At 33.0% G+C, this 72,089-nt stretch overlaps 1 protein-coding gene across 4 annotated transcripts; it reads right to left on the minus strand.

Annotated features, from left to right (window-relative positions):
- Positions 1–1,486: 1,486 nt before the first annotated feature.
- cac (calcium voltage-gated channel subunit cacophony) lies at positions 1,487–33,717 on the minus strand. 4 transcript variants are annotated; one of them, XM_089713350.1, is made up of 40 exons: positions 33,625–33,717; positions 29,904–30,038; positions 28,130–28,262; positions 27,005–27,144; positions 25,878–25,978; positions 25,269–25,424; positions 23,011–23,231; positions 22,628–22,731; positions 21,987–22,102; positions 21,848–21,907; positions 21,626–21,727; positions 20,471–20,668; positions 20,181–20,395; positions 19,895–20,107; positions 19,643–19,816; positions 19,381–19,437; positions 18,434–18,528; positions 18,227–18,349; positions 17,586–17,765; positions 16,920–17,186; positions 16,386–16,529; positions 15,759–15,960; positions 15,511–15,675; positions 13,272–13,382; positions 12,601–12,684; positions 11,280–11,462; positions 11,105–11,196; positions 10,804–10,957; positions 10,603–10,730; positions 10,314–10,516; positions 10,021–10,232; positions 7,680–7,715; positions 6,155–6,333; positions 5,935–5,947; positions 4,815–4,933; positions 4,285–4,436; positions 2,910–2,990; positions 2,052–2,245; positions 1,862–1,971; positions 1,487–1,727 (listed from the first exon to the last, which is right to left on the minus strand). In XM_089713350.1, coding segments are annotated over exons 1-40 (5,538 nt in total). In that variant the 5' UTR covers positions 33,627–33,717; the 3' UTR covers positions 1,487–1,543. The 4 variants fall into 4 exon arrangements, 2 of the variants coding, with proteins under 2 accessions (XP_089569476.1, XP_089569458.1); XM_089713332.1 differs by lacking the exon at positions 7,680–7,715; XR_016318059.1 differs by lacking the exons at positions 1,487–1,727; positions 1,862–1,971; positions 2,052–2,245; positions 7,680–7,715 and adding an exon at positions 4,595–4,641.
- Between the last annotated feature and the right edge of the window lie 38,372 nt (positions 33,718–72,089).

Consider the following 72,089-nt stretch of genomic DNA (forward strand, 5'->3'; position numbering starts at 1 on the left):
CTATTTTCTATAACATTTTCCAAGAACTCCGTTCTCAGCGTCTCGCTCGATGGACTTGGAAAATTGTAAATTAAAGACAATAGCAACGTCTAAGGGGAGACTCGAATGTGTAGGCAAATGTGACGATTATTGAACGCTTTAAAGGACGATGAGTTAACTTATGTTTAAAAGCCTTTGAATTGGTTTATTAACATTGGGAGATAAACTTTTGCTCCTATAACTATTTTAAATATGAATATTGAACGTATTTGAAATGGAAGTTTAGTTGTAAACCAATTCAAGAGTCATAAGATTATGCACCTGGTTAAACATCACGTTCGGCGTTAATAGATCATTGCCGCTGCGAACTAAGTTATATGAAACATTACTGAATTATCTTATACCAGGCGACAGAATCATTTTGCATAATACTTAGCCAACTGTTGGTAGAGTCACTCTTGTCACATTTGGTTTTGACCTTTTTATAAAATATTATTTGTAATAAGTACGTATTTTTCCATATCCAACTCCGTACAAACATTTTTGTTGTATACTCAATTAAACATCTCACATATTTAATGTTACAATCGATCTGTTATAATATATTTATTTCAATATTATTCAGTTACAAAAGTGAACGAACAATGCTATCGAATTGTTAAAAACGAATGGACGTGGCATCTATACATTAGAATATAACGGGTTTTATTAAAAATCTGTTTACAGTTTCTTTCGCTAAATTACAACCTTCATCACCAAATGTAACAAAACACTAGGTACAGCTATCGACCGGCCTACACACGATTTAACAATTTAGGTATTAATATGCAGAAATATATCATCAAAGTTTACATACGATCCGTATTATTTATTTAATTGTATTTAAATTTAAATAACGTAGATATAAAGCACTTGGGGGAAGGACAGCAAATTCAATAAAAATTTAATTATTTATTTAGTACATATTATTAACTAAGTAAAAATTATTTTGCTATGTAAATATATCATACAATACTAGTATCAATCTGTCTGACGATGAAACGCTAGATCTTCCAACGTCTAACTGGAACGTGAAGCGAGTAGAGCGAGGTCTTGGCGCGCCGGACCTCGCTCCGCACGCTTCGGCAGGCGGTATATGATGTAAATTTTAGTGCAAATTTAATATAGAAAGTTACTTTTACAATACAGACTAATAACTTTTTTATGTAAAAATCCTAGCACAAACGAGTTGCCTGGCACTGTTTTATACTTCGATTACCTTAACCGTAATATAAATCAAAGAGTAAAATTTTAGCGAATTAAAAATTAAATTTTCCAAAACTTTGTAAATACTAGAATTTGGATAGTCGCAGCTCGCGAACGCCCTCCGCGGACGGGGGCCGGCCGGGCGCCGAGCGACGAGAGTCGTCTATCTATACATCACACGCGTCGACACACGAGAGAACGTCCGCGCGGCGCGTCAGTAGGTGTGCGCGTGCGCGGCGCGGCTGCGGGCGGCGGGGGCGGGGGCGGGGGCGGGGGCGGGCGCGCGCACGTCCCGCTGCGAGCGCGCGCGGCGCGAGCGCTAGCACCAGTCGTCCTCGTCCGAGTCGGAGTGCCGCGCGCGCGGCTTGTACCCGTTGGGCAGCCGCGGCGCCGCGCCCGCCGCGCCCGCGCCGCCGCCGCGCCCCATCGCCAGCGCCGCCTCGTAGCTCAGCGGCGCCTCATAGCTCCGCGCTCCACGCTCCGCTTCGTAGCCCCAACCGCGCCTACAATCATACGCGCCCCTTTAATCGATCCCCTCGGACGCAAGGTTACGCCCTCGTAGCGAGCGGAAACTAGGCGCCCTGGCGGCGAATTGCAGCTACGCTAATGTCTACCTCGGTTAAGCTTCTAATCTTACCTCTCCCTAGATCTATAATCTCGGTGTATCAGTCTTTCAACTTCCCGGCCATATTCGTACTCATCGTGTAAAGGCTCTAAAGGTTCTCGCACAGTGGGCCTTAACGATAACTGTCAAAGAAATTCAATCGATAGGTAAATGCGTCGCGTAGATAGGAAAAAGTGGAGAGAGAGATGCGGGGGCGACTTACGTGCGACGGGCTGTGGCTAATTCTGGTGAACGGCGGCTGCTGCTTGACCTGTAAGGTGGACGGCTTGGTGGGCGTGGGCGGCAGCTGGCGGCCGCGGCCGCGGCGCGCGCCCTCGCGCTCCCACGAGCGGTCGCGCCACTCGCGCCACTCGCGCTCGCGGTCCCGCTCCCGGTCGCCACCTATGGGTGCCCAGACTGTCCTTTGAATAATTGGGTTGTTCCGAGCCCGACTGCGGGCGTTCGAACCGAGCGCGAGTCGTACGTGAACGTTGAATTCGAACGTGATGATCGAAAAGCGAGGAAAATAAACATTGTAATGAAAAATATATAGCGAGGTTAACAATAAACAGATGTGCAAACAATTTTCTTATGATAACAACACACGATTTAATTTGCACGTATCTCACAATAGTAGCGCACGGATATCGACGCGTTGACAAGTAATCGTGCAAATATGGGTATGTTGGTTTACGCAGCAAAAGGTCCTTCGAGTGAATGTTATTATTGCCAATTTCAGCTGTTGAATTGGACCTTTTGCTTTACAAATTTTCCATTATTCAATATCGGGACTTACAGGTAAGGGAACATATCGACCAGGGTGAATAGTGCCAAGTTTTATTCTGGTTATGAGTATCCTATCTCATGAATAGTTTGCGTGTGTTTCGTTGCAAAGTTTTAATGACTTCGATTGTGAAATGCAATGAAAGTTTATTTGAAGAGCCGGGACTGAACGCATGTTTTGACATGGTGTTTGACATTGTCATTCAGTGCCCGCTCTGGAGTTGTTGTACTGATAGCTCAAGCGCAGCATATACGGTAGATGCTATGTGGTCCGGTGTGTGTGGCGAGTGGATCTCACCGTAGGTGTGGTGTGGCGGGCTGGGCGACCGCGAGGGCAGGCTCAGGCTGGTCGTAGGATAGGGCGCCCTCCACTCCTTCCCTGCTGTCAGGAATACCTTCATGTACCTTTCACCACGCTTTACCCTAAGCCCGTCGGTTTACCGACCCATATCACATTTAACAATTTTTACTTTTGCTCATGAAAGTGACGCTAAAAGTTTTGGATTAAGGACAGGAGTTCTTGTTTCTACTTTCGAAATCATCTTATGCTGATTCGCTAATTAAATCTGTGTGTTAAATATTTGTCGTCATTCTACAATCAATACAATAAATCGATTAAATATAAAATTCTACTTTAAAGTAGGTATATAACATGTCAATTTGTTTAAACTAAAATTTATCTATTAAGCGTTTGCATGCTGCATGATACAGTTGCAGTCGATGTGCATGCGATCGAGGCATCTTTTGAGAGCTTATCGACGAAGCGTAATATAACTGTGCAGCCGATGCAAACTCCGATGTAATATTTATGTGAACATGCAGCAGGCAAATCAATTCATTTTTACAAAATATCTATATTACAAAATTATCACAAACCAATTATTTCAACTCGTGTCTAAACAGGCCCTGATTATATATAGCCGGTTACATATTACTTATTCTAGTCTATATATTTTATATAATATAGCCTGATAATCTGGATAATGGTTTCACTAAATGAGCAACAGGGAGACAAAGTTTATTAAAGGAATTAATTAGCTACTCATTGTACAAATCTAGTTGATTATCATGGGTCTTCGATATAACTAAGGTACAATTGTTTACTAAATGTACTAACTTAATATTAAATAGCTTTGCTGTATAAATCTTATAGCTACATCTACAAGTTATGGAAATCTACGACTACTTGTAAGCTAAAATTCCAATCTTCTCACAAAACTTTCAGAGTAACTTCATGAGAAGAAAAATGTTTGCAAAACTGTTGGGTCACAAAAACTGAATCTAAATGAAATATAATATTATGATTATGATAAAACAATATTATTATGTGTGAATACTATTATGATATAATTGATAAATAAATTAAACGACAGAAGAGAGAAGTGGAACCTCGGAAAATATATTCAATTCGATTATATGTTGTTAAAACGCTCGAGAGTTAAGAATATTTGCTTTAGCAACAAGCCAGAATGAATCTGTCGATGTAACAAGTTTAGCGACCTAGTTATGGTAACTTTAATATTTTTTCTAAATTCATCAATTATAACTGCAATGCAATGTGCATTAGACCGACATACTATCGTCAGATTCATGTGAACTATACTGGGATATATTTCAATGGATTTCAGTACCACTTAGCATTTAGCTGGAAGAGACATGAAAACGGCACCTACCATGTGGATGGTAATGATGTGGAGCCCTATGTGGACGTCCGTGCCTGTGGTGTTCGTGTTTCACTATTTCCACGACATTATTCACTGTGTCGGAGAAGCCGATTTCGTGATGGTAGCCCCCGTAATGCCGCCTTCTCGGACTTGGTGTACGTCTAAATATACAAACATTATTTCAATCAAGAACATCTTCAAAATTATCCAAAGTTACCATAGTCATGCTAACGGTAGGTATCATGCAAAAGAAGGTTAGTAGAGATACATTTAGTATATGAATAAAATTAGTCGACAAATCTCTGCATAGGTAACATACCCCCTTCTACTACGATTAATTTCAGAGCAATGACCTCTTCGACGGCTCTACAAATAAAAGAAAATAAAAATAAAATCATAAAATAAAAGTGAAATAAATTGGCAACACTTGTGTTGAGATTGAGCTGAAAACGGAATTGTTGGGTCTTAGTGATATGATTTCCAAAGGGTAAAACGCGCCTACGAGTAAATTAATAGTGTAATGGATAATTTAACATTACCTTAAACTAGATGATCTGCCGTGGTGACCATTTTGATACGCATGAGGTGCTTGTAACCTGCCCTCATCTAGAGATTCCATTGAGGCGTGGTGTGATCCCACATCCTGCAACTCCAAGACCTAGAGGATTTATAAAATATAATTAGATAATATTCAACGAGTCTAGTACTAACGAATAATGGCAAAAATTGTATGATACATGGAAAAAATTCTGTCCCATATTTACAAAATGTTGTAGGGAAGCAACATTCATAGGTTCTGTTAAAAATTAAAATTTTGAACCTAAGTTGCTAATCATGCAATCGTGCTCGTGCATTAAATTGAAAATTCACGTACTTACCGGTATTTCTGAAAAGTTACTACCTTAGAGCTCTAAAGAAAGGAAAAGCTAAGATATTTAAGAGAGTGGCATGCAGTTGTATTACTGTATATCTATTTGTCATGCACAGATCACGCATCATGTTTAGAATTTATTGTTTTTGTTGGTTTGCGTATGAAATGCATGTCATGTCAGATTTGTAAGTACTTGTTGTTATGAGTGTTGTGTCTAACAAACAATATTACAGTTAATTTATTTTTAATTACAGTAAAACATTTACCATCCACTAATTAACAAATACAAAATCATAGTTTATAGACATTCAAAGTCCACTACTTTAAAAATCCTATCATACTGAAAATATTACCTAAACATGAATAACCATCTGTAAAAATTCAAATTAAAATTAATATCGGACAACACAATCTATCTCGATATCATTACTGAAACACTTAACGGGCCTAAGGCCTTAAATAGGTTTATTACACAATTAACCTAAAGTAACAAATGTTAATGGACACAACAAATAAACATCGATTTATGATAAAATATTATCCATCAAATTCAATACCGCAACAGAGATCTAACAAAGTTACAACATCAACTATCTATAACAAAGTGCATCAATATGATTTTCTATAGCACACCAAAACTATATTTATACATTGCCACAAATTTTCTGTAATTCATATAGAACCTTCACTGCTTAATGCAAACAAATTAGGGACACTTATCCATAGCCATCTTACACAACAATTATGCGTTTTTTATTATCTATTCATCCTTTACGAAAGGTATTCACCTTTTTGTTGTTTCTGAAACAAAATAAACTCAATTTAGAAGACTTTTCAAGGTTCATGAAATTATAAATTTTAATCATGGGCTTAATGCCTTTCAGAGAATTAAGAAAAGATTATTATTCTATTGAAAGCACTGGTCTTGATTTTTCATTTTCATGAAAAAGCCTCCCTGATGAAAAGCTACATTTCTAACACAAATTCAGACTATAAACGTTTCCTTACTTGTGAGACTTCCGTGTGCTGCGTCTTGCGAGGTCAGCTAAAGTGTGCGGATCATCTATATGACCTTCAGTGGTCGGTACAGTGATAGCCTGTCCCTCTTGACTTAGCGAGCCTGTCCTGGAGCCGTGGTTCAGGCCCGTCGCAGCCACATCCAGCAAGCAGTTAAAGAAGGACGCCTTCTGTACCAGCCATTTAACTTCACGTTCTCCCTCCGTTATTCACTTGCGCAATCTCATGTTTTCGCCAAAGTTACTCTTTGGCATCAACAGATCTTAAATTATACTAAACTACCATGAGCCTGCGCAAATGATTCACATAACGCCGGCACAAAACCTCACTAACAAATCTCATTTTAACGCTAATTGCCAACACTCTAAAATGGGCGCATGTCGACTGTTGTTATGTTCATGGCGTTTATGTGATGTAGGTATGCTGCTAGATATCTGGGGAAATACTAATTAGAATATCATGTTAGTTGTAGGCGTGTTACGCATGTAGTTGATACTTGTTGAGTGTCCGATATATATCCAGTATGCTGAAAGTAAATGTTGAGAGTCTTTGTGAAGAATGCAGAGCTTTAAAGTAAAAGCGACTGTGAGATATTTATTACAGCTGATCAGTTTAGGTGCAATATAAGTTTGAAGCCAGAGGCAGTTTGTTTGAAGACCAACATGAATTTATTACATGTATTTATGTAGTACTCATATATTACATATTTAGTATATAATTTATGTCTGTCTTTATATTGTTAGTATATGCATGCACAATATTTTATTGTGACTTCATGACCAAAATGCAAATGTTAAGTTAAGGGTAAATGCAGCAGATCATAGAAAGCATTTAATCATATCACATATCACATACGGCTTCTATAATGAATGAACAAATATTGAGCCAAAATGTAATTTAAAACACTAAATGTGAAAGTGTGTATATCAAAACTGCACACAGAAACTCTCAAATCAAACTCCATGCAAAATTCATAAAATAATTATTAATTAAAACTATGTAAAAATCATTCCAAAGAAAATTTAAAGTGTGTAGCAAAAACGTCACAAAATAGAAAACAAAATCTACAAAGGACACATTAATCTAACTCTACCAAAAATTCAAAACACTGCTTAACACGGACACAAATCTCTAGATGCTGCTATTTATGTATTTTGCAACTATAGGACAGGTTACTAGGTACATTTCTGATAGAAGCCTGGACCGGCTATAGAACTGATCATTACATGGACAAAATTGTGCACTCATCTAGCACAGGTTTGTCCAAGCTACCAGTGAGGTGCGATTTTATGTAACTAAATCTTATGGGTTATTAGAACAACTAAATGTGTCATTTACGGGAAGTGAGACTATAAATTATCGACCATCGTGTCCGTGGATTCATTTAATTTACTTTTATATAAAATTATTAATCAAACACGATGCGGAAGAAATTCATGATAAACAAAAACCAAAATCTAAATAGTGCAAGAAAAAGGTAGTTAAAACTTTCGTTCCGTAAAATATTTAATACTACCGGCTGATTGGCCGTAGGGCTATTCTCGCTGAATGCCTGAAAAGTAAACCACCAATGTAGTCGACTCGTAAGAGTCGATTTCAACTAAGTGATCCTGTATTGTTGTACTTGTTCCGTAAATGGAATAGCTAACACAAAGCCAATCAGTGCTCATGAAACACTTTCAACACGAATATATACATACATGGTAATTTAAATGGAACATCAATATTCACAACAATACATCCACAAAACAACACAACGCTAGGTTGCTAACTATAACGTGTCAGTCATCATCTAAATATAAAGGAGATAAGGGATAATTAACAGTCACTACATCTTTAAACAGTGTAATTATACCTATTCATCAAATTTTACATTTGGCTCAAAGTAACAATTGCTATGAAAAATATAATATTATCTTTATTAAGCGTACTATTTATATCTCTGGCTTCATTTGGGGCCTACGTACCTCAATAGAATATAAAACATTTATATTATTTCAAATTAATAACAGAATTGTGCAGATTATAATATTACTAGCGACCCGCCCCGGCTTCGCACGGGTGCATTGCTGATACTAAATACACTACAGAAAAACTGTGAACGTTGTCTATACTAATATTATAAAGAGGAAAGGTTTGTATGTATGTATGTATGTGTCGTGGCCATATCGTAGATTTGCTCATTTCATGATATGATCGATCATTTCACGAAATGGTCGCATTTCATGAAATGGCCAACATAGTTTGATCAGATCGTTAAATCGTCAACGTTTCACGATATGGCCATCCACATTTGGCCAGATCGTATAAAATATAAAGAGTCCATAAAATATTAAAAGAATTCAGAATATTCTAAAAACTTGTTTAATGTCATTTAAGTTAGAGCCGCGGCAGCGGCCGGCGAATGCTAGAAGCGAATCGTTTTTGCAATAAAAAACAGTTAGGTTAGGTTAGGTTAGACTTTGATAAACAACGCACGAGCCGAGCGAGCAAAGCGAGCGTGCCGCGGCAGCGGCCGGCGAGTGCCAGAAGCGGATCGTTTTTAAAAAACAAACAATTATAATGCTATAGAAGGATATAGAAATATATATCCTAAAAGAAAAAATGCGTCTTAAATTATTTTATTTAAGGCGCATTTTTCTTCAATACATATAAGATATCCACATTTTCCATAGTACTCGAACCGTCGTAAATTCTTTGCTATGACTTTCTTCATATTGTTATTAAACGAATTATGAACTTTTTAACTGCGAATAATTAAATTTTCGCCAGCGGCCGCCATCTTATCACATAAACACAGAGCTAGCAGCGCCTCTACCAATGATTAATGTAACTATTTTACGATATGATCAAATAATTTTGATCATTTCATGAAAAAACCGCGCGTTTAGTTGGCCATATCGTGAAACGATTTCTTATCATTGATCTGCTCAAGCCACATTATGATGTGGCCAAACTAAATTGGCCATTTCACGAAATGCGACCATTTCATGAAATGGCCAATCATATCATGAAATGAGCAAATTTACGATATGGCCACGACATATGTATGTATGTATGGTTTTCACGCATAAACTACTGGACCGATTTTGATGAAATTTGGCACAGATAATCTTTAGACCTTGAGAAAGAACATAGGCTAACTTTTATTGCGAAATATGTACCACGGGCGAAGCCGGGGCGGACCGCTAGTATAATATAAAAACATAGCGGCCCGATCCGGTCTCGCACGGGTATAAAATATATAGCCGGGCGGCCGGCCGGTACCGCCGCAAACGCTACGTCCCGCAATTTTTAAATCTGTAATATCTTCGAAAATATTCACTTAAATCATACGGTGTAAAGGGCCATATAGATCTATATTAAATGAACAATGTATTCAAGGTATTTAATTGGTTAAGGATTAATGCTGTATTGATTAAAATCGCTTCAAAAATTAGCCATTATTTGTCGTAAAAAGTAAATGACAAAAAAAAGTTATTATGGGTTATCCATAAGAGATAGACATATACCATCGCGGACTTTTCTGTAGACCTTTTCAATGTGTATAATACTTAGTACATTAATTTGATAAAACTCGTAGGGTTCAGTGCGTTTGCAATGTAAGCGGAAAAAATGTAATTTTTTACGACATCACATTAGAAACCTCAAAAATAACATTACTTTTCCACTATTTAATGGATGTTATTATACATATAAACCTTCCTCTTGAATCACTCTATCTATTAAAAAAAACCGCATCAAAATCCGTTGCGTAGTTTCAAAGATTTAAGCGTACAAAGGGACATAGGGACATAGGGACAGAGAAAGCGACTTTGTTTTATACTATGTAGTGATATTCAAAAAGGATTTCTTACCGGAACGCCCTGTGGTTCAGTCTGGCCAAACCTAGTCGATCTCCAACTCTCCAGGATCAGAAGTCCTGCGTATATTTTGCCCACAGTAAGTTTTCCAGCATTGAGAACATCACTACGAGGCACCAGCAAGTCAAGCATTTTCTTCGCTTGGAGCGGCCAAATGCGGGTTATTGTTTCCCTAAGTTCTTCGTCGGCTTGGTCCATTTCTTCCGCTATTTTATTTATTTTTATCAATATTTGAAAACTATCCGTTACCTTTACTAATTTTAATAATTAATATAATTGAGACTTACCTGATCTCATTTTTATACTCAAATTTTCGCGAATCAACGCGAAAAGCGTTGTTGTAAAATTTACTTTCCCTTCTTCGTCTAGTGGCATATTCATCCTAATTAATTTTTTATATGCTAATCTATTGGGACATTTGTTACCGAACCCAAGCGGTGGATCCATGTTTTTTAACATATCATACATCTCTGTATAATGTATTTTCCCCCTGCAATGAAGTTAAAGGACATTTTGAAGAATTGATAAAACACACATTTTTTATTACAATTATTAAACAGATGATAAATAACTTACGTTGCATTTGGATCGTATTCAGCCCATATCCTAACGAACTCGTCAAGATGATGGGCTCCGAGGATTGAAGAATCTCTTGTCAAGTAGTCGAAATTATCCATAATGACGGCAACGAACAAGTTCAACATCTAAAACAAAAATGATTATTTTTATTTCCCAATTAGTGAAGAAAATCAAAGTTATACAGATAAATATACTTACCAGAAACGAACAGAAGAAAATGAAGGATACAAAATATGCGTAGGCGAGTGTGCTTCCACACACTTCGCTCGGTGGTTTTCCGGCTTCCCTATCACATTTGGCAGGTTTGAGACACGCCAACATAATATTTGGCCAAGATTCTCCCGTTGCACATCTAAATCACAAACAATACCATTATAAAATAACTTGGTAATATCTACGGAAATAAAGAACGTCTTAGTATTTTTTATTATGACCATGCAATTATTTACCATTAAACTAAATGACTCAACATTGTTAACTAAAGAACAAAAGCACTTACCTAAATAATAACATAAGAGCTTGGATGAAACTCCGAAAATTATTGTGTCTATTCATATCAGACTCTGCTGCTAATTCTATATTTCCAAACACCTGTAAACAATGATAAATAAATCAACATATAAGCAAGAAAACATAAGGACAAACAGATTCAATTAAAGGAAATGAGAGCATACCTGCATTCCAATGATGGCATAGATGAAAAATAACATCGCGATGAGAAGGCACACATAGGGTAAGGCTTTGAAACTCTGCACGAATGTCCAGAGAAGTATTCGGATGGTATAGCCCTGTCGGAGCAGCTTGATCAGTCGCGCGGCTCGGAACAGGCGGAGGAAACCAACGTTGAACGTGTTTTCCTATAAGTATCACCGAGTTTTAGTGATAGAAAAACATCTGGAGGAAGGACAAGCACCCTTCTGTAATCATCCAATTAAATTGTATCAAAATTTATCTGAACTCGAATAAGTTTAAGATTCGTTGATTACAGAAAGTTACTCGTAGAAGATATGAAAAATCTATCCAAATTTCTATTATAATTTTAAAATACTCTATTCTATGGGTAAATTATCTACGCGTTTAGTCACATCGTGTTTTTAGATTCATTCACTATCATCGTTATTTTCCGCTTTTAGATAGGTATTATGTAGTACTTTACGTATTTCTACGACAATAAATAAAATTGACAATCGAAAAGGTTTACCATTCGCCTGTTAACATTACCACATAAAGCAAAATAAATATTGTAGGAACTGATTACCTCATCTGAAACGACTAAATTGAATTACCTACGCATTTAACTAAAAAATGTCTGATATATGTAATTCACATAGTCTATCATAAATAATATGTCGATTTCATAATATATAAGAATGTATTTAAATTTAACAGATACGAAGACGTGTGAATTACAAAGAAACGACAAATCAATTAAACTATTATTTGAAGCTCTTCAATTTCGAATTCTATTAAATAATCAAAGAAATGCTAATTCTTATTAATCAACAGTTTACTTATCATTTTAAAATAACTACGTCGAATTATTACTGGTCATAATACCATTGACTCAAATAGGTACAACGTTGCTAAATCTAGCAAAAATACTAAAGATGAATTATCTAAACTTTTCCATAAACAAACTTAATGACATGAGAATAAATACCTAGCCTATCGAAATACTTCCAATCTACGAGACTATGAAAACTTGGTAATCTAGCTCTACAAACACTGAATTTTTATAGACAAAATCTAAATCACACGACTCTTTTGAAAATCTAAAACTTGTAGTAAACCACACATTTTCCGTTACCTGCTGACAGGATATGTCAGCACAGTTTTCAGCAAGGTCACTCTGTAATCAGGATACAGATCTTACATTTAATGATATAAAAATTGAAAGAAAACTGAATGTTCCATCGCTGAGAACAAAGAATGTAAACAGAAAAAAAAAACAAAAATATAGATGGTATGAAAAGGTAAAAAATATAAAATACTCACGCCGAATTCCATGATTAGGGCATCAATTATACTTCCAATGACCGTTATGAAATCAAATGTATTCCATGGGTCTTTGAAAAAATTCTGAAAATTGTAAAATTATGCTTTATTTCTTTTTCACATGTGTATTGTAACTATTGAATCTGATATAATATCATTTACAAAATTTATAAAATGTTCAACTTTAAATGTATGCAAACATTAAATAAATCTTAAAACAAATGTACGCCGTCTTTTTCTTTTTTTACATTGTAATAGAATTAAACATGATCTTATACTGGAGGCAACTCTCTTTGATTAAAGTCAAATGATTAAAATATTTTACTAAAATGATTAGACTATTTAAAAATTAATACCTAAATATGAAAAAGCTGCATTTCAAAACTTTACAATAAATTCTATATAATAAAATATATATTCAAGTCCACATTGAATATTATTAGCTAAACTAAAAATTCAAGAGATTAAAAACGTGACGAAGAGATTTTGATGTTATTCGATAGCTTGAGGTTATAAATAAAATATGTAATAGTAATAATCGAGTAACATTAAAATCAACTTCAAAATTTCCAACACGTCATATCCATTTTCATAAACAATAATATTTATAATAATGATCATGGAGATGATGTTGAATGGTATTGTGCTAAGTTAAAATGGGTGATTCTTACCGCACATCCGAATGCAATTAACTTCAGAACGGTCTCGAGTAGGAAGAAGAACGTAAAGACAATGTTCATGACTGTTAACACGTCCATGAGTACTGTCGGAGCCTCGTGAAACTAATATAAAACCAATACCAATACTATATAAATTTATAAATTTATAAAGAATAGAAAAAATTCGATCACAATACCAATACTTTTAGATTTACATCAGTAACGCCGTCAGTCTAAACTAGTATCAAAACATATGAGCATATTCCCAATCCTAAACATTAGCCAAAACTTTCTAGTATGTAGCTTATTACAAAAATATAAGACTACCCACTATCATAATCGCAAGACGTCTTGTTTTTCGTATCATTGTGTATGTGTGTGTGATTTGTTTGTCATTTTATACTGATAACTGGTCTGTTATCTTTCGTTGTGAAGTGCACGTGCAACATGCTTAGGCTTTGGGCATGCCGGCGAACATTAATCATACGCCTTCATTCAATAATAATAAAGTCTTTGTGTACTTACCTTGTAAAGAAAAGCATAGAAAAGTTAGTCCTGCCTTACCTTATTGTTAGAGCTTCTGGCAAAGGCTGAGAAATATCACATTTAAAAACATTGGTGACACAGCGAAGGGTGTATTAAGCATCGATTAGGTGACAAGTGGTTGTAAGGTTCACATGCATCAACACCGAATTCATGCAAATACTGACGCAACAAAACATTTACAGACTTAACTTTCTTCAAAGAGAATTGCTATAGGACACTCGGGAAGGACAATATTTACTTGGTTTCACAATATCCCATACAGTCATGTAAGTATAAAAGTTATGTTAGTAGCAGAAAGAGTACATTTGTATTATTGTTTATGTTTTTATGAATACTGCAGTGTCTGCTCAAACAGTGTAAGATGTGTACTTACTTTGACACCGTAAGCGATGATTTTCAACACAGTTTCCACGGAAAACATACCAGTGAACCCCATATTTGAATACTTTAGGATATCCGCGTAGAGGTCATTTTGGTTATAGTACTGCCATTTTGTGATGAGAAGTCGGATAATCCCGTGACAAAGAAAATATATTCATTTATTATAAAGTTTGATTTTCTAAACATTACTTTTTAATGGGACATGGATTTTTAATCAAACTAATCGAGCGTTAACGTAAAACTAAATAAATATTCAATAAATGATGTGCAATACATAAATAATATCGTAAAACTGGATTCGTGATTTGGAACAAGAGGAACTGAGGAGAAGATTGATAAATTTGGAAAATATAAATTTTCAATTAGCAGTTTTAAGCTTTTCACGATGAGGACTATTCCTTTTTAGAAATTTAAAGAATTCGGATTAAGATCAAGCAGCACAAAGCCCCACCACATATTGCTTGGCTTAAGGCCGTACTTCGATCATGCATTTTCCACATAAAGACAGATAGGTCTTATTATAAAATCATGCAACACGAACAACACGTATGGCTCATGCCACGTAATTGATTTTGAAAGTTGTGCATTCACAAGCACGTCGGACCGAATAAATTGTAACCAGTCTGGTGCAGCGAGTGTGCAGGATGGATAGGTTATCGTGCAAACACATTTATACGGACATATAAATATATTAAAAAATAGCAAGCCAGGAAGAAAGAAACATCGAACATAAAACACGTAATGAGAACATAAATAATATTGGCGACACACTTGACGATAATGCTGGTATAATTTGGAAAACGGCACATTCCGATGCTGTGTACATTGACGCCGAAAGAGACTAGCGTTCTGTGTTGTGATTGTGTGTGTGTTTGTAGCTTTGGCAGTACTAACATTTGCCAATTATCTGTTTGATCATGTCTACGTTTTACTAATGTTTGAATTGCACATTGTATACTTTGTTCCGACCAACAAAAGGGACGATACACATTACTAATTTGGTTTAGTGCATTGTTGTGAGCTTGAGGGATCTAAACCAAATAAGCCTTGTGTCGACTTACATCTTACTAAATTACACGTGAAATTCTAAACCACATTTAGTGCGTTTTGTTAGTTTTTCCTTTGTATGTTCCTAGCTTTGCCATAGATCGGTTAAGTTTCATTTGAAGTTATATTCAAAATGTTTACATTATGGATGTATCATGTAGCATCTAATATGCTTAATATACTTGGAGTTTTAAGCGAAAAATTATTATAGTAGCACCTTATAAAAGAATCCTTAAATATTTTAATTAATTAATAGTTAGACTATAGTTGTACATACCTTCATCATAAGCAATAATGTGTTGAGAACAATTAGCGCCATGATGAAATACTCGAAAGGCGTGGAGACAACTATTCTCCACACTTTGTACTTAAGACTCCCCCGTTTACTTGGCATATACCTCTCTAGAGGTCGTGCTTCTATTGTGAAATCTATACACGATTTCTGTAATCACATTGTCATTATGTACCTTATTTCTTATTTCCTCGATTTTACCAAGTACTGAATTTATATTCCAGATCCTTTACCTGATTTTTATCTATTTCGCCATCTTGCAATTCAGCTTCACCCTGTTCTTGAAACGTAATAATAATCAAAGCTACGAATATGTTAACGAAGAAGAACGGAAACACCACGAAGTAAACTATATAAAATATGGACATTTCTATTCGAAAATTTTGTATAGGTCCCCGATCTTCGTACGTGGCGGCCATCGAATTTTGTAATACTCTGAAAACAAAGAGAATATTTGTTAAATTTATTACCTGAGACAAATTCAATTTTGTCGTCGATAAAGCTTTATAAAGCTAAAACTCAAAATAGATGCGGTTACCGTAGTTTGATAATAAAGTCTAGATCACCTGAGATATTTTTACAATCTAACTAACTGGGAAAGAAAATTAATTCTGTAAAACAGATGAAGATTGTGTATTTTCCATGCATTGCTGTGAATATAAGTAGCACACGCTGTTGCCTATCTAATACTTTTTTTGCTAACGATCCCAAAAAGGGAAGAATTTCTTAATTCCTTTCGTACATTTTTGACATACCTAATATTCAAACATACACCATTTCAACAGACAAATTAACCAAATCAAATCCAGAACCTGCAAATTCTATAAAAAATTCAATAATAAAATAAATAATAAACGTACTGCGGCCACCCCTCCCCAGTCTGCACCGCAAAGAGCGTGAGCATGGCGCTGGCCACGTTGTCGTAGTGGAACGATTGCGTCGTCCACTGGCGCTTGCTCACGCGCGGCAGCAGGCTGTTCGACTCGTATTCGAAATACGACCCTCTGAAAATGGATATGTTAGTTAAGGAAATAAATAAATTAGAGAAATATGATTTTAATGGAGGCTAATTTTAGACCATATTTATTTTATCTATGGGGTTTTAAAATTAAAAGAATAGATAGTTATAGTTCGGTAATGAGAAGAAGACGAAGACGCGGTTCGAATCCCACGAATCAAACTGCCTGTTCGTCTCATCGTGGATATTTTTTACATTAACACTTTTTTAATCTGGAAATTATGATTCAAATGATGTAGGTACGTTTTAGAAAACTACTTCAGGATTATTTTTAAAATTATTTGGACTAGAAAAACATTTCCAAATATCAAACGGACTACTTTTTCTAATTACATCAAGCTTACATCTAAAAAAATAAACAAAAACCGGTACTCACTGGCAGTCTTCAAAAGTATTCTTACTAATATCGTTGCAGTGAAAAAATTTACCATTAAAAAGTTGAACTGCAATTACAGCGAATATGAATTGAAACAATATATACACAATGAGAATGTTTATGACATTTTTCAAAGAGTTCACAACACAGTCAAACACTGCTTTTAACTTGGGAACACGTTTAATAGTTTTTAAAGGTCTGAGCACTCTTAACACTCTTAACGACTTTATTGTGGACAGATTCTGCCCCGCCCCTTTCTTTATGCCTCTGTAACAAAAACAACATATCATTAAAAAAATTTCGATACTGACTCTATAGCTTACTGTACTCCTATTTGAGAGATGAATATGATATCCTTTCTAATTAGGAAAATAAGAAATTTTTAGATATTTCAAGAATTCCAAAAATATGAAGTAAGCACCTAATAAAGACAAAAATCTGATAAGAATTATATCTAACAAGAATTTGATTTGATAGTTATCGACTAACATGAAATAAATGCCGAATAAAGATCAACGAATGCCTGATATTTCATAGATCAACAAATATCAACTCAGCCTTAAGAAATAGGTAACATTAGTTATATCTGTAAGTGCACTGTATAAATCACAAAAGTAATGAAATCAGCAGTAAGAAAAACATTAGTTCAATCTAAAACACACTAACCCGATCTCAAAACCGAAGCTGACAAGGGCGCATATAACGACGGCGGCGTCCATGATGTTCCACAGGTCGCGCAGGTACGCGCCCGGGTGGAACAGGATGCCGAGGTCCACGATCTTCAGCAGCATCTCCACGGTGAACACGCCCGTGAACGCGTAGTCGAAGTAGTTTAGTACTTTGTTTCTGGGGATGGTGGTGACAATAGTGAAGTAAATGATAAAAGAAGTGCACAGTACGAAAAATAATTTAGTTAAAAACATTGAGTAAAGCAAATGATTGACAACATAAGTACAAACGAAAATGTATAAGTGTTGATATATGGAATGATACCAAATTGTACAAGAATAATGAGGATTTAAGACACGTTATTTATGTGAATCGTAAAGATATTGACGGAATGTATAGCAAAAGTACAACTAAGGAATGTGTGTAAGTTTTGCTCAATTAAATGTAAAGTCATTCGTAAAGAATTGAAATCAAGATGATATAATAGTATCAGCATAATCATAATATGAAAGAGAATGAAGATGTAAACAATGGTCGCATCAATAACAATAATAGAGTAATAATTAAGGTTGAAAATCCCTAGAAGAGTTTTCCATGAGTTTATAATTTATATTGAAAAATATGAAATATCATCATACCTGTCACTATCTTCAACTACGGGATCCTCTGCTGCTAACGCCACGGAACTCATACATATAACTACCATGATAAAAAAATCAAAATATCTTAAATTTACAATCCAGTGTGCGCCTCGTCTAATTCTGAAAATAAAAACAAGTATTAAGGTAATATTACTAAACTCAGATAAAATTATAAAATACAAATAATTAAATTGCAACACTTACGGATTCGTAGGTGACAAAATAAACATGGACGAATATGGCAGCATTGGTTTTGGTCCATCTGGTACTTCCTCATCCTCTTTTTTGGCCTCTTCCTTCTAAAAAAGGCATACATTTTAAAAATTGCCGAAGCAAATTGATGCATTTTCATAGTTATTTAATTGACGTATCTCAAATAAAAAGGTTTACCGATTTAATATTTTTTTATAAATATACATTTAATTTTCCAATGATGATAATCATTTAACACTATTTGAAATAATAATCAATTTGTTTAATAAAATTTGAGTGATTTTTTATCCCTCAACATGCATTTCTAGAAATTAAATGATAATTGAAATGGTATGAATAAACTGTACTCGTGAATTCGATAAATGAAAAAATATGTATAATGGTACAGTTTTCTAGAACTATGTTCCTAAAATTGAAAATCATATTAGAATCCTAAAAATAATCGGCCCACAGAAGCAACATCGATCCGATAATGAACGAATTAACTTAAAATATTGTTGGATTTTCTACAATACAGAAAAATAAAGTTAAGATGTGTGTGAAGAAAAAAAAACATGTATAGTAATATTAAAATATGCCGTGGCTGGCTGAACTTTGGTGCTGGGTACGATAAGTGGCGATGAACCATAAAAGTCAACAATATTTTAAGTCGCCAAAACCAATGAGCACGGTAAGCACAGCTTAGCACCACCACTGATCTTCTTTACCTTCCTAGCCGATGCTGGACTTTTTTCACTTGGAGCTCCATCAACCGCGTGTAACGCATCCATTTCTTTCTGCAATTCCTAATTAGCCGAAAAATTTGTTGTTGTATGTAAATTTTAAATTTTGCAAACCAATCGCGTCCATACAACAACTACTACACTTAGGCTACGAGTCTCGACTGTGGCACAAAGCATATTCCTAACGTAAAGTGCTGTGATTCAGAAACCAATTACCTGAGATTGTTTCTCCTTGTCCTCCTCGCCCTGTTCCTCCTCAGCTGCGGTCAATTCCTGTAAATACAGAACGCGACATTTACACGCAAGCAGCGTCAAATATACAGGAGGGCGGAAACAGTCAACACACAACATTATAGTGCTGTATTTTATCGTAGATTCTACTTTAGTCGATACCACATTAAATATAACATGTAACGTTAACTCGACTGAAGTATCATCTATTTTCATGTATTTGAAAATATAATTGTAAATACTGTACCTGAGCATTGGCCAAGTTATCAACAGCGATAGCAAGGAACACGTTTAGCAGCGTATAGTTCCCGAACAGTACAAGGATGACAAAATATAACGAATACAACATCCCCTTTTGAATACCTCCTTGAGATTGGATACCATAATACATTACTTCATTCCAATCCTCCCCTGTTAAGATCTGGAAATATAAAAATGGTTATAGTAAAGTAATATTTCCATATAAAAATTCGTTTACATTTGTATCACCCAAAGTTACCTGGAAGACAGTGAGTAAAGCAATTGGGAACGTGTTGAAGTTGGTTGGTGGTGTACCTTCTTCGAAATTAAACTGTCCACCAAATAACTGCATTCCGAGAAGTGCAAATATAAGAATGAACAAGAATAGGAGAAACAATAGAGAGATGATTGATCTCATTGAGTTCAGAAGAGATATCACAAGGTTACGAAGAGACGACCAATATTTTGTGACCTGTAAAATAAATAGTGAATTATAATATTGATAAAAAACCAAATCATATGTAAATAGTAAAATTCAATCTTACCTTAAATATCCTTAACAATCTTAAAGCCCTAAGGACTGACAGACCAAATGATCCTCCTTTTACTTCGGACCAGACCACTTCGAAAATGGAGCCCGAAATGACAACACAATCGAAGCGGTTAAATGACGATTCGAAGTAAATACGAGGACCTAAAGCATACATTTTTACCCACATCTCCATCATAAATAACCCCAAGAACACAAATTCGGCATAGTCTGAAACAAAATCAAAGTTGAATAAACAGAACAATTAGGATACATCACAGTAACAAAATCATCATGAATACTCACATAAAAACGAAGTAAGCCACTTAGGTTGCCTATAGTGCTCGACAGCTACGCATATTGTATTGAAGAGCACCAACACGATGACGAACCAATAGAACCACTGCGTCTTAACAGTGTGCCGGATCCAGAAGCGAAACCTTTTTTCCGCTCTCCAGAAGTCCGCACACTTGCCGGCTGATCGCGTTTTGCTTTTCAAAAACCCTGCAGTAATAATCGCACATGTATTATAATGGTTGGTCACTAAGCTTAAAAACTATATTCTACTGTAAAAATATTTTTCATTTAAATAAGCATGTCAAGTCTAGTCCATTATAGTTTTAGTTGGTAAGGTTATTTATTTTAATCGAAGACCAAATTTAGATCCGTGCGAGTAATTGGACTTATCGCGTTGGATATCGAAATTCAATCTCGGTTGCAACATGAACCTTGTGTCACGTATAAATCTCGTTCAACTACCCCCGTGGGACGTCTAATATATATTTAACATTCAGAAAATTACTTTAAATGTTACGTTTTAAGGTAACTTTCTTTTTTATATAGCTTATGGTAGTAAAGCTTTAGACTAAGGGTAAGGTGATCTTTTGTGGCTATAGAAATTGGATAAACTTTGGTAAAATAAAATGTATCTATTTTAAATTAAATAAAAAAGGGTAGAACTGTAATTGAACTTTATGATTATTGAATAGGGATCACTAAAATCCTACATCTATTTCTAATCTAGTTAAACTACATAGAAGATGAAAAGGAATATTCTACCAGCGCCACGCTTGATCCCATACCTTGCTTTTTCTTTGGAACTGTAAACAACCAACACACAAAATACAGTACGAGTACGTAATGACGGATGAGTTAAAGATTTTTAGATATTGGCAATAGATAAGGCATGCAACATTCATTTTTACGATGTTTGAAAATGACAAACTAAATTAGAATTCGTATTTACAATACCTAATAGTAATAGAACAGAAGTTAGTTTACTTTTCCTTAATTGGAATTAAAATTTACTCGACAATAGAAGAGCCATTAAATAAAAACCTTTCAAATCGTCACTACTGAAATGAATTTAGTTCAACAAAGTGAAATAAAACAAACTAAAATGTCGTCGATGGTCTACCACAACACAACAATAACGAGTGATCGGGAAAGTTGTCAACTGACCGTCATCTCCACAATCTTCATCCTGTTCCTCCTCTTCTGTATCTGTACTTTTACTTTTTCCTAGATTTTTTAACTTTTTCTTTGCTGCTGCTCTTCTTCGAGCTGGAAATCAGTAATGTGCATATTATGAAGAATCATAAACGTTTCTTAAGCCTACTTGTGAAGTCCGATGTGATGATTTCTTTTTGTAAAATAACATTGAGTTAATAATAAAACCTTTACCTTCAATTATATGCATCCTTTCTTCTTCTGTTGTTCTTTCTTCTGCTAATATTACTTCCTCTGTAAGATATAATTTCTTGTTAAAATGTTAACAACAGCATGCGCTGTGTCAAATTCTATAACATTAAAAATATCTTACCTGCTTTACAAATCCACTCAACATAACCGTTGAGTTCTCTCTCTAGCATTTGCTGTCTTCTTATTTTAAGAAATTCTTGTCTATTTTCTACTTTCTCTCTTTCTTTAGCAAACTCACTGGAAAAATAGCGACATGATACACATGCTACGGGTCTAACTAGAATGATTTTAGCATAAACAATGTTAAAAAACGATGTTTCATTAAATATTTCATTAGAACAAGTGAAGTCTTAAAAATCTAATATTAATGAACGAATGTTAATGATAATAAAACGGAAACAAACAAAACTGAAAATAGATTAAAAACTTAGTTTTAATTGGCGTTATAATTAGACAATTAGTATTGAATGTCATAGAGCACAATATTAGCACGTAGCAAAACAAAATCACCGAGCGTCATACAAATCACACTTCACACCTGCTTCTGTTATCCAGTTAATGTACCCGGTGAAGTCTTGATTGAACATTTGCCTCGCTCTTTCCTTTTGAAACTGAGCTCGACGTTCGACTCGAGTTCTTTCATTAGAGAACTCTCTAAACATCATAAAACTCAATAAATCGAACAGAAAGATAACAAAAACAATAAAAATAAAGCATGAAGGCGTTAACCTGATGATTCTACTGACGATGCTGTATACATACCCGCTAAGAACACCGAGAACTAAGTTGAGCATAAAGAATGAACCCAATACTATGAGAGGCACAAAGTAAATCCAGTTGAACGTACTACCTAATGCATCATTCGTCTGAAACAAAGCATTAACTTGTAGTATCACAATCAGGTTATAGAAAGAAAATCACCTCAAGTAACAATTAAGGAATTAATATTCAATTTCCTTACAGCTAGAAACCTCACACATATTACAGTAAAATCAATAAAGGATAATACAATAAGTGATTTATGACTTACAGTTACTTAAGCAACAGTAGAAACAGATAACAGCAAAGTTGAATGTAATCCTAATGCTGTAGAAAAACATATGGATGATGTTAGAATTGTCACCGATCTTAATGTTGCTAGTTACCCAATAAAGTATAGCAGTCCAGCCCTCCATAGTGATGCACTGGAAGACGGTGAGCATAGCGAAGCCGATGTTGTCGAAGGACGTGATGCCGCGGTTGGGCCCCTCCCACTTCTCGAGGCACGTGCTCTTGTCGTACGTGCACACGTGCGCGCCGTACGGGGCCAGCGTCTCGTTGTCCGCGTTGCACGGCGTTGGGTTGTCGCCGTCGTTCACTATTTCATCTGGAATTAGTGTTTCGGTTAGATATGTGTTTTTTTGACGTGATAACTTTTTTAAAATCGTTTTAGTCGGGTGACATGTTCAGAAACTTGTGTCACACCAAAACCTCACGAGCGCGATCGCAGGTAAACGAGAGAGAGACGGACCGATCTCCCGTCTCATCTCGAGCGCTGCCACCAATAAGACGTTATCACGTAAACATCTCGATCGTAAACCTACTTTACAAACAACCAATTTTTTTTTCATCTCCGTCGTTCACTATTTCATCTAATCAAATTAAATCAAATATGTTTATTTGATCGTATATGGTAATTTAAAGGTGTTATATATACAATATTTTTCTCACATAAAATAAAAATACCAGTAGTATTTTGCCATCTACAATATTGTTGAAGTTATTATAGTGTTCTGTGTATTGTGTTGTTAAGTAGATATTAAATGCATTTGTTGTAGTGTTTCCGTTGTTCACTATTTCATCTAGAATTTAGTGTTTCAGTTATAATGATCTGAGTATTGAGTTGTTTAGTAGTTACAGATATGTGGACTTTCATAGAAGGCCCGTTCCCTGCGATGGGAACATAATATATGGGATGATAATGATTTACTTTTTATATGTTGTTTATTAGTTATAAATCGAAGGCGAAGATACTTATTATTAATCTATAGTCTTTGTGAGAAGCATTTTATAAATTACGTTTAATTTAGGATTCAAATATAGCGTGATTGTGATGTTTTCATAAACTACTCTGGATATAAATAAATAATTAGTCTAACGGGTAGAATGTATGATGATGAGGAACTTTTTAGCTACAAACGTACTTTGGTTAATAACGTGTCATTTTGATTAATAATAATTAATCTTTATTCACTATAATTAGTGCTAATTGTCCATAATTAAAGAGATAATCTCTTAAACCGATCCAACAAAATGAAAAATGTCTATTTTAATTGAAACAATAAGGGCGCTTGTGCACTACAAGGAATTTTACTGTCCGGCATTCCGATTTTTTACGGTCCGGTGTGGCATGAAAAAACCGATGAATTGCTTGTGCACCTGTCCGTCTTTACTCGGATCAGTGCGGTACAGTTCAAGGAAGTTTGGCGGTATAATGCTATCATAAATGATTGTTTTTGTATTTTACAAGAAACGAGTAAAAAATATAGAAGGTGAAATATTATATTACTTCATTATAATAAAAAGTAAAGTTCCGTAAGAGATTTAAAATGCGTGTTTCACTTATTTATTTTAATCGGTGACGAGGAGCTAATTAAGCTATTCCCACTTGAACTTTAACTTACCAACACTTACTTAGATAATAATTATAGGTCAATGCTTGGTCAATGTATATAAAATAACAATACCGACTTCTCAAATCTCATTGCCAACTAAAAGAAAGTAAAACAAGAGCTTGCTTTTAATTGGCATATGCAGTAAAAACAGTAAAATCCAAGCAAGTGGGCATTCGAAAACAATTATACCTACAGCGACTCGTAGACACAAAAAACCATCCGGAATAGGGAAAAGTAAAATGTCGGACGGTAAAATTACGTATAGTGCACAAGCTAGTATATAGATTAATGGCGTGCCATACCGGACCGTAAAAAATCGGAATGCCGGACCGTAAAATTCCTTGTAGTGGACAAACGCCCTTAATTCATTAAAAAGGAAACGAGCTTTGAATTCTTAATTTGGAAATGGGTACCATGAAATTATAAACTGATAAATATAGGACAAAGAAAACTTTTTAATATTTACAATTAACGATAAGTAAGTTGGTGCTTGGATCGAAGTAATACTGACTTCATTAAGCAACTAAGCAAAGTAGGTCAATACCTAATGTTTACGTCGAGTGCATACAACGCGACAAATGTAATAACTTGTTTTGTAATAAACTTGAGCTGTCGTCTTTATTCAAATAATTATTACATTTGGTGGTAATTATTATGTTTATGATGTTAAATGGAACATTTAGATACAATAAATAACAGTCTTTACACTTAACAGAGCTTATTTTATGTAACAATTTATGAATACTCACTAATATCTTCTAAACTATAGCAAGTCTTATGGAGAGCCCCAGAATAAAACTCGAGGCCAATAATGGCGAATATGACAATTGCGAAAAGCACCAAGAGGCCTATCTGTAGCAACGGGGCCATCGCCTTGATGATGGACTTCAACACAACTTGCAGACCTGCGTAGAAAAACATTAATAATATGCATCAAGAAGATCTTTCAAAATATATTTTGATGACCGATTCAAGGAAAAATTTATATGAATGTGGAGAAGTTGATAAACTTTTGAAATATCGCATGTCTAAATGATACTATAAGTAATTTTGATGATCAAATCAAATAAATTAAGCCAATCGAGGACAGATAATTTCTCTTAATTTTTCTATTTAATATAAATCGAAGACGAGATACAATAATAATAAAAGCATTACAGGTAAATAATCACTAATCGTGATGAAACGTCGCTAGTTTTGCAAAATATCAAAAGTGAAAAATACGTGGTCAGACATTAGTTTCAAAGCTAGAATGGTAAGAGGGGGAATGGCATATTTTGCAGAACGTAGGACTATAGACAAACAACTAGTGCCAGTGATGCTAAAGGTGCTAAACTAAAAATGAACTATAAACTCACTAGGAACGCCCGATACTAATTTAAGGGGCCTCAGCACCCTAATGGCACGCAAGGTCCTGAAGTCGACGTCGGGCGCGACCACCGGCATCTGCGTGATGATACTGCCAAACACATATCACTCGATACTATAGCTTGTACTAGCATCTAACTTAACGATAAAATTACTACAAAAGAATATGCTTGTTTAGACAAACTAAAAACAAACTACATACGCATCGTAAAGAACTTTTTATATGTCTTCGTCTCGCAAGTGCGTAAATAAAAACGAACTGGAACATTCAGTGTATTCAGAAAATAAAAAACAAGCACATTCCTCTATGTAAAACAAATCTACGATCTATGGTCGTATAGCTAGTTACATCATTATCGTTTAGCTAAACACACTTTATTCGGTACAAACTTTTAATCTAAATGCGTTACATTTAATCACACCTATGTAAATCGTGTTTTAACTAAATTCTTACATAATATTAGCTTTTAATCTGTAAACACCTACAAACACAATAAACGTAACAAATATTTCTCTATTATGCAACATTTATTAGACATAATTTGAAGTACATTTAGCATCGTCCAAAATCCACAAAAATTTAAAACCACGCATCTATTTTATGACAATTTTTTAAATCTTGCAAATGGCAGGAACTCGACGCTACATTCGTCACTAAAAAAGTCAAAAGTTCTATTTTTAAAACTAGCGCTTAATTCTACGTCAAAGAGTTCGGAATCGAAAAACTAGCGAAAATTCTAGAACAATATAGTAACAATAATAAGGTTATATGTGAACTTTTCGCCAATTACTGTGAATTACTTGGTATCCGCGAGACGAGCTTGAGCGGTCGAAGCACTCTGAACGAGCGCAGCATCCGCAGGTCAACGTCCACGTTGTATTCGGCGAAAATCGTCATCGACCTAGTTTTTGTTATTGAATATTTAAATTGAGTCACCCCAACCTTACCTAACTTAACTATTCTATTCTGCGCCAATTCTGTGTTACGATCGCCTTTTTGGCACCTATGTTAAGTGTAAACAAGTGGCAACTTTAAGTCGGCACCTTCCAAATCGTAACTTTTCAGACATGCTATGAAGTGATGATTAAGATAGTAAATAAAACAAACAATACTTACCCAGTTACTACAACGAAAAAATCCATTATGTTCCAAATGTTTCTAAGATACGATCCCCTGTGTAAAACAAAACCTAAGGCTAAAATTTTTAACGAGGCTTCTACACAAAATATTCCTAAAAAGTACGCCTCGGTCTTTTCCTGTAACAAACGAAAAACAATTTATTAGAAATATATGCATATGTGGAATAATATAGCATCTCTTAGTTTTCAGCATAAACTCAGATTATGGAATATCTGTATGTGGAATAGCCGAAGAAAAGGCTTGTTTCAGTTTTTCAGTAAATTATTATATGGGCTAAATATGTAGTAAACGCAAGAATAAAAATTGCCTCCTATGGAAATACTTTTAAAAACATTTATTTCAGAGAGAATAACACAAAAGTTATAAGACATACACATTCTTAAGTTTTTTGAATACATCTTACTACTTCATTCAGAAGATTCGATAAGGTCTGTCTCTAATAAACGTCACTTTTTATGGTTAGGGAGCCAGGTGCAAATTTGGTTAACGATTTCCTCTCAAGAGATAATTCGTCAGATGCATGAGAGTATAGTATTATAAAGCCTCGTGAACGTCAGCTGGCGCTCGGTTGGGGGGGTGAGCGGTTGTAGCCTCCCACGCACATAGGAAAAAAAATACATTCATTCATTCATTTCCTCTCAGCTAAAAATTTGTCAAATTGTAGCTAACCCAATATCTCAACGAAAAAAAATAGTCAGCTGGTTACAACATGGTGTATTATACGTCAGCTGGTGTCTCGAACATGAAAGTTGAATTTAAAGAAAAATTTATTTTCCGTTATTTCCTCTCAAACAAAAATTTACCTGATGATAGCTTATATGTAACTGGGGATAAATATATATGTCAGCTGGCTGTATCTTGGTGGAAAAACCGTCAGCTGATACGGGAGGCTACAACCGCTCTTCCCCCCAACCGAGCTCCAGCTGACGTTCACGAGGCTTCATAATACTATACTTTGATGCATTTTACTAATTACCGCTTGAGAGGAACTTGGTCATAAAATCTGCTGCTGGCTCCCGGACCATTACACTATCACATTTAAAAAAACATAACAGTCCAAAATCTTAAATTGTATAATAAACATAGTCCATTCGTACGTACCAGATTCTGTGCTAAGATGGTCTTATCGCCGTTTGGCAGATGCTCCTCCAGCGCCAGCACCACGCAGTTGGCGATGATGGTGAGCAGCACCGCGTACTCGAAAGGCGGCCACTCGATAATGAACTTTGTATACCTGGAATTGATAACAGTTTTGATAATACTCGAATGGAAGTATAGAGGTTTTGAAAGTGTTCAAGTTGAACTATTCTAGCTGTGGTACTATGTAATATATCTTAGAATCAAGAAAAATGAAATAATATCATGTCCGTCTAGTAATATTATCCAAAAGTATATAATATTTAAGTTGTACAAATATAAATTATTGTCACAAAAAAGTAAACTATCAGTTAGTGTAAAATATGATAAATGTATTATATCTACAATTTTTGTATTTTTCTTGTGATTAGATCTCACAAAAACACCATACATTTATCTGACGTGAGACGTCTTAACGAAACTCATAATAGTGACAAACACCTCACACATTTTAACACAGTTTACTAAAATTTTAATTCATATTAAAACCTAGTCAAGAGGGTTCTCAGTGATTTTATCCCGACACGTTAGATTTAAATTGGATGTCATTTCCTACTCAACGTTGAATGTAATTACGTTGGTAATGAGACCGTGAGGCTCACGATTGCATTACTTTCCGATTATACGAGGTTTATGCCATTAAATGAAGCGTCAATGGATCGAATATGTTACAATCGGGGGAACATAATTCCGTTTGAAGGAAACGTATTGGTGTTTTCAAATTATGGTAAGATGTTTAAAATAAGTGGAATATGTGTAGATTAAAGCCTGAGGATAGAGTTTTTAAAATCTAAACATCATCCCGAGAAATAGACATTAAGTCAGGTACAACAATTTTGTTATGTTGATGTTTCGTTGGATTCTTCTGCACGATACAGAATGGCATCTTATAATTTTTGTTTAAATTTGAAGTAATAATTCAAATCCTCCTAAAGATAACATTAAACATCAACAGAATTGGAGTTATAGATTTATTTAAGTTTTAAAATACGTAACTAGGTAGCTATCTAATATATTATTAATAGTAATTTATTTTACTATTACTCTCAATATACTAGTAATTTATTTTAATTCACAACATTTTATTCTATCTAAGAGATGATTAAAACTTACCCTTACCCTAAACTCTACCCTTTCACATTAAAAACAGTTACAACGTGACGAAAGAAGTAGAACAGAAAAGAAAAAGTCGTAGCGTAAAAGCAAAATAGTTGGCTTCTGTAGACGTACAAAGACACTCGCAAAGCTTTGTTTAAAAAAATGCATGCGAAAAACGACGCTTGTTAAATATGTATTAAGCATTAAGGATTCCTACCGCGTGGGTATGTCATGTTAATCTGTACTGATGGTGAACCAGGGTCTAGTTAATATTAATATTCACAAGTTTCTAGCTAAAATCTTTAAGAGAAGACGTTATTAGCTGACAAATTGTGTAGATATTGTATGATGTGGTGACACGTCATGTATTTGTGAATTGCATTTTATTATTACCTACCTATACATGAATACTACGTTTATAACACCTAGTTTGTAAAAATTAATAATGATGCGTTTTCTTTTGATAATTTATATAAGTTATATAATAAATTACAACAACAATCAGTTTCAAATCTTTGCCAATTCATAAAAAAAACTACCTAATACGTGTTTTTATAGCAAAGTCTGTGCCAGTCAGTTCTATGTCTATTTATCTAAAATGCGGCTTATTTTATCATTACATAGTTGTTCAGATAATCACCTCCGTATAGGATTTTCGTCGGAGAATATAAAGAGCGAGCTGGGCCCCGGAGTAGCGGGCTGGTGCGCGCCGCCCATGGTATCAGCTGGCGCCGCGCGAGCCTGCGCGCCCGCCGCCTCCTGCGCTGCCGCCAACCTGGAAATGTTTGGTCGTATATAAGAATATGTCACTATTATCACCAGCATCATAATTGAAAATATTTGTCATGTTTGGGGACACCCCAGGTGGTAAATAGGAATATGTTGAAGTTGTATCGACGACACCATAATAGTAAACATTATGTCAAGTTTGGGGAGACCCCAGGTATATAAGAATATTATGTACAAGTTTTATCATCATCATAACTGGTTAAAAACATTATCACCATTAAGTCATGTTTGGGGTTTGAGTGTTGAAATCACCAAAACAATGTTTAAATATAATAAAGAACATAGTTATCAGCATCATTATTAGACCTAATTTATTAAGGAATGCCTGTGAGGGTAAAACAAGACATAAACAAGACATAGACATAACAGATAACAAGACATAGCATGTCCACGAAGCTGGTTGGTAGATTTCACAAGTCGATGAACTTTTTGGTTCCTCAATAGCTCAGTTTCGATGTTTATTCCCTGATTAGAACAGTGATTATTTAGATAATTTGTAAAATGATTCATGTTTATGTTCACTCGGTCACAAGAAGGAAATTGATTTTCCTTAGATTAGTATCTACAAGTATTAGTCAATGTAATGAATAATTCGAACGTATTAATTTGGGATAGGTCACAAGAGAAATATTATATTCGTAGTATTCAGGAACGTAAAAATAAAGAAAACACGGAAACACTTCGTTACATTGAGTAAAGTGTACTGTAACTGTAGGTATGTTATTCTATACTAGCGGTCCGCCCCGGCTTCGCCCGTGGTACATATTTACGTTTTCTCTACATAAAAACCATCCTCGTACTTCAAGGAATATAATAGAAAAGAATTATCGAAATCGGTTCAGCCGTTCACACGTGATGCCATGACAACGCGAAACGGGTGCAGACCCGCCGCCTTTTTATAGCTCCCGCCGCGAAGCGCGTCGAACGCGGCAACTGATACACAAAAATAATCCTTATGGCTGCATGATTCTGTATTCACGCGCGATGACTTATAGCGTATTTCATGTATAACTTTGGTGTTTCTACACCGATTTACATGATTCTTTTACTATAACCTGCCCAGGAGTATGAAGAATAATTGTGCCAAATTTGGTTAAAATCCGTCGTGTAGTTTTTGTTTCTATAACGAATATACAGACAGACAGACAGACAGACAGACAGACAGACAGACAAAAATTTTACTGATTGCATTTTTGGCATCAGTAGCGATCCCTTATCACCCCTTCATAGTTTTTTTTAAAATATATTTCATGTACAGAATTGGCCTCTCTACAGATTTATTATAAGTATAGATTGAAAAGTATATTGATTTTATTCTACGCTGCTTTTAAATATTCAGCTACATTAATTTATGTATATTGAATATTTACAATACCTATTTGTATGTGATATTTTAGGTTTATATTTTGTTTATAATGTAGATATAAATTTTAAACGAAAACATTCATGCATTAAATATGAAAGGTAAGACATAGATACAAAATACGCGAATAACTGCTATTTTCTAAACTTCCATTAACAATAAGTACAAAACCGTATCGTAAAGTATCGAAATATACAAATAATCTTACACATCGACGGGCAAATTATACCTAACCATACCGAACATACATGTGGACATAGTTCATAGATTACCTACTAGTTACACTAGGCGGGTGAGCGTCTAGCGTCAAAGGCAGTAATCGATTCATTTTAAACAGCATATAAAGCCTTGCTGAAAAGACTTATTTGAGCGTTTATTCATTTAATTAACTACAGTAGCGTGTCACAACATTGTAACAATCGTCATGTCCGTCGTACCGCTTAGCAAAATTATCATTAATTGTAACATAATGTACCGGAAACATTAATTTTGTGATACTGGACTTTCATGAAGGTGATATAAAAACATATTAAATGTTAAAGATGAAATTTGTTAAACGATGAGTCGCGTTTTATCTAACTCATTATTTAAAACTTCGAGCTTTTTGAGATAGATGTGAAGACGAGGATTGGTCTTATTATTACTGTTATTACTTAATTAAGTCTTTAAAATGGATTTGGATAAAGTTGTGTATATAGATCAATAATGAAATAAAATAAAGCTACAATAAACCGATAATAGACAAAAAATAAGAATACTTTTTACCAAAATACCGCGGGATACGCTCCCGCGGTATTCCTAACTTCGAGTTTAGTCCAGTAAATTATATATGTTATGTATCAAAAAAATTGTTGTGATCGTATGTGAAATTAGTTTATGTTATAAAGTAGGTTAAGTAACTTTTTCAATTCAATAAATCGTCTAGATTTTGATAGTAAACGTTCCAATATACAAAGAGCGCAAAAAAGAAATACTTAACTCAATATGCCTAACCAAGAAGGACTTGGATTCTAAGCATAATATCAAATAATTTGGAAAATCCAAAAGTGCACGCCTCATAATTTTTTTTTAATAAATATTTATTAATTATTATTTTTGTTTATTTAATAACAATTAAACCACATCGAATCAGACCCTGAAAAATGAAAGGGTTCTATTCCTGAGCATACTCAAGCGTAAGAGAAAAAAAAAGACTCGATTAGTAAAGTATTTCGGTCGCTATCGTGTTAACAAGAAAAAGGATCCGCACATACAGACACACGGACGTCCAAGACAGAACTTTTTTAAACTGTTTTTTAACTAGTTTAAATAACAAAAATGACATCAAAAATATCATGAACGTTAAAAATAGTGTTTTTTCTTAATATGTGTGTGTATGTATTATCTTACAAGTGCAATGTATGATACATAAAGACATTTTAAGTTTGAAAAATCAGATGTTTTGCGCGAAGTGACAGTAGTACCCACCTCAACGCTTCGCTTATGAGGCGTGCAATAAAACAACGCTAGAATATATCATAATATGAAAGCCTCTAACCATCTAATACGCCACAATCCCAGGAGCTTTTTATCGTAATTTAAACCGTATATGTATGACAGTATTAATTAATTTAATGCACTCTTTGACTCCCCTTCTATTTAGCGGGATTCACAAGCCACTGACCTACATTTTGCTTGTCTATTAAATTCTTATGGTTTTGTTGTGAACGCAAAGGCTTCGTAACTATCGACGATTTCGCATTACATTACAGTTTGACGTCAATGGCTATTGTGCAGAATATAAGCTGTATATGTAGCTGAGTTTGCATGTAAAACTAGATTCGATTATAGTCCTGATTTAAAGTAGTGACACTGTTGTGTGAGGTAAATTACATATTTTGTTATTTATGTTTATTATTTTTCAGACTACGAAACAAAATCAAATCGACTGAGTGAAAAAAATGCTACAAAATTTGCAATTGTTTACTATGCTAGATTTATCAACAACTTATAAATTGTATAGATAATCAAATTTATACGAAATTAATTTATTTTTATAAACTTACAAGAACATTTTTAATATGAAACAAATTTCAATACCACACGATAGCTGTACAAAAATAATAAAATTTTATTTTACTTGTAGTAGGTACATAGTACAGAAATTACATCGCTTATGTCGTCTTGTGCGATTCATTAATTCTATATAATATGCTATGCGATTACTTACATAAATGAGCTTCAATAATCAATAAAATACACATTTGAACTGTCCCCTTTGATATCACTTTTAACAATTAAAGAACGACCCCGACGCTCATTATAAACATCTTCATTACGAATAGATACTTGTGTCAAGAAATATTCCAATTACCTTCAAATAAAAATTAATTAAAAGATTTGACTGCACCACATCCACAGAGTATCTAGAAGATTTTCTGTTGATATGTAAAATAGTTTTATTTCTTTTTTAAGTCAATTTTAAATGACTTCTTTTATTAATTTCCTTAAAAACATTAAACTAGCCAAATCTTATTGTCAATCCCATCAATAGGTAAACAAAGTTTTTCTGTCTGGTCTACTATAAATAGCTTTTAATATTAATAGTACAAACTTTTAAATAAGAGTAAGTAGGTACTTACAGTCAATTATTTCATCGCCAAGTAAGTATAGACAAAATAAATAATGATTTAATGTGACCACGCGTTCTGTTGTTCGCGTGAACAATAATATGGGTATTAATATCGTTCAAATAATTAATACGTCGCTAGATAATTAGAATACCCTATTATCATGATAGCAAATTAACTTGCCTATAAATAAAATTTGTTTAATATTGTTCGACATAATGTAAATGTCATGAAGCCGCGAAATACACATGAATGAAATACAACTAGTGTACAGTAATCGAGACAGTAATATTCAAAATATTATATTATGTATTACGTAGTGAAACTCGCAATTAGCCGACTTCAATAAAGAGGAAGTGATCAAATTGTCATTGTTTCAGTACCAATGTGTGTGTACCTACACTTTTTTATCGTTTTAATTGTGTTTTAATTATTTTATATTATTTTGAAAGCGTGTACATCCGGTGAATTGGTAATCCTTTATAATCCCATATAATAAGGCGTACAATAATTTATTTCGTCTGCATCACTAGGTACTTGAAGCTTCATTTTCCTGACAAAAAACGTTACGTTTTACTCATAGGTCCTATGTCTGTTCATTCCATTTATTGCTTAAATTGAATGAATAGACTTTATATTCAAAGACTAAACTACCTATATTGAACTTTTATCAGTTTATTAAATGAATGTTAATGTGAATAAATAAATAGGTACTACATTAATAATTAGGAGAATGAGAGAGTGAACATTTAATCAATATACGGAACCAGCTTATTGAAAGTGGTCACTAATTATATTGAAATAATGATATAAGGTAGATATCATTATTTCAATGATATTGTAATTAAACATATTTGACGTAAGATAAATGCATATTTTGTTTGTTTATATAGGCGATTTAAAGTAGTTTATATAATTATATTATAAAGTTTATTCTAACCGTTATCAATGTGATTATCTATTTGTAAAGATATTATTGACAAAGCTAATTAACAGTTTATTAGATATTACATATACACCTCTCTGGAACGATTTTGGAAATTACATTTCCTAAGCCAGTTTCATTAACAAGCATAAGTTTTAAATTATAGACTAGCTCTTCACCTTAGCTTTATTACCTACCACAATTTGCTATAAATTTATGAGACGGTGGAGTAGTTATTTATGAGGTTACTGAAGTAAAATATTAATGGCATTGACATATGAGTTTTTGATGGTTCGTTACAGTCATTCTCAATCCATACTTAATATTATAAATGCGAAAGTAACTCTGTCTGTCTGTCTGTTACTCAATCACGCCTAAACTACTGAACCAATTTGCATGAAATTTGGTATGGAGATATTTTGATACCCGAGAAAGGACATAGGCTACCTTTTATTGCGAAATATGTACCACGGGCGAAGCCGGGGCGGACCTCTAGTAAACCATAAAATACAAATATAGTCATATTACAAGAAATAAAATAGTTTATTATTCTCTAATCGGTTAAGGCTCTTAGTCTGGGTTTAAAAGAAAACTATTCGTGTTTCAGTTATCTTTGAAAAGTCGTCTATGATACCTCTGAATGTTCTGGTTTATATTAAAGTATTGTCAAGAGCAGAAGTTTTTTTCTTTATATTAAACTAGCGACCCGCCCCGGCTTCGCACGGGTGCAATGCTGATACTAAATACACTACAGAAAAATTGTGAACGTTGTATAGGTATAAAAATATAGCGGCCCGCTCCGGCATCGCACGGGTATAAAATACATAGCCGGGCGGCCGCAAACGCTACGTCCCGCAATTTTTAAATCTGTAATATCTTCGAAAATATTCACTTAAATCATACGGTGTAAAGGGCCATATAGATCAATATTAAATGAACAATGTATCAATGGTATTTAATTGGTTAAGGCTTAATGCTGTATTGGATAAAATCGCTTCGAAAATTAGCCATTATTTGTCGTAAAAAGTAAATGACAAAAAAAAGTTATTGTGGGTTATCCATAAGAGATAGACATATACCATCGCGGACTTTTCTGTAGACCTTTTCAATGTGTATAATACTTAGTACATTATTTTGATAAAACTCGTAGGGTTCAGCCTGCGTTTGCAATGTAAGCGGAATAAATGTAATTTTTTACGATATCACATTAGAAACTTCAAAAATAACAGTACTTCTCCACTACTTAATGGATCTTATTATACATATAAACCTTCCTCTTGAATCACTCTATCTATTAAAAAAAACCGCATCAAAATCCGTTGCGTAGTTTCAAAGATTTAAGCGTACAAAGGGACATAGGGACATAGGGACAGGGAAAGCGACTTTGTTTTATACTATGTAGTGATGCAACGAAATATTTAACTATCAATGCTAAAAGCATTACCATTAAACATTTTAGAACAACGTGCTCACAATTGAAGACGAATTAACTAATGCTGTACCTAACTTACTCATTTACGTGTACATTAGTACAATAACACACAAATTAAATCGTATTTTACCTAAAACCACAAAATCACTACATATGAGTAGTAGGTATAAAACAAATTTGCTTTCTCTGTCCCTATGTATACATAAAACTACGCAACGTATTTTGATGCGGTTTTTTGAATAGATAGCACTCTATCTTGAACGTACGTGATCTTAAATCACTATGTTTTAAGATCAAGGTTTTATTATATACTTTATTAGATTTTAGACAAAGCGGGTGAATCCGCCGGTAGAAGCTAGTAAATTATAAAGAAAAAAAAGCTATGCCTGTTAGGTAAGTATAATGTTTCATTCCTTCTGTAAAATTGTAAAGAAATCCAAACTAATATATCATTTGCAGTTCAAATTATTAATTCAGATTAAAAGAATGTTAAGAAAAAAAGAGAATTAATTAAAATGCGGAAAAGGATTCTGAATAACATGATATGACTTAATTTATGTTGGTTGCGTTAGTTCTAACTATATTCTAACTTCTATATCGCATTTGTTTTAGTAATATAATACCAACATTCTATGCGCGTTAAGATATATAATATAAACTTATACGGAAATTTACGCTTAGTAATACTTTTAACTTACAAAGAACCAATTAAAATAAACAAATCAATAGACTACTTACTATTAGTTCAAATAATTATTTTTTTAGATCAACAATGAAAATACTGTGACAATTTATTGCAGTTGCACACACTGTCTGACGAACCGCGTCATGTGACAGATTCAGAAAACTCATAAAATCCTAACGTACTAAGTTCGTAAACCTTTGTTTGAAACATTAACTATTTACTGATCCTTGATCCGAAGCCGAAACAAAACATATAAAAATATGCACACACTTATAACTGCACGTTGGCCGTGACATCGCCAAGTTTCTTTATTTTACGTTAGGTACACTTACCACATGAGTAGAAAGACGGAACAGAGACTAAGCTTCAAACAAACGCGAGAATCGATTGCACTACTACAAGTACGCGGGGCATGTGTGTGTGACCGCAGGCCGCTTGTCGCGTACGCAGCGATTCTGGAAAAAACCGGTTTGCGCTTGCACAGGCATAGGACAGTCTCAGGGTTGATACGACGCACGTTGTTTGTTTTATTAGTTGCAACTTGCAAGTTTGAATATTTTAATATAAAACGTAATATTTCATTGTCAAAAATGGTTGTTTATTGTACTGTGTGTATGAATAATAGTAGAAAAACTAAAAATATGTCATACTTCAACTATCTCAAGGAGTACAATAGGTGAGTAAATATTTTGATTATTACTTTTTCAAGTAAGTACCTACTTGCGTTTATTTTATTAGGTCCTTTTTTATTATTACAAGTTTAGCATTTGTAAGTATGTATGTATGTATTGTAAGTGTGTACATACCTAGGTTGGGTTGTAGTAGGTAGTTTTGTTTAATTTGTCTTAACCTATTGTGACAACCCTACCAAAATAGGTAACAATTTTGCACGTTCTTAAGAAGCTTAGTCTCTGTTCCGTCTTTCTACTCATGTGCACTTACCGCATTCTAGTTGGCTATTTTCCATTTTGCCGATTTATAGAGTCACAATTCTCACATAACATGTTATTAGCCCGGATTACCGGAATATATTGTGGCAGATAACTTAGCCAAACCTTTTTCAGTGTTTTCAAATATTTACGTGAATTTTTACTCGAGCTTTTCATTTCTTCGTTCCGTTATTGGAATTTAAATTATTGACTTCTACGAATAATGATTATGAATTCATGGAAATGCGTACTGTTATTATTATAAACCTCAGTTTAAATTGTTGGTTCTTTTAAATTTCACGGATAATGGAAAGTGATGAAATCATGAAATATTCCCGCCAATAATGTTTTAATCGTCTTTTTTAATTTTTTATTGGCAGTCATGGACGTATAAAAAAAGACGGACGCCGTATTACGAACTAACAACGTGAAGCCACCATAGTAAGCTAGCGATCGTGTAAAGACAATAAACACGCACACACTCTCACCATAGTAAGCTAGTCGGCCGCCATTACGTCGTGAACTACCGACTGATTAACTGCGTCACTGTTTCACAAAAAATATTTAAAATGCCGTCTTGCGTGGTTAAATGGTGTCGCAACAGTACAATTTTAAATAACAAATCACAAGGGATTACATTCCACAGGGAAGCAAGTTATTTCTTTTATGTTTTAATGACAAAATTATTACGGCAAAATTTATAGAAAAAAATACAGCCGCCATTGTCATCAACACAGCTGTTGCCATGGCAACATGGCACACACACATGGATGTTTCGCCGCCATTACTAGGCTTCACTCAATGTTTAGGCGATATACCGTCCGTCTTTTTTTATACGTCCATGTTGGCAGTTTTACGAAATGTGTTCCAATATTTACGCTAGGAGTAAGCTTGTTTATAAAATAATTTAAATGTTTATTTTTAACAATTTTTTGGTGTATGAACTTAATTAGTAAAGTTTACAGATAAACCCAATATTGTAATCTGTAGATTATATTCCACAACAATGTTTTCCCGCCATTTCTTGGCGGGCTTTAGTTTTTTTTTTCTACGTTGTCTACAGCTTGTTATTTATATGCGATATTATTTTCGATGATAATTGTACATATTGCATTAAATTCATCTAATATCTAATATATCTAATATTCTAGTATATATATTATAAAGGCGAAAGTTTCTAAGGATGTATGGATGTATGGATGTATGGATGTTTGTTACTCTTTCACGTAAAAACTACTGAACCGATTACAATGAAATTTAGCACACATATAGAGAGTAACTTGGATTAACACATAGGATAGTTTTTATCCCGGAAATCCCACGGGAACGGGAACTATGCGGGTTTTCCTTTGCAAACGCGGGCGAAGCCGCGGGCGGAAATCTAGTACTTAACTAATAACATTTAGAACATACAACACTTATTCTAAGGGTGACTTAATTTATTATTTTATAGTTTTCAACTCTACCTAATTATTATTAACAAGATTTTATGTTTTGTAATCGTTTTGTATTAACTAAATAAAAATATCTTGTGTTTCTAATTTTCTTGTGATTTTAATGTATCTAAGTAATATAGTTTGTAAAAACCCAGTTATACAAACAACGCCTTTCCCATATAGCTGTATTTTTTACTTGCCTTCAGTCCATGGTTATTGGAATTATATTATTGTATTAAAAAGTATTTCTTCATCGTTCGACCATAAACTATTCAACATTAAAAATTAATAGCATGGTTCATTTGTAAATTAGCAAAAGCACAACACTATAAAATATACTTTTAAAACTCTTTTTTTCTTTTAATACGCTCTATACCATTATACATTAGATATTCTATAAGTTAATTAATGATATTATTGTAAAACGCCAAGACATCCTACAGTCTGTACAAGACACTGACAAATTATAACAACACACTACGGGGTTTTCCAACAGATGCCCATTATCATAACGGCCAGGATGACCTCGATGCCTACATCAATAGGAAAAAATAATCTCTGGGCGGGTTCCAAGAGGCTTTGGCTGAAATGACAGACGCGACGGCGCCGGTCTCCGCCCGACTTTGTGGCGCCTACAGATACCATTGCGATGGGATGCGGATTCTTTATCTAGACTGCTACTTCATTCATCTTGAGTTTACATTTGTCGATATGATCATTGATCATATTAAATAATTATAGACGATTGCGTTAAATATAGATGTTGAATGATGTCTTTCAGAGAGAACAAAATTATTTTGATACGAGTCTTTGAAACTTAATCATCGCATCCACAAATTGACTGCTCGTGAAAATACGCAATGGAACCTGTATCTCAAAAAATAGAGTTGCTTCAATAATCTGAGTACCTATTATACAGGGTGACTGGTAATTCATTTTTGACCCCTTTTTTATATAGTGGGGAAATCTTCCAAAGATACCCACGGCCCCCGGGGAAGGAGCCGTGGGTTATGTCGGATTCTTACCGACTAAAACCCCACTGTGTTCCGTCGAGCCGCTTTAATGGCATTTTTGACCCCTGGTTAACAGGACTTAATTTGTTGCAAATGACCTCTAGTATAACCCCTTTGAAGGATCACGTCGAATTACCAGTCACCCTGTATACGCAATAAACGCACCAAAATTAGTGCAAAAGAAAAGAAAAACGATCCTACGACGATTTAAACGCAGTAGGTAATACATAATACCAAATATTACAACAGCAAACGAAATAAGTAGAATAACAATAATTGTGAAAGACTTCAACATCACTATGACTAATGGACACAAACTAATAGTCATTCTTCCCAGCACGTGAATCATATTCGTGAAAACACGGTTTTGCTGAAACCATTAACCGTTCTACGAACAGACTACGTAGCTGAAATTGTTCATAACTAATTATGCAGCTCTGATTTAAACTAGACTAATTAGCAAGCTAGCTAGATATTATTTGATTTAATTATTTGTGTTTACATTGATTTTGAAATAGAGATAGAGTTGTGTCGAATAAAAATTTGTTAATATTAAATAGGTAAACATTTAGGTTGGTAACAAATGGTCCACTTAAATATATTTACGTAACATTAATGACAATTTTTTGATAATAACATAATATTAAGTGGATGAAAGTGTTAACATAACAAAAATATCTGTATATACCGACGTCTTTAGATTTAAAATAAAACAAAAAATTCACTATTTTAAGACAGTGAATAACTTTATTCAGTACCTATTCACTATCTTAAAATATCACCTCAAATAAAAATAAGATCATAATAGCTCAAGCACTAAACCCACAAGAAGCGAGAGCGTTAATTAAAAAACCCTTGGTATTTTAATCGGATTCAAAACAAACACTGCGAAACTTGTTAATGAACCTACGTGTTACGATTAAGTTACATAACTCCTGCAGCTTTGTTCTTTGGAGGGTAGCCAGAATTATGTCCTTGGTCCTTTCGATAGATGGCGCCGACGCGACGGGACCCGGTTATTATACTATTCTACAGAGGTCGATTCGGGGACGGAATACGCACTGTCAACAATATTCCGCCCTGCTGATAGACTGCGAAGCAACATTGTTTGATAGCCATCAAGTTACGCTCTTTAATCTGTGTTTTTTTATATTTATCTACTTGGTGTATGTAGGATATTGTATTGTATCGATTGATTACTTTTAATTTATAAGTAGGTACTTAATTATTAAATATTGTCTCTCATGCTAATTATTGTGTTTACTGTCTTAACAGTTTATTATTAATAATATTCATTGTTGTTTCGTCTAGCCTAGTCTACTCTCTTACTACTTAACATTATGTGACGTCACAGTTATTCATTTTTATTTAACCTTTCCTCGGGTAAATTACCAAATGGGCGTTTACGATTTCGTATAATCGTACACCTACGCATATCTTTTAAATAGACCATCAACACAATCTGACCTTTGTACTCATAATGATACTAAATTATCAAATTAGGCATTTACTTTAATGAATGTAGTTTTTATCGCTTAAAATATTTCACGCTAAAAGGATAATAGTTTTATTAATAACTACGATTTTCATCATACCTACTACGAAAGTCTGTTGAAAGTATCCTATTACTATTATATAGGCGAAAGTTTGTATGGATGTATGGATGTTTGTTACTCTTTCACGTAAAAACTACTGAACCGATTACAATGAAATTTAGCACACATATAGAAGGTAACTTGGATTAACACATAGGGTAGGTTTTATCCCGAAAATCCCACGGGAACGGGAACTATGCGGGTTTTCCTTTGAAAACGCGGGCGAAGCCGCGGGCGGAAATCTAGTTTTATTATAAATTTGTAATCACTCATAGCACAGATAATACTATACATACTAGAATTCGTAGCTTATATCGAGACAACAAAAAACCCATCCAAAAACATAGAATCACCATTTTATTCGAAACCTCGTACACTTAGTCGGATCTTTGATTAAACCTGATAGCATTTGGTACGGCAATTGTAGTATACAAGCTCATCTCATAAGCTCGTATTGAAACACCCCGACACAGGGGTAATTAGGTGTAAATAAACACTTTAGCACGGTGAGCTGGCTTTGATATATTTATAGGCGTTCGCCGGCTAGCATAGGGTTGATATGAAACCCCTGTAATATTCATTGTTATTATATTTATATACCGGTTCATAATATTATCATAATTTTATAAACTGTTATCTAATATTTATAGCGACTGTTAATAAATAGTAAAGATATATATGAGTATAAAAATGGTGATCGGATAGTTTATTATTTTAGTCTTCTTCTCTCTCACATATTTTATGCTTCTATAAATAATTGTTCTATTGATTTTTTCTACATATTATTATCAATTTATTTATCAAATAAGTGTGTTAAAGCAACTTTTAGCCAAGCTCGAGCGAATTTATGGAACTCCTGATGGAAATATATTTTTTAATACGTTTTAAAATGTATTGAGCAAGACTATATTATTATATCACAACTACGACCAATAGGACACGGACCATGGGACACCTCAGGTAAATATGAATTCAATAATATGATACGAACGATTTTGTGATAAATTATAGGTATTCGAATTTATATTGGTTTTAGAGATTGTGGCTGCCACGAAAGATGCTCTAAGTTTAAAAAAAAATTGTTGGAGAATGTAGAGTTTTGGGTATTGCTGTTATGTCTTTATAGTTTTTATTTTGCACGCCTCATAAGCGAAGCGTTGAGGTGGGTACTACTGTCACTTCGCGCAAAACATCTGATTTTTCAAACTTAAAATGTCTTTATGTATCATACATTTTTCAGGGTCTGATTCGATGTGGTTTAATTGTTATTAAATAAACAAAAATAATAATTAATAAATAATTATTAAAAAAAAATTATGAGGCGTGCACTTTTGGATTTTCCAAATTATTTTTAGATTTTAAAAGGATGCAATCGCAGTACCTATAAACCACTATCTTTATTTTATAAATAATTGGATTGGATTTGTATATACAATATGCCAATAATATCTCAAAGAATCATCACAAACTTTACTAAAGCTCCGAAGCTATATTTTACAACCAGGAATTCACAAGTATAATAAAAGTACACTTACATAATACCCTTTTATCGAAGTTATTACTTAAAATAACGGCATGTAAAAGACAAAGAAATTTCCCCCTAAAACTCTTTACGTTTAACAACATATTTTCATCAGAGAATTTTCGAGAAAATTGAGCTTTCGCAACAAATATTGCAGTCTTTTGTTACAGAAATAACCTTTGAGATATGCAGATGTTTAAGATAATATAGGTATTTATCTCATAATAAAATATTTTTATGTAAGATATTACGAAATTGTCATGAATCTAGTAAGTGTGAAGGATTATTAATTATTTTTTATATAATTTGACAAATGGGAAATTATTTTCTTTTGTTTTTATGTATTAGGATAACAAGTCTATTCAAATCAATGCAAACTTTCAGATTTATAGTATTTGGGGGATATAATATAGAAGTTACAATTGTACCTACTATGTAAGATAACACCAATCGCATTCAGACGATGATTAACAATATCAACATAGAAACTGAAAGGATTGTAGTGAACAATGGATGTGTAGGTATTTTGTTTACTACTAAATGAAAACTTTTATCACGTACAATACAAAAATATTAATTCACGATAAGGCACTAAATTAACAAATGCAGCGACTTAAATATCAAGCGTGAAACGGAAGCTTAATATTTAGAAATGGTTATAAATTCAGATATCATTCATGATATAGCTCGATTTACAGATGTAAGAAAAAAACTGAATGCAAAGAGGTATCGCGATGGGATCGGATATAGGCCAATTTCCCGCCAAAAATGACCACAGAGGCGTTAACAACTTTAACGCCATGCTCGCTTTCAAAGGTTTTACTGCTATATTTAGCAGTTTTAATTTTGAGAATAAGAATATAAATTTACGAATTATTCTATGATGGCTAATTATTTTTAACTAAAAGGAGGGAAATTATTAATTTTTATTAATAAACATGTATGATTTCATTCTTGTCTCAGCCCGTAAATAACGAATAATAGCTGTGTTATGTCCATAAAACAATAACAAAAGGATTCTGAACATACAAGTTCGAATTCTCAAAAAAATTGTGTCGCCGCAACTAAAAATAAAATTTAAAAATGACATACCTAAACTTTTCAAACATTGCAGTGTCGCGTATTTACAAACTATACATAGCCAGAACGCAACCATAGGAAACTGCTCGTGTATACTTTGTAATGCTGTTTTTAAGTTTGTTATTACAAAATATACACGAAGTTTGCGTACTGATCGTGTATACTTTGTAACACGGATGCTTGCTTCTTCGTTCCAAACTATACACGATCAGTACGCAAAATATAACTACTACACAACTTACGCTTGAGCGAAATAATAAATAGGCGTAGGCAATCAAAGACTTGTAAAGCTATATCTATCTACTTTTATTCTTCTTGATTGATTCAGTAAAATATGGAATAAAAATATTATTAGGTGAGCTTAGAAAAATAAATATTTAACAGATAGGTATATAAGGGTTACCTATGGGTTAGGTTAGGTTCGTGTTTTTTTTAACTACACAAAAATTGCCGTCGCCTCGCAACCGTCTTCTTCCGGACTTATTAATAGATTCTTACATTTTAGCACTATTGTCAATTGTAAGTCGTGCAGTATAGTCGGGAACGAAGACACAAGCATCCTCGATACAAAAAAAAATACGATCAGTACGCAACATTACATACACAATACACATGCATTTTAATAATAGATTTCAAAACAGCAATACAATAATATAAGCGCGAGCAATGGAAAGACGCCGCGCTTACTCCGAAACATACACGATTAGTCCGCATGCGTACTTGCGCTGTATATTTTGGAGCGCTATTCTTACTTACTTCACTACAAAGTATACGCGAGTACTTGCGTACTGCTGTTGTATAGATTGGAAGAACTTTGTGAAAAAGTTATTTCCAAACTATACGTGATTAGTTTCACACCGTTGCGTACTGGCCTTGTATAGTTTGGAAAGACGCTGCAGTGTCCTGCCAATTAATTATAAATTTGAATTTCAGTTGCTCAAAGAAAACTTCTTCAACATAAAATATCAAACATTAAATTCACACTCTTACCATACACGGAACACTACTCTTAATAAATTAATTAAACCATTCTCAAAAAACATGTATGGCCAACGACGTACCGCGTTCTTGATACCAGATATCTTGAATGGGTTGGATATTAATTTAAGAAATTGTATTACCAAAATAAACATAAAACGTAAACTTAAGCAATATTATCTAGACAAACTGTAGTTGATGTTATAGTTATAAGTATCTATGAAAAAAAACTGTTATCTTTGTGAAATCTTTAGACTCAATTTATGTATTCTACAGTTAAACCGAAATTGATTTGTTTATAAATTATTGTATACGAACATTACTATAAACCTCAGTGGTTTTTTAATTCACAACTATACACTAATATTTCTGTAAACCTTTTATGTTTCTGATAATAAATAAATAAAAAATTAATACAGGATTTCGCTACAGAGTTATACTAAGCTGTATAAAATCTAGAGATCATTAGGATGCGAATTTATCCAACCATTTCGTCATTAAAAAATACATAACTATAATTTATTTGATTCAGCATAATTCACTTATTGCACTGCAGCTAATTTTCATCAAACAAAATATCATTATTTGTCAGCCGAGTGGTTAAATAGGAAAATGGGACGGGTTTGTTTAGGCGTTAACTGTATCAGTCACATAAACTGTTCCAGTTGGCTCGCAATAATGCCATGTTCAACGTAACATGAATCTAGACTACAATATTATTGTTACTTTCGAATCTAGATTTACATATATATAGTACTATTATAGTATAGTATTGTCACGAGTATTGTATTAGGCATATAGGCAAGGGCAGTGTCTAAACGTAACGTAATTACCACTCTTGCAGTCTACTATAATGTATGAGGAGTTCTTTTTGCAATTGTTTTATTTAATTGATATTATTAATGTGTGTAATATGTACTGTATCAGTACTGGATTAATAATTTTGAATCCATATTTATATGGATAATCAGGGACAGTAACTAAATTAACAACGGCTCTTGCAGTCAGCTATTTTGTAAAAGTATAATATTTATTTTTGTTTTTATTTTCGTATTAAATGTTTATTTTCGTATTTTTATTTGAATACTGAAATTTACCACTGAATTTTTAATGATAAATTTATCGCAACCGGAATTTATTTTATGGATAGGCCTTTTCAACGGTTGTTATTAAGCACCTTGGCTCCACAAGGCAAACTACATTAAATTTAAATTTCTTTTACATTTTTCTCTACAACTTTATGTTGGATGCCTCTACTGATTTAATAAAAAAAATATAGCCAATGTAGATTTAAAAACACAATGTTTCTACCTAATATTTTACCATGTTACAAACTTTTTCAACTAGAAATATATATTTCACATCTATGTTTCGATTGAAAATAATGCATTGATTAGAGGTTAATGTATTTAGTGGCGCCTTCTAATCTGTATTTATAGCCTTGGTTGCTTGTGCGGCTTCTGTCAAGTATGCGAGTTATTTATAGATTATTAAGTTGCTTTTCATTTGTGGACTATGCAGTTCAGTACGTTTGATATAATCGCGGTTTTCGGAAACTATTTTAGTGTTTTAGAGAATGTAGTGCCTAATTACATTGTAGCGTATTTGAGGAATGCTTGAGTTAGCTTTTATTCAGTGCTTTCGTTAGAATTAAGTTACCTAACAAGAATATAAAATAAGTCTAGTGTTATTATTAGTTCGAAATATATTGTAGCTGTATTTAATAGAATGTATAAATAAAATAAGTGTTTATCTTTTTCATTTATTGTCTGTCACTTAAATACTTATATATTCGTAATCATTTGTCAATACGATCGTTTTTATAAAACTGTATAAGTCCTTTATAATTGATTTTCATACACAAACAGTGAGCTCAAAGCAATCAAGGGTCGATTTGACGAACGAGAAAACCGTTCACCACGTGTTCGTCCATGAGCGGTTGCGTTAAAATAAATATTAGTAGCGTATTTCGCCGCGTTCCAGTCAGGCTTCGTGTGTATGAAAGAGATGTTAGATAGAAAAATCACGGGCGCGAGCGGGATGAGACGATTCCATCGGATCGATAGCCGCAGCCGCAGAGTGCCGCTCGTGTGACGTCACGCTGTCGTCTCGTCATCTTGTCTATGTTCAAGATATTGTCACTGTATTTTTGTACTGAACACCATTGGCCTTTCGACAGGTGTTACAGTGTTGTTTTCATTTGTGTTAATGTATTAACTTTTATTTTTGTAATAAGTTTTGACAGGAACGGTCTTTGGATTTATAAAGTTGTGTGGAATGTATAAAAATTTTCAATTTTGAAATCATTGTAATTTTGATTCTGTTACAATAAGAGTAAAGTATTTAATGATGAATAAAATTATTTACACAGTTCTCTTTACATGTTTTTAAAATATGTACGGGCGATAAAATGGGGTGCTACGCACAACGTCGTAGCGTCTACGAAATTGCGTAGAGGCTAACGACTCAGCAACGCCTTTCCTCAAATCGAATACGAACCTTTCATCTCTATACTGCTAACAGAAACTGAATATTTAACTACATAATTTGCTTGCTTAACTATTAAAATACCTAACCTCATAACCAATTTTCATATAAGTTCCTTGCATGCCTATAGGGAAGTAAGGCATGACTGGCATATTAGAAATAACGAAGCTAGTTAATTTTTAAATACGTCCGGACCGAGAATCGCTGTACAGCCCTTTAAAAACGCCGGGGGCAACCACGCATATTATAATAGGCTTACGTAAACATAACCTGATGTATACGCTAGGTTAATCATCTTTTAACCCATTGACCACCGAGCGGCCCGATCGGGCCGCGACACAATAGATTTTCTATTGTGTCTGTGATTCCGGGACTGAGGGATATGAGAAGTGGTTAATTAAATTCAGAGATGGGAAAAATTTAGTACGCATACTTTTGTGTAGAGTCATGTCAGAGTGGATGATTATAAAAATGTTCGAATACATAATTTTTAAATGAGTGATACAATTATATTATTTTATACTAAAACGCATAAAAGACAACGTTTATCAATAAATGTATCGGATTTAAACTTCACAATTCTTTAATTTTGAAACCATTATGCTTAGGAATATATTTCAAGTAAATTTTATATCATTAAACTCTTTGGACGTTTGGTCTCAACCAAAATAATTATCCCAAAATAGCTTGTAAATACGTTGTTTGACAATACCGTATTTAACAGAGGCTAATTAGCAACCCTACAAACGTATGAAGAGTGGGCAGTAGCGTTTCGTATGCATGCAGTGATTCGTTGTAAGCACGATTACGAGCATTCATTCATCCGTGCTTTGTGAACATTTACATTCTCGTAAACGAATTTATTCCTATGCTTGGAGCTTTGGAATGCAAAGGTTATACGCAAAAGTAGTGTTACTTATTACTAAAACGTTTTATTGCAATTTAAAAGTAAATTAATCCGCAATCCGCATCCTACATTTTTAACGAGTACTTACATAGGCTATTTTGTCGGCATACTCTGCGACAATTATATTTTTTAAACATGTTGGTGAAAATGTTCACAAAAATATTCGTTTATTTGAAAAAAAGTACGAAAATTTTCCATAGATTCTATAAAACATTAAACAAATAAATATTTGGATTCGATCTCATTGGTCTTTATACATAGTCCTATTTTGTTTTATTACAATACTTACTACTTACTAGAGTGGCGCAGGGACCCAAAGTGAGTCTTGGCCTCCGACAATAATCAGATTAAAAGCACACTCGTTAATAATTAAATATTAACTAAATTCAAAATCTCGAATAACAGTTAATGTCCCTATACTTGTATACCAATCGCATTGAAATGGCAATAACGTGAATATTTTGTACCCTTCTGCATAATACATGCTCGCTACGAACGCATTTCAGCTCAATGGAGCTACATTTGATATCAATTGGAAGTAAACACTGGAAATAACTATAGTTAGCGTTTGAATAGGGATGTATGTTATGTTAATTGTGAGGTTATTAATAGTATAATATACAAATTTTGAAAATATTATGAGTAACTAACGCAATAAAACTAAAAAATAAGATAAAATTGTTACTAATACATTTATTGAGCAAATATTTTGTTCAGTGTCAGTCACACGTCTTTTTAAATTTTACTATCCTCATTTTAATTTAATAATTCAATAAAAGTTTAAATTTGTTTTTACGTATCGAACGTTTTTAGTTTTAGGTTTATCTTGCACAAAATTGAAGGTAAAGCGTAAGCATATAAAGAAATAAGTACTTCAATAAAATATCTTTAAGTCGTATAGTATTCTTCATTACTATACAAAGCTGGGGCAAGAGCTAATGAAATTATAATCGCGTGCAACAGCTAGTTGACTTTTAAAATGTAATCTGTTTATGTATGACAGTGGATGTACTGTGTACACGTGTAGCGTGAAATGGAACAGGGTTGCAAAGGGTTGTTTTTTTAGTTCACGGGCGTTGTACACGCTCGTTGTATTGCTTTATATGAATATCGTCCATACATTTGTTATAGTGTAAGGGCACGTATGGCGTAAATATGAATAATCAATTATTTTTTTGCCTTTGCTATAATGAGCTTCGTGGTTTGGATTGAATTGTTTAAAAAGTGCGTTACTTATTTTTTAATAGATCATTACAATATTAAATAATTACGTTCTAGAGCTTAAAGAATGAACTACTAACAAGAAGGAAAACATAGGTGCATAGGAGAAATTGATAAATATTTTTCTGTAATAAAGTCATTGCTCGATGATAAATATCCATGGAAAAAAAGGCAAGATCGTTTATATGGAGAATTTACGAAATACCTTCCGCATTCATTTAATACAAGTTGAAGTACTATAGATAACAATATACTTATATTTTTTTACTGTAAGAAAGAGAAAAATTGTCTTAAACAACAATTTAACGATAACAAAATTTGTTTAGAATACGAGGTACTGTTTGAATTTTGAACACGTATATCGATGATGGTAAAAAATTCCTATAGGTACAAAAGTCATACACTTATAGCTCAAAATAATCTGAACGAATTTTGGAGTGATATTTTAAATTTGAATCAAGCAGCTAGTATAAGTTATAAAGCTTACATGGTCGAAACGCTTCTTTAAGATTAAAACGAATTGTTTCGTTTTTAACAATGAGTTGTTTACAGAAAGCACTTATTTCAATAAGTCCAACGCACACGCAATCGCATGACGGAAAATAACTGTAGGTTTTAATCAGCAAATGCTTTTTCAACAACCAAATTTTTCGTTTCAGAAACTGTTTTAACGTAAGCTGCGATGTGGATATTTTTAATTTACATTTTGTTAAGTATTGAGTTATCTAAATTAATTTTTGATATAAAACTTTAATGAAAATAAATAACTCAATTAAAATAGACAAACCTATCATTGAACCTTTCTTCAACTTCAGCACTAGGTTTTACAGAAGTTGTATTTATATTTTCGTTGCAATTAAACTAATTAGAACGTTTAATAGTGGTTTTATATTTCCACTATCTTGTACATTAATCCCATTTCAAGGTCAGATGATCTATTCCCTAAATAGTTATATCGAATACTATCTTGGATATGATAATATTCAAGTAAATAAGACGAAGAAGAAGCATATACACACGTTTTAGCGATTATATTTCGATATCTCACAAAACCGTTAAAATTATCGTTAATGATCGACATTATCATAAAGAGAATTCAAATGCAAATATCGTCAAGTACAAACAAACATTACAATGGCTTTGTGGATCTTCTGTTTAATTACTCAGAAGCAATTAATGTCGCAGTATGTGTGTTTCACATCGACACTATTAGCAAATTGAATCATAATAACGCGGTACTTGGCTTGCTATGAAAGGGGTTAATCATAAGTGATTAAAAACAGCATTGCACATATTACATCATTTACGACATATTATAATACCAAAAGAAAGAAAGAAATTTCATTCAATTATCCTATTTCATAAGTCTACGTTTATATGTATACAACATACATTGCAATTTATTTTCACTGTCTGACAATATAATGTATTCAATTCGAATTTATAATAGCGTACAGTATTCCAAAAGTAATAATGCGCATTGAAATCTTCGTCGCTGTTCGGCAACTGTCATATTCCCGGAGCGTCCGAAGATGATATCTATATAGAGTGGTGAAATGCATTTTCTTCATGCATAATTTAGTCAAATTATATATTTTGTGCTAAAAGAAATTAATATGTATTTGTAAGTAACGATTTTGTTTCGATAATTCCTTGTAAGTAAATAGCGAGTATAAACCCACGATTGCGAATAAGTATATCTTTGTTGGATTGATTTACTTGGAAAATTTTATAGTTCTTTTAAAGTGTCTTACTGAAGCTGTTGTAATGATGGAAGAAAAGAAGGTTAAAATAACACAAAATTTATCACTACATAGTATAAAACAAAGTCGCTTTCACTGTCCCTATTTGCCTATGTCCCTTTGTATGCTCAAATCTTTAAAACTACGCAACGGATTTTGATGCGGTTTTTTTAATAGATAGAGTGATTCAAGAGGAAGGTTTTAGTATATAATTTATTAGGTTTTAGACAAAGCGGGCGAAGCCGCGGGTGGCAAGCTAGTATTGTATAAAATATGGTTTTCAAACACAGGTTTATATTTAAACCATATATCTAATCATTAAAATCTCAGTTCAAAAGTATTTACAGTACTGATCATTCTTCAATATTGTGACAATTGTAACAAAATAAAAATAAAAACAATCAAAATCAGGGATTATCTTTATTTCTGACATTTTAGATACATCGGAAGTTTCATTATGCTCTTCTTCATTTTCACTTTCCCTACTGCCATCACCTGTGTAAATCATTTCATCGATTAATTTAATTCACCTTTAAAAACAAAACCAAGAAGGGTATGTAATAGCAGCTCTATATAATTCCACACAGAGAGAACACGTGCAGTCACCACCAATATTTAAAGACGACTGACGGATTTTTGAGTTTTTTGACTGACAGGCTAACCGTCACCTACCGCCCGATTTGTTTTTGATTGTGTATGACCGTGAATTGACTTCTATTTCTTTTGAACAAGGTGTAAAATGCAAGTGCGTTGTTTAGGGTTCTTACGATTCAATGATTCTAGTGTCTTCGGAAATACGACAATTAGCGAAGATTTGCATGCGCATTATTAAGTTTGGAGTACTGTACCTACCAATGCACTGACATATGCACTAAGCAGCTACTACATGAGAACTAAATTAAAATAAAAAAAGAATTTAAACTCCATTATAAGCATTACAAATATATCTGTCTTACAAGATACATAATTTTGTACCTACGTGTCAGTAATAAAAACCATCCATTGCAATAGAAACGAAATTGTGCTGCTTTATACAACGTGAAGCTTTACAGCATATAGTAAGATAAATATTATAGTAATTCATTCGCTCCACAGTTGGAAGTAGATTATAAAACTAGGCCAACATATCACTCAATCAGTCCGCGGCTACACCTTTCAAAACTGTTAACAATGTTCTGTTTCATATACAGTGATACCAGAGACATACCAGGCCATTTAAACTTTTATTAGTTTACTTTTTTTATATTATTTGTACTTAATGTATAAGATAAGCTTTTAGTTCGAATATGTTAGCGAAAAATTTGGTCACAACACGTTGTGGTCACAGAAGGACCGAATCGCGAAAATTATGGCTCTATTGTAAAAGCTTACGTCTTACGATGTTTTGATAATAAAGAAAAGCCGTGACGCATTCTGAACATTATGCTTTACGGTTTAATACAGAACACTACACTACACTACAGCTTTAAATTCATACTAAATTTGCTCCTCGTTAATTTTATATTAAAAAATACCAACCTATAAATATAATGCGTACATTTTGTATGACAATTTCGAAAATTTAAATCTTTAACTGTGAGCACGAAATCATGGGGGTCTTCAAGCGAAGAGTGAACCGGTACCTACTAGGGAAGCGCGTACCATCTTAGACCGCATCTTAGCTTTCCATCAGGCGAGATTGTGGTCAAGCGCTTCCCTATCTTAAGTAAAAAAAAAAATGGGAGCAAATTCGTCGCGCAATGAGCAATTAAGGTTTTCGAACATAAAATATGAAACTTCAGTAAGATGTAATTAATTGGGAATATTTTAAGAAATCGATAATATTATATTGTTTAAGAGGCATTATGTAAACATAACGAAGTCATTATATTACAATAAATTAAAATGATTATAAATAATATACAATGAAATAATAATAATAAAATAAATCTTTATTTGCCAAAAACATTAACTTTACAAAAATATGTACGCTGACTCCTAAACTAGAGGAACTCTGTGTCTTATGGATATTGATATTATTTCAACAAAACGTTAAATATACTTATGGATATTGATATTATTTTAACAAAACGTTGTGTTCTTCAAAACAGTTGACTGACAGTTTAACAAGTCTCGGTTGTAACAACTGTATCAAGTGGACTGAATTTGCAAGATATTTGTCAGAGCATTTTGTGTAATTACTTTTAGTTTTGGTTTTATCTGCAATAAACCACTTTTGGCGCTCTTTTTTTCTCGAGATAAACGTTTGGTTTTGTCACGATAAAAGTGGTTTATCGCAGATAAAACCAAAACTAAAAGTAATTACACAAAATGCTCTGACAAATATCTTGCAAATGTTTTAATATAATTGTTTATGAAAAAAAAATCATAATAAGTATTACCATGTCAAGTAGAAAACGTAAAAGTGTGAAAATTAGAGCTAACTTGGTGATTTTTTTTTATCGAGTCAATTTTAATATTTTATGTTTTTGATTGAACAGAATCGTTGAACATATCATCTAGTTTGATATATATTTTATTTTTTAGATTTGGTCTTGAATATTACACGTATCATCAAATAGAAGATTGGTAATTTTGCTTTATACGCACCCTTAATTGGCTGTGCCAAAGTAATACCAACCATTGTTTTATATTTACTAACAAAAAATATATAATAGTTTATAGTTGAGATTTGAACTCACAAGTCATGAAATGCATCCTATATCGTAAAAAATAATCAAACCTACGACGATATCTGCCAAGGTTATAAAAATAACATTTGTATCATAAATCACCCCTCTACATTCCTGATATAAATGACTTCACGTAACAATAACATGTATTATCTGGTGACAATAGTGGGGAGCCACAGGATGCAGCCAATATATTTAAATTATCACTTATTTGTATTGACACTCTCACTTATAGAAGATGTTGAAAGAATTACGGTTGAGTACTTGTATATTTTGAATTGAATAGTTTGTCACAACTACGATTGTTATATAGGATCAAAGAAAGTACAGAGTATAAACACAGATAACTAAATACTAAATAGTAACTACGTTGCCCCATGTTGCTTTATGTTCATCTGAAACCGTTTTTGAATAACTTGGGCATTTATTTTTCGTTTTTAAATATCAATAATATGATGATTTTAATTTACCATCAAATTCAAAGAAATAGTAAGAATTATTTTTCAATACATGTTCTAGTAAACTATATTAAACGCGCGCGTGCATGTTGTTGTGGTTTATTTTGGCATTATATCTGTACCTACAAATATTGTAGATACTGTAACAAATGTGACCTAGCAGTTTGAATGATGACGTTGCTGGCATTGCATATTTGTAAATGCTATCAACCCATTCATATTTTATGAGTTTAGTCGGGAATCGGGATAGTACAGTTGTACAATATCACCACTTGACAGGAAATATCAACTGAATCAAAAGTGAATTTATATAAACGTTTATAATATTCAAATATTATTTATATAGTGTTACTTCGTTTATTTTTATGAGATTATTGGGAAATTTTCTTGTATTATTACCGATATTACCTAAACACCAAAAATAGCTTTTTCTTAAAATACTTGTGTGAGGAAAGCTTTTAACGTGCCTAAAGTGACTTATCAAGTTAATTGTATTACAAAAATGTGTACAATATTTCTAGTATAATATATTTCATAAAGAATAGGTTAACACTGATTATAAATACCTATATTTATAATCATCATTTTCTAATTTAATATCAAAAGAATTGAACTAAATAGAACTAAATATAGAAGTTTACAAGACAATAATAAATACCTTTAAATCACTCGTATTTCATTGACACAAACACGCAGCTTAGAAGTCTTTTATACTTATTAAAGAATGAACGTGCAGTAAAATATCGATTTTCCATTCACGTTATACCAAATGTTCTGTTTAAAATCAAAAACTGATTCCTATTAAGGAAATAAAAATCTGTGTTGAAGATATCGAAGTAAGCAATTCGAAAATGTGAGGTAAAGTTGATATTTCAAGGGGTCAATTAATTGAGATAAGGCGGGACACAATTTGAAGAACTCTTCAATAGAAGTAGACATCGATGTTGCTAACTGGGCTTAGATTTACTAAAAAAATAATTAATCTAGTAATTAATATTTTTGTAGAAGATTTTATTACGTTTTTTTTATTGAGTGAAATATCTAATATAATGTTTTAGAAGGAAAGAAAAACGTAAAGTTTATTTATGTATTCACGATAATATTATTATGATGACTTAAAAAATTATCACATTATTTATTATTGTACACTTAACTACTATATTGAAAGGGAACTATATTTTCTATCACCAAAATTTATATTTGTCATCAAGTTGTATCACCTAATAAATAGATCTATCACCACGAAATATTTTCGTTCTCAGATATATACAATTATGAACTTGTTACGTTTTCAATAACAATCCAATCTTACTCATTTGGAAATAGCAATCTGTGAATTGGTAATATTCATTGATTCTGTTACCACCGATAATTCTGTTTTTACATTTAATATAAATAAAATATATATTAACATTTTCATACAAATACAATTTATTAACATTTACTTCGAATCTTATTTAAGGTTATTGTGTTATAGGAAGTGGAATGGTTAACGTATAGGTATAAATCGTTCATTTATTAATTTGTACATAATATGTAAATTAATATATTTTTACTAATACTTTACTTAAAATATGTAACTAATTAATAATATTACGCTTTTTAGTGTATCGTATATTATGTAATTACATTGCCTTATAAAAATATATTCTAAAATTTATGATTATATGATTTAATAATGTTGAACACTATCATTTAGCGATCAGATTATGATAAGTAGGTATGTAATATAATACGGTACTAATGGGGTGTTAAATTATTATAATATCCATGTAGACCGGACTCTCAGTGGAGTTTCGTTTGCAAAAATCGCGGACCTAAATCTGACTTCTGATATATATTGTATAGATCCCAGACATCCTATAGACAGATGTTGCCAACCAGTTTTGTGGTCCCCCTGCCCGCACCCCGGTAATTAAATATGGCATACAAAGAAAAAAATAAAAATTTCCAAAACATGCCGTGTGGGGTATCAAATGAAAGAACTTATTGAGTAGATCACGAATATATAGCATACTATATATATTTCTTACACTTTCTCTAAGATTTTTTAAAAATTTTACGAAAATGGTCCATTTTTGAGTTAACTTTAAACCACTATAGATTGAAAACTCATGAATATATTTTTTAAATTATTATTTTAAATAATTAACAATAGTCCATTGTTTACGATTCAATATTTCGTACAGTGAAATAGTTGCATGGGGGAGTGCGGGGAGCATTCAAAGATGGCGAGTATATTTTCAAGTACATATAGTATATATAGTTATTTTCATCAAATCCACCACATAGTTCACTTATATTATATTACGAACTATTGAATCATAAACAATAGACTATTGTTAATTATTTAAAATAATAATTTAAAAAATATATTCATGAGTTTTCAATCTATAGTGGTTTAAAGTTAACTCAAAAATGGACCATTTTCGTAAATTTTCTAAAAAATCTTAGAGAAAGTGTAAGAAATGTATATAGTATGCTATATATTCGTGATCTACTCAATAAGCTCTTTCATTTGATACCCCACACGGCATGTTTTAGAAATTTTTATTTTTTTCTTTGTATGCCATATTTAATTACCGGGGTGCGGGCAGGGGGACCACAAAACTGGTTGGCAACATCTGTCTATAGGATGTCTGGGACCTATACAATATATATCAGAAGTCAGATTTAGGTCCGCTATTTTTGCATACGAACATCTCCTTGGAGCCTGCTCTAATGGCACTTTTTTATATTCACCAACATATTCATCGATCAAATATTTCCTAATATTTCGTCATGACATGTGTTATATGCTAACAATAAAAATAAGTCGGGTTTTTCTTACTGACGCTATAACTCCAGAACGCACGAACCGATTTCCACGGTTTTGCATTCGTTGGAAAGGTCTCGGGCTCCGTGAGGTTTATAGCAAGGAAAAGGTATCTCTGGTAGCGAAACGGAGTTCGCCCGGTTTGCTAGTATGCTAACAAAAATTGCAGCATACTCTACTACGAAAATAAAAGCAGGCTTGTATAAATTAAAATAATTAACAGGAAATAATCATTCTCAAATATTTTCCTCGTGATTTAAAGTAATTTTTACCGCATTTTAAATGTCATAAAATAATTAGGCTATCTAACTTTTCATTTCAAATTAACTTTACAATTATTGTTTATTTTACGGAACATTTTATGTTTTCAAATAAACAATCAAAAGTGGAATGATAACTCTCGTAGCACTCTGTAGCATAGGTACAAATACCACAATTGATAGGATATTTTAACAAAAATGGACACGATAAAATGGAAGATTATAAAGAGGACATAAAATACTAGATATAATAAAATATTTGGATAAGCCATTCGATTACGCAATGCTTCGATTAAGTATGTTGAATCTGACTTGGGTTAGGTCTTTGTGGCTATTCTACCCACGCTGCAGCGTGAACGAGGTATACCTAGTAATTGAGTACTCAGTAGATTTCTACTAGATTGATTTTGTAGCAGATAGTGTTAATCAGAACATTAAGAGCCGGTTATAACGTATGCTATAATTACCACATAAACAACGTAATGTTTAACAACTTGCGTAGCGTTCCATTTTTATAGTAAAGCAAAGAGCCAAGAAAATACCCAACGTCTTTCACCGCAGATTGGTTTGGTGCGTGCGACTAACAAAGGCGGAAGTCAACCTGCTAATTAAAAATTCGTTGACGTGCTTAAAATGATTTTCGGTTGAACGGCCCAAATATTTATATTCCATCGAAACTCAATAACTTTTTCAGGATGTAGCGTAAATCATTACCGCAAAATGTGAAATCTAGGTTAGAGTAACAAGCCCTGCTTTAAGCCGCACGATCTCCCGGGAGCGTGAGGGTATTCCGAGAGTCGAAGATAAAAGAATATGTATAAACGCGTGGGGTATTATTAGAGAATCATACCTTGAGTATTTTATATAAGTTTTAGAATATTCGTATTCGATAACTTATATAAAATACTATTTTCTAGTGGTTTGCTTTAGTTATAGAACCGGTGACAATTTATTAAATTTCGGTGTATTGTAAGAAGTTTTTCGTTAATCAGTAAAAGTTACTATTGGTTGTTTATTGCAAAATATATTGTTAGGAGATCCAAAATTAAACGAGATAATCGCATCAGATAAACGTATCAAAAATACCTACAGTAAAAACGACTGGCGAATAAAAATTTGTTTTGATCAATTCCAATACCTTTAAAACATTTTGCCAAGTGCTTGGACATCGAATCTTGTATCATATATTATGTTATGTCAAAAACGTTGAAACGATAGATATAACTTTTCAATTCAATTAGTAACAGATCATATTATAATACAAAACTATATGGGTATCGAATTTTATGAAAATTAACGTTATTAAATATTATGTTCTATAACCGTGTTTTCAACTACAGAGAGCGTCGAATTGCATTAAAAACGAAGTGTTATGCATCTTCAGTTTTTCTTGACTAATAAAATAAAACAGAAATCCAATCCGGCAATGATCATCCGTCGCTTATTCTTGTCTTACATACAATACAGTACTTTTGTGACCCAATTCTAAAGGTTGCAAGTTGTTCCAATTCCGTAGCCGGAAAGTCTGCCTTCTGGACGGCATTTCTAGCTATTAAATAATATTAAAATTATTGAATTATAGCTGTATAGCTCACATTTCTTGAATACCTTTTGATTTGAATATTTTGTTATACTTCTAGTTAGTCATTTTGTAATACAATACTATTTGAAGATGTCTTAGTCTGTAGCGACTGCTTATGAATTATAAAAGTTTTTAAATATACTATGTGACGCTATAATATTATGTGTGAAGTTTTTCACATCGTGATGCCTCGATTTGACCTATAAAAATCACTGAATAATAAAGTATATAGAGCAAGGCTTTTCAGAAAAATGACAATGTACTAGTTTATTTGTAAATTCACTCATACTCTCATCACTAAACTTTAGAACGATGAATATTTATTATATATTTATTAAAATTTATATTTGTGGAAATGAACCGATTTTATACATGTAGAAAATAAAATAGTAGGCAAAAAAAAATAATCATCAAAATCGTTTAACTCAGTCGTAAGGTTTAAAGTAAAAAATATAAAAAACAGGTTTTATTAAAAATACAATCATTATAAGTATCTACATAATTGTTATTCCTGAAATAGATGAAGAAATTGGAGTCCGAAAGTTGAAATCGAGTTAATAATTAGACTAGTACTGTAACCGTGTTTATTCTAGATGAGTTACCGTATAATACTATTTTCCCTTACTCATTTTGTTTCATTTATATTGATATCTACACTACGTTTATAAGTATCAATATTTTTTTATTTGTAGAATAAAGTGTTTAAAAGCTCTAAAGTTACTCGAAAAAAAAACTTATTAAACAATTTAAATGTGAAAACTGAATAACCACAACGTATATATTTTTTTTTCGTATCAGGTAAACAAATTGTACTGTATCACATATTGTAGCAACCAATTTTGCTAAAATGTAGCGCCCGCTGGCCAACATATAATTAAAAATTATAAAACTTTTGTAAGATTTGTAAAATGCAGTATGAAAATAGACGTAGGAGAAATAGAGGTGGGAGAGAAACTTTTTGCACAAAAAATAGTACACGCAGAATAGTTTTAATACAAATTGAATCGTAAATTTACAAGCTAACCTTGAAAAAAAATCACTCAATAAGTTTCATAATATGACTTTCGACCATAATTTTAATGATCATAGAGAAAGATAAAATATCGAAGATGAGGGAAATTTAAAAATTATTTGAGTTGCATTAATTATCATTAAATTAAAATTTAGATTAAATATTTAAGATCCGTTAAAATGGAAAAATTGGCTACATATTAAATTTTAACCGATATTATGTTTATAAATTTCATTAAAAAATCAACTAAGTGAAAGTTCACCTCACACCTTACGCCATAAGTAATATTCAAACTTTAAAAATACAAAAAGCTCATGAGATACCTGCTCAAACAAAATAAGTGTTCGGTTTACGTGGTTCCAGCCGGGTTTTGATATTACGTAAGTATGGGTCATTTACTGTGTTTTAAACATCGACGTGCTCTGTCTTTCTCGGAAATACTACTATGATCGTAATCAAAAAACATCAGTTTACATTTTATTCTTGTATGTTTAATAATTCAATAAAAAATTGCATGCTATATTCAAAACATGTCAAAAAAGTGAACTGAGTGTTATGCGTTGCTTAAACCATTCAATACGACTGAAATTTAGTCTGAAGTAACGTGAAATTTTCGTTGAAGCAGCCGTAATCGATTGACGTAGGACCTCCCTTTTGTAGAAAGGAATTGAAAGAAACAGAAATTGCGGTAACAGGCTGTTAGATTGTCAAAGCAATATGAACTCAAATACATAGTATAATGAAGTAATTTAGATTATTCTGTAATATCTAAATGCACTGAAATGAAATTACTGCATATTATTGACGTGTTTACTCATCGTAAAGCTATCTCATAACATGTGTTTGTAGACACGTGATATAATTTATTTGCGTATAGATAGAAAGGTCGACTTTCAAGTAAATAGCGACTAGAAACACCTACACAAGGTTCACGCGAAAATGGCACGTCAAATGAAGCCTTACAGTGTAGTACTTACCAGACTTAGGGGCATGGGCGCGGCACGGAGCACGGGCGCACTCCTTCAACTAAATGAATCCCTTACGAAATATCGCCTGTCTTATCTCCATTTCCATAATAAAACCACCAAGCATTTAGGTATAACTCGATTAAAGACGTCCGTCCAGCGCCGCGGACCGCTGTTGCTAGGTACGGATCAATTGTCGATCCCCTACGAGTGAATTACATGAATGAAACCTACACACTTCCGATAAGTATATACAATTTAGTTATTTAACGACTATAAATATACTGATAAATGTCAAAACGTTTCCTATTCAAGCACAGAATTGTAAGGTTTGGGATGAAAAGGGGCGGAGGGTTGTAAGATCTCAAGCTGACGTTTTAGTGTCGTTCGTTGGACAAGTGGTAGACGGCGGCGGCGGAAGGTCGGGGAAGCCGGGAGCGCGCTCGGCGCGAGCCCGGGCTCCGCTGACGTCAGCGACGGCTCGGCGCCGCGCGGCCCAACTCACCACCGTCACCCAACAATTATTATTTTATATACACGAACGGGAACGGCGTGAAACAAAAGACAGCGGCGGGGCGCGGGCGGTGTACACTCGCCGCAGGAGCGACGCGCGGCGCCATCTAGCGGCCAATCCGGCGACCACTCGCGCCTACTCCTTTCGGTCTGCGGACGATCGAAACAAAAGCTGGTCTCGCAGAGGATACAACACTGTCACTGATCAGGGAGCCGTAATCATCGAGCGATCGCAAGCACGTATCGTACCGTGGTCAGAGCGTGGCTGCGTGTGGTGGTGGCGGTCGGATGGGCCATGCTGTCAGGCGGCGCGGGAGAGGCGCGGGCCAGGCATGGCGGGCTCCTGCTCGACACTGCGGTGCGGCCGGTGCGGGCGTCCGCGGCGCGCGCTGCACGCCACTGGCCCGCGCACCGCCCGCGCCCGCGACCGCTGCGCGCGCACGCCCGCACTCGCGACTCCGCACCGCGCCTTCAGCCTGCCTCGACCTGCAGCCGCGTGCACCGGCACCACACCGCCCACACAACAACACACGCTATCTATCGATTGTCGACGCTACTCGTTTCTGCACCTTAAGATCGCTGTGCACTTAAGATAATTGAAAAAAAAAAACATCCACCAAATATTTTAAACATTTTAAGGATTTGTGTATTGTATAATACGCGCCAAGTGTTCTGTTGTAATGAAAACGTCTTCAAATTGTGCGAAGAAGGTTTTATATAATTGGTTTATACGATATTCCTTTGACAGTTAGGACGATTTTAATTAAATTTTAACTGGATTAAAATATGTATTGATGTAGCTAAAGAGGCGGTGTTTTGAACGTACAATGGTATAAAACGTTTGAATCGATATCAAATTAATTGATAAAAGAGCAATTTAAGTAACGTTCGCTGGTATCTTTCGAGTATCAATTGAGATTTTGCTAGGAGACAGTTTGGCGGTGACCCAACCGCCTAACACACTTTTCGCAAAGGCCCACTACACTAACAATGTCCTACTTTTCCACTCTTCATATCTTAGCTTTATAAAATTCATTTAATAAAATGCGCCCTACATTATAATAGCTCCATATTCAAGCAAATGGATTATCCGTAGTCTCTATTGTTAAATCTAAAAGAATGTGCATACTTACATCTCATGAATGTTATTAATTCTGTTTTACTTTGAACTAGTTTTTAAGCACAATATAATTTTTCTATGGCATAATAATTCAAAAATGTTCCAATTTCCTACTCTATAGCTTATTAATTTACGAAGAATTCATTGACTCACATTACGGTTTACTTAATACATTTTTTATTATTTAAAATTTAAATTTAAATAACTCGAAAATAAATAATATAATTATTTTCCATTCCTCATATTCAGTTACTCTACGGCAAAGCTACGAAACAGCTACATAAAGTATAATTTTGATTTTAATTTTTGTTCTTGTTAGAAAGCGTTTCTAGAACTTTAGATCTAGTACAGATTTGACTTAAGGGGGCGCATAAAGCAAAATAACCAATCTTCTATTAGATGATACGTGTAATATGCAAGACCAAATCTAAAAAATAAAATATATATCAAAGTAGATGATATGTTCAACGATTCTGTTTAATCAAAAACATAAAATATTAAAATTTACTCGATAAAAAAAAATCACCAAGTTAGCTCTAATTTTCACACTTTTACGTTTTCTACTTGACATGGTAATACTTATTATGATTTTTTTTTCATAAACAATTATATTAAAACATTTGCAAGATATTTGTCAGAGCATTTTGTGTAATTACTTTTAGTTTTGGTTTTATCTGCGATAAACCACTTTTATCGTGACAAAATCAATCTCGAGAAAAAAAGAGCGCCACTTGGTGATTTTTTTTTTATCGAGTAAATTTTAATATTTTATGTTTTTGATTAAACAGAATCGTTGAAAATATCATCTAGTTTGATATATATTTTATTTTTTAGATTTGGTCTTGCATATTACACGTATCATCTAATAGAAGATTGGTTATTTTGCTTTATGCGCCCCCTTAAAGAGGCCAGTTGTAATTCAACTTGACTACCGAAAATAACTAACTGCTTTCTTCTTAAATATTTTTTCGGGATGACATGAAGTAAACGTTATAATATCATCACATAATTATAAAGTATTTTCATGAAAGTATCATGTGGCTATTCATGTAATAGTCCGGGTTACATCGCCCATTTTTGCAAGTGATTACTATCAAGCTAATTTTTCGTGAGTAGATTTATTTTGATGAGATGCCCAATAATTTCATGTACGAAACTCTCGATTGTGGTAGCTACCAAAGGAAACAAGGATAAAATATTTTGATTGGATGGTTCTCAAATATTTATTATTAACTGAATGTTTTTTTTTTGTTCAATCTCAAGATAAATATCTAAATTATTCGAAAAAATATTTGTCCTACAAAGTCTATGGTTTGATCAAAGAGTCCCCCTTTCCAATGTGTATTGATAACGAAGTCATAAATGATTACTAACCAGCTGATTTTTTTATTTTCACTTATTTAATACTTATATAATTCAACAGACATATTGTCCTACAAATTGCGTAATAAATATTTGAGAACCGTCAAATCAAAAATTTTTATCCTTGTTACCTCTGTAAGCTACCACAATCGAGAGTTTCGTACATGAAATTATTGGGCATCTCATCAAAATAAAGCTACTCACGAAAAATTAGCTTGATAGTAATCACTTGCAAAAATGGGCGATGTATCCCGGACTATAAGTTTTATGACATAAATAAGTCAATATGCATAGGTATATCATAGTGTTTAATTGTGTGCAGTGTGTTTAAAAAATATTCATGATTAAATTTTATAGTATTTAATTCCGTAAATAAAAGTTAGGTACATTTTAAAATAAAAAAATAAACAATTTGTCAAGTTTTTTTATAGATTTATCTCTTCAAGAAACGCTTCTTTGAGAGCTTCAAACTAAATTGTATCAAAGAATATAGATCAATCTAATAAATATAACATCGCAAATGGATCAGTCCCATATCCCACTATGTACACTAAACAGGTATATTGGGGCCTTCAATCTATTAAATCATTGCATACGGGTTGTTGTCGGTTATCACTTATCATTATATTATGTCCCGCCTGCTTTGTGGATTTGATTTCTCTGATATATTATGCTATACATATACAATATACATATAGGAAAGTACCGACTGTAGGTGTATGAGAATTGAGCCTTCTCAATTCTTTTGGAAAAAGTATATAATACCTTTATTAAATACTTTTTCCACATAACATTATTATTAGAAGGCTAGTTTGCAGGCTAAATTATTTTTCATAATATTTCTTGTAAAAATATGAAGGGATGACAGTTACTAGACGCAAATAGCGTATTACAGTGCATTTACATCAAACGAACATAGAGCTAGAACTAGAGCGAGAGCATTCTTACGTGATCTTTTAGTGTAAACGAAAACTTGTATTCATTGTTATTCAGTACCTATTAGAACATTCAGTACCTGAGTATTTTCGAACGCACGATAGAATGCTCTACCGATTCTAAGTTAAATCCTACTCTAAGAATTAACGTTAACGGTGCATTCGATGTGGCTATAATATAATATTATGTTGTACCCATTGATTGGGTGTAGTGCAAATATTCCCCAAATGTATCAAAAAAAGACAAACGAACTTCTCACGCGTTGTCACCGAACTTTCGCTAATACAGCAATATAAATAAAAAAGCACGAAAGAAATATTTAGGTGAAACGGTGCTTAATGTAATTCAACGTTGAGCCGAAAACGTTAAAAACGAACACATGGCAACTCCTATTCACAAGGGGCAGGTGAAAAGCAATCCGTCATGCGCTCATACCGGCTTGAATGCCTACTATAACCTCCACGTATGAATGTTAACTGCAATTCGCGCTCAAATTTCAAGCTAAATAATTAAACTGCACTATGTTGTATTCAATTCGCATGTTTGATAATTTTATACTGTTTTAAAGTCGATGTTACAGTTGTAGGGCGGGAAAAAAATTGCAGTGAAGCGTTTAGTTGTGAAAAATAAATAAGAATATAATTAATTAATGAAAGTGCACGAGTTTCTTCTCGTTTAACAACAATAATTCTCAGTTTATAAATGTCTTAATAATTAAAGATATAGCTACACGGAGAAAACGCAATTAATTTTCTATTATTCGTAAAGAATTAAAGTAATTTTACAAAGGTACTTACATGCAGTAAATCGGATATAGTATAATAATAAATAATATTAAAATAGCATCACACTGCGTTGATTTAAGCGCCTCTACCATCTACAATCCATGTATAAAGTGTTTCATATGATACTATAAAAACAACGGTGTTTCTACAAGTACCTATGTGAATGTGAGTGAATGTGTTTCACGACATATTTATAGTAGGTATGTATGTATTTATAGTAGGTACATAACACATAATATAATCTTAGCATATAATAAATACCTACCTAAAATGTTATCGCATATAGTATCTTCATATAATCATAGTTTTAGCTTTCAAATATAATAAATTGTTACGAAGCAAATAAAATATATTATATTTAAATAAAAAAACAATGTAAAATACCACTGTAATAAATAATCTCGACTGTCTGACATTGCATCAACATAACAATGTTACAGGCTTACAGAAACTGCTTAGAATGGACGTAACGTAATTCAATAAACATTATCTAATTTATTGTAGAGTTATAATTTTAACACCATTAAGAATAGGGAACTGCATAATTTACTATCACTAGATAACACTACACAAATAAAACAAAGTCGCTAAAAGTACGCAACGCATTTAGGAGCGGTTTTTTTAAAAGATGGAGAAATTCAATAGGAAGATTTAAGTAATTCATTTGCCAAATTTTCTACAACGCGGGCGAAGCCTCACGCGAAGCCTCAAGTTAGTGTGTAAGCTGACTACAGATTTTAAATCTATTCTCATAAATCTTGTTATTACAACTTATAAAAATACCTGGTTTAATAACCGTATGAAAGTACTAGATTGGCAATATTTAATGTGATTCGGACACCTAAGTATGCGAAAATGCAAATATTAAAAAACTAGGTTACAAGAACGTAAGTGGTACTTGCTTGACCTTTTAATAAAGTAAAAATATTTTATAAGTTCATAATTTTAAGTTACGAAGCATAGATTAGTTTGGACTTACGATCTGAATGTTTGGAAGACGTGTTTTTTGATAATTTTTTTTAACACTTGCATTAAATTTGTAATTGGTGTTAAATGTTAAAAATATGTAAAGGTAAATGTAAAAGTGCTTCTATAAGAAGTCTAATTGTATAAATAAATGTTTGAAATTAATAAAAATAAACAGAGTAATATGTAGAGCTTTTCTTCATTATTGTTATTTGAGCATACCCAAAAATGTGTCACTACAATAATGGTTTATTAATTGCGGGTTTTAATACAGACATTTTAATCGATGTAACGCATTAATATCGATTTGATGTGGTACAAAAAGAGACTCTACTATGAACTTAAACAACTTTAAAGCCAGCCAAGGTTATTCAAAGTTTTACTACATTTAAAGTCTGTATGTTTTATTAATGTATTGAAAAATAAATTGCATATTTATGTTAATGTTAAGTAATAAACCAAATTTAATTAAACCAATACAATTTTTTTGCGTAAGGACAAAATTGCCATTGTTTATTTACTCCTTTCGAACCTTCCAACGACGCAATTTCTCGCAGTTACAAATTAGTTTTTACAAAATATTGCAGCAATACGACGCGAAATTCTCAAAGTTCAAGTTGTTAAGTCGCATGCTAACTGTACTAAGATGTCAGCCCCGAATATTGCACTTTGCAGCGAAGTCTTTGTTCGAAGTAGGCTTCCTTTTAGTTTTTGTACCCATTTTTCAGTTCTGCCGCCGCTCGCTATGCACATGAAATATTCCGAGGTAAGTGAAACGTGAGCATGCATGTTTTCTTCGCTGTACCGTTGTTGAGAATACATAATATCAACTGAGTTCTCTTTAACGCCTTGTAAAAATGGTAAATAAAAAATGGACAATGGTCTAAAATATTGTTCTGAGAAAATAAATTTAGAAATAAATACTGACCTTGAAGTTAATCTAATCTTGTTTAAATATAATTGAAAAATTGCACATATAAAATTTTATAGCTTGTAATTATAAAGGATAAAAGTATCAAACAGAAGAGAATAAGTATAATATGTGATATTATTGTACGTAATTTGTACGTTGGGATAAAACCAATCAAGGTTTATCCTTATAAAATAACATAGAAGTTTAGTAGAAGCTTTAAGATACAAGATTAATTCAATCACATAAAATTAGTCCGTAACGAATCGTAAAAGTCCATAGTCCATAATTATTATATCCTAAAATAAGTACATTACTTTTATCATTATAAATATCTCCTAAACGGGCTGTCACCTTGTCCTACATCTAAATTTAGAAAAAATCTAGACCACAAAACCAGACAGACAGTTCGAGTTTGAAAATTATTGAGACCGGGTGGCGGGTATGTCACGTTAGGATTATAGTTAGGCAGTGGCACGGGACTGATTCAAATATTAAGCTGTTGACAGTTTTTATACAACTGTCACGATTTCTAAAATAAATAGTATGTGAGTTTACTGTTTATTTTAGAACGTAGTTATTTGTAGGGAAAACAAAATGCAATTATTATGTACAAAAATAATCTTACAACGAAATTAATAAATTGAATTTAATATTAATCAAAGTTTTTATTAAATTAAGTAACGATATAAAAATCATTAGTTTACTTAACTTAAAATAAAAGTGCCCTAAAGTACTTCGCTTCTTTATTTATAATTTCCCTAAAAAAATAAATTATGACGCCATTATACTTGAAAATAGTTAAACAAAACAGCATAATAAAACAAACACCAACTTCTAAAATAGAACACAACGGATCAATGAACATTTTTATATTTTTCTTAATGATTTAATGCACAGCCCCGCTCTCAAGATTTGGGGAGTCAGCAATTTTTGAATAATGGAATGCAAGAACCTCTTCTCAACAAGCATCATACTTCAGAATAGTCTTTTATGTCCAAGGTTTTATATCCCATGGTGATTTTTATAGGCTTATAATTTCTATTGGTATCATAATAATTGGTTGCTGCATGGAAATATTTTGCTGTACATGTGTAGGACGTAGCTACATTACAAATTGTTTTGTATGTAAAAATGTTTGATCTAATTTATAAAAACATATTGATGAGAATTCTTAAAACAAACCCTATTATTAAATTTAAATTATTATATGTATAGTTACTTATATATACCTCTATATGAAAAAATATGAGAAACTTATTCTTTACTAATCTTAACACGATTGTATAAATAGTTTTTTACCAATTAACCTTAATTAAATTTTGTCATTTTTATTTCTTATAAAATTAAAACCCTTAAATAACATTAAACTATTGTATACATTAAAAACGAAACAGTTTCTCATTTTAAACCACAATATAAAATACGCTCCAACCGTACTCCATTAAACTATACGATACGCAACGTACAAAGGCTCAAGTCAACATCATAAAAGCACTTAGGAACATTAACCAAGGAAGCGCTAAGAAAAAGAATTTCCAATAGCAAAGTTCAAGTGTAGGTATAAGAGAGACATAGCTGCAACGTGCGACCTACTGACCGAGGTCAACGCCCGATGCACCGACCTGCCGGCAGTTGACCCGCGGACCTAAAAACCGAAGTTGGACCTAGGATGTATCCCCATAAACATATTTTTACGTTACCCCAGTTTGTGAGCGTTGTGTAACTTGCGTTGCAGACTTTATGGTGCAACGGGAGTCGATGCAAGTTCAACTATACAGCTTTTGAGTTATTATTATTTATATGTTATTCTAATTGGTGACTTTGATGTGCCGTCTTTATAACATAAGTAGATTAGGTTTATAAGTACATATATCTAGTTAAACATTCACTATTGATTAAAGTTAATTAAACACTTTATAACGTAAATTCAAATTACGTTTTTAAAGAAGTGACACAAGGTTTAACATCCTTTATTTCAGGTCATGTAGATTAGTACATAATATTGTGATTTCATATTATCAGCTTAAAATACATTTTCAAATGCACGTTTGTTTTGATGATATTTATTTCTCGCTAATCCACTTAAATGCATGTTCATATTTATTCGTCTACTAGATTTCCGCCCGCGGCTTCGCCCGCGTTTTCAAAGAAAAACGCATAGTTCTCACATAGTTCCCGTTACCGTGGGATTTCCGGGATAAAACCTATCCTTTGTGTTAATCCAAGTTACCCTCTATATGTGTGCTAAATTTCATTGTAATCGGTTCAGTAGTATTTGCGTGAAAGAGTAACAAACACACACACACCTCCTCACAAACTTTCGCATTTATAATATTAGTAGGATAGTCAATAATGTACAGTATTATTTTACAAATTGAGATGCCTTACTATCGTCGTAATAGAAAATATTAAAAGGTATTTTACCACAAACCACAGTTCAGATAAAATCTGTTACGAGTTCTGAACAATATTATTCTTTAAATTGCTATGTTACATAACTTCTTAGTAAAAGACTGTGAATAATAATGTGAAATACGGCAGTCACGAGTAAGCATCTCTAAGGGTAGTTGAAAAGTAAGACTATTATTTTAACTAAGAAAAAGAATATATGGAAAGTGAAAAGAGAACTTGTGACTCGAAATTATTAATGATTAAAATTTCATTATACTTAGCTAGGATAAAATATCTTGGGAATAGCAAAAGTGTTACAATGTAACGTGTAAAGACAATTAAAATGATAGAGACATAGAGATCTATTTAACTTTGCTGCGAGAAACTTATAACGACGCGACACAAATACGTGTGCCTACATAAAACATATTATAAAAGTACCCACATACAAGTGCATGATGTAAAACAATTATTATTTGGTCAAAAAATCCGCTTAATTTAAGGCAGTATGCATCTTTATTGGTGTACCGAAATATACAGGGTGTAATCGTTAAGTGTGCACAGGCGATTTTTCCGCAAGTATTACAGATAACAAAAAACTTAAAACTGATATCGAAAGTACTTAACCTAATGAGTAAAATGGCCGTAATAAATTTTTAAAAATAAATCGAGAAATATCAAAAAAATTATCTTTAAACCCTCCCATACATTAAGTATGAAATATGAATATCCCGTATACATTTAATATGAAAGATTTTTAGCTTTCTTTTTCTTTTTTGGTTTTCTGCTTTAATTACTTCGCAAATTTGAAGTGGCATTTTCCACGCTTTTTCCGGACTTTTTCACGCATTTCCGGATATTTTCCGGGGATTTTCCGAGCATTTTCCGGGCATTTTCCAGGCATTTTCCACGCTTTTTTCGGACATTTCCACGCGTTTTCCGGATATTTTCCAGACATATTTTCCACTTCAAATTTGCGAAGTAATTAAAGCAGAAAACCAAAAAAGAAAAAGAAAGCTAAAATCTTTCATTAAATGTATACGGGATATTCATATTTCATACTTAATGTATCTTGGTGGTAATGGTTTAAAGATAATTTTTTTGATATTTCTCGATTTATTTTTAAAAATTTATTACGGCCATTTTACTCATTAGGTTAAGTACTTTCGATATCAGTTTTAAGTTTTTTGTTATCTGTAATACTTATGGAAAAATCGCCTGTGCACACTTAACGATTACACCCTGTATTCTTCGGGGATTTCCATAGAAAGATAAGGATATATTTCTATATTATACATATTTATAAAGAATTTTCATCCATTTATTCAACAAGCAAGGACTTAGAACGTCGAAATAAGGTGCC

The sequence above is a fragment of the Colias philodice genome, chromosome 3 (genome assembly GCF_061535455.1).
Source record: "Colias philodice isolate Cphi_HAF_F1 chromosome 3, ilColPhil1 Martin Lab GWU primary, whole genome shotgun sequence".
In the NCBI taxonomy this organism is placed as follows: domain Eukaryota; kingdom Metazoa; phylum Arthropoda; class Insecta; order Lepidoptera; family Pieridae; genus Colias; species Colias philodice.

What these genes read in the sequence shown, in the direction of transcription:
- cac (XM_089713350.1), bottom strand. An exon ending in GGACTGCTATACTTTATTGG is followed by an intron (nt 22,732 to 23,010) that starts GTAACTAGCAAC and finishes GCTTTGTTTCAG; the next exon opens with ACGAATGATGCATTAGGTAG. An exon ending in GCCCTACGGCCAATCAGCCG is followed by an intron (nt 6,334 to 7,679) that starts GTAGTATTAAAT and finishes TGGCTGGTACAG; the next exon opens with AAGGCGTCCTTCTTTAACTG.